The 70,792-nt window shown below is 43.5% G+C and overlaps 5 protein-coding genes across 6 annotated transcripts; all 5 read right to left on the reverse strand.

Moving 5' to 3' along the window:
• Positions 1 to 5,302: 5,302 nt before the first annotated feature.
• LOC131887037 (cytochrome P450 18a1-like) lies at positions 5,303 to 8,322 on the reverse strand. Its single transcript, XM_059235524.1, has 3 exons — positions 7,620 to 8,322; positions 6,505 to 7,312; positions 5,303 to 6,367 (listed from the first exon to the last, which is right to left on the reverse strand). The coding sequence occupies exons 1-3, from the start codon at positions 7,933 to 7,935 to the stop codon at positions 5,941 to 5,943; spliced, it is 1,551 nt and encodes a 516-aa protein (XP_059091507.1). The 5' UTR covers positions 7,936 to 8,322; the 3' UTR covers positions 5,303 to 5,940.
• A 21,450-nt stretch (positions 8,323 to 29,772) lies between these two features.
• On the reverse strand, positions 29,773 to 38,314 carry LOC131886255 (tyrosine-protein phosphatase 99A-like). 2 transcript variants are annotated; one of them, XM_059234527.1, is made up of 10 exons: positions 36,927 to 38,314; positions 35,418 to 35,710; positions 34,388 to 34,602; positions 34,183 to 34,311; positions 33,965 to 34,003; positions 33,271 to 33,711; positions 32,883 to 33,182; positions 32,543 to 32,817; positions 30,506 to 30,641; positions 29,773 to 30,419 (listed from the first exon to the last, which is right to left on the reverse strand). In XM_059234527.1, exons 1-10 carry the CDS (start codon positions 37,895 to 37,897, stop codon positions 29,889 to 29,891), a joined length of 3,330 nt encoding a protein of 1,109 aa, XP_059090510.1. In that variant the 5' UTR covers positions 37,898 to 38,314; the 3' UTR covers positions 29,773 to 29,888. The 2 variants fall into 2 exon arrangements, with proteins under 2 accessions (XP_059090510.1, XP_059090511.1); XM_059234528.1 differs by lacking the exon at positions 33,965 to 34,003 and having other exon boundaries at positions 36,927 to 38,312.
• A 918-nt stretch (positions 38,315 to 39,232) lies between these two features.
• On the reverse strand, positions 39,233 to 41,763 carry LOC131886257 (DNA cross-link repair 1A protein-like). Its single transcript, XM_059234530.1, has 2 exons — positions 41,747 to 41,763; positions 39,233 to 41,572 (listed from the first exon to the last, which is right to left on the reverse strand). Exon 2 carries the CDS (start codon positions 41,506 to 41,508, stop codon positions 39,352 to 39,354), a length of 2,157 nt encoding a protein of 718 aa, XP_059090513.1. The 5' UTR covers positions 41,509 to 41,572; positions 41,747 to 41,763; the 3' UTR covers positions 39,233 to 39,351.
• Positions 41,764 to 47,852: 6,089 nt separating this feature from the next.
• Positions 47,853 to 49,491, reverse strand: LOC131886261 (aspartate dehydrogenase domain-containing protein-like). Its single transcript, XM_059234540.1, has 5 exons — positions 49,318 to 49,491; positions 48,958 to 49,148; positions 48,697 to 48,882; positions 48,380 to 48,606; positions 47,853 to 48,319 (listed from the first exon to the last, which is right to left on the reverse strand). Exons 1-5 carry the CDS (start codon positions 49,352 to 49,354, stop codon positions 48,130 to 48,132), a joined length of 831 nt encoding a protein of 276 aa, XP_059090523.1. The 5' UTR covers positions 49,355 to 49,491; the 3' UTR covers positions 47,853 to 48,129.
• Positions 49,492 to 50,444: 953 nt separating this feature from the next.
• On the reverse strand, positions 50,445 to 70,712 carry LOC131886253 (uncharacterized). Its single transcript, XM_059234523.1, has 11 exons — positions 70,537 to 70,712; positions 62,220 to 62,436; positions 61,934 to 62,150; positions 61,510 to 61,837; positions 59,487 to 59,751; positions 58,022 to 58,465; positions 55,588 to 55,801; positions 55,019 to 55,162; positions 53,759 to 54,051; positions 53,038 to 53,545; positions 50,445 to 52,955 (listed from the first exon to the last, which is right to left on the reverse strand). Exons 1-11 carry the CDS (start codon positions 70,589 to 70,591, stop codon positions 51,000 to 51,002), a joined length of 4,641 nt encoding a protein of 1,546 aa, XP_059090506.1. The 5' UTR covers positions 70,592 to 70,712; the 3' UTR covers positions 50,445 to 50,999.
• Between the last annotated feature and the right edge of the window lie 80 nt (positions 70,713 to 70,792).

The following is a 70,792-nucleotide window of genomic DNA, read 5'->3' on the forward strand; positions in this document are numbered from 1 at the left end:
CATCTTGTTGCCGGCCAATGCACCCGCTACAAAGTTCAACCAAACACTTGGTGCAATATTTCAAGCCCTCGGACTCCGTTCATTCTGTCCGTGGTGGTACCGCTTTCTGATGTTAATGTTTTAACCGTATACTCAACAACATTTTCCACGGGTTTGATTTCAAATTGAACCACCTTTTTAAAGGTCATACATTGGGCGGAAGTCAATTATCTAGAGTCCTGTTCTTGCCTTTGTTTTGTCCTCATTTCAAGGCAGCTTCTTCAAGGGAACGAATACTAAACAGTTGTCGCTGACTAACTGAAATGCGTTATCCGTTTGGTTTGCCTGCCATCACGACCAAGAGCTTGACGCTGATTTTATTGGAGAATTAGATAAATTATAACCTTTCATTTTAATAGTACTGGGGATTGCATTCCATGTAGCGGCTAGAAAGCCCGTGAAAAAACATACAAGAAAACAAGCAAAAAAGAAAAGTGGAAACCTAAGGCTCTGTAGCGATGCTCCTGTGCTACATGTTTGCTCTCGCTCATTCCAAGTTAACTTCTAATGATATTTACTTGACTAGGTGCTTTAATGGTGACCCCGACAGTACTCGTGCGTTACGTGATTACATCGTTACAATCATGGCCGAATCAAAGGATAGTTTGGACGTGGACCCTGTCTCTTCGGTCTCTTCGGTCTCTTCGGTCTCTTCGGTCTCTTCGGTCTCTTCGGTCTCTTCGGTCTCGGTCAAACTGCCTCCCTTTTGGGCAGCGCAACTCAAGGTGTGGTTTGCCAAGGCCAAGGCTGAACTCGTGCTGCGAGGCATAGTCATAGACGGAGGAGACCAAGTATTACTACCTTGTGGCTTCCTTGGATCAAGAGGCTGCGAAATGGGTTGTCGACCTAGTCTCGGATCAGCCTTCAAAAGGGAAGTACGAGATATTGAAGACCCGGTTATTGGCCACCTTTTCCCTCTCGCCTTATCGGATGGCTCAACTCTTTTTGGACACCTCTCCCTTGGGAGACAGGCGCCCTTCCCAGCTCATGGACGATATGTTGACGTTTTTGGGGGATCATGAGCCGTGCATCTTGTTCCGGACCTTATTCGTGGATTCCCTGCCGGTAGAACTCCGACAGCATCTCATTCCGTCATTGGAAGCTCTTTTCCCTCGCGATTTGCCACTTCTCGCGGACCACCTCGTTTCTGCTCATTCCGGCTCCCTTTCTGCGGTTACTTAACCCTAACGGCGTATTCTGCCGGATTTCTCACCCACTCGTCAGGGTTGTTGCCGCCTACATCGAAAGTGGGGAAAGAAGGCTTTTCGTTGCGAACTCCCATGTTCTTTCGCCAGTTCTTCCAAGACTAGTATATCTACGGTCCAGGGAAACTTGGAAGACGGCCTCCAATAAACAAGATTGGTGTTCGATTACTCTGTTACAAGTAAAATAAACAATATGACTTACCTGGTGGATTCTGGCGCTCAAGTGAGTGTCTTACCAGCTTGTCGGACAATGCGATCAAGAGCGAGAGTGTCTGTTTTTGCTGCCGCTAATGGATCAAAAATAATGTGTTATGGAACCTCTACCTGTAAATTGAATTTGGGGAATTCTTCATATACCTGGACGTTTTATGTAACTGATTTGAACCAGGCCATTCTGGGGGCTGTTTTTTTGCGTGCCCACGCCTTGGTCGTTGACCTTTTCAATCATCGCCTGTATAACCCACAATCCCCATCCATAGTGGTGGGTTATTTGGGCCTTGCTTCTGCCCCCGCTCTGTCTATTGTGAAGTCTGCCCCTGATTGCTCCTTTTCCGTGATTCTGCACGATTTTCCGGAATTACTCGTACCAACTTTCGCAGATGTCTAACCTAAGCACAACGTCTAACATCGAATTGTCCTGAAGGGTTTGCCCCGTGGTGTCCAAACCTCGTCGTTTGTCCGTACAGAAATTGGAGGTCGCCAAAGCAGAGTTCAAGACTATGTTGGATTTGAAGATCTGTGCGCGTTCTTCATCCCCTATGGCCTCGCCCCTGCATGTTGTTCCCAAACCTGACGGTGGTTGGCGTCTAGTGGGTGATTACCGTCGGCTAAACCATGCCACAACGCCAGATCGATATCCTGTGCCTCACATTCAGGATTTCACCGACGGGTTGGCAGGTTGCACCATCTTTTCAAAAGTGGATTTGGTGTGTGGGTATAACCAAATTCCCATGCACCCGGACGATGTGGGGAAAACGGCGGTAACCAACCCTTTTGGACTCGTCGAGTTTTTACGAATGCCGTTCGGTTTGAAGGATGCTGCCCCAACCTTTCAACGTCTTATGGATTCAGTGTTGGGTGATTTGACTTTCGCCTACGTTTATTTGGACGATATTCTTGTGGCCAGTGTTTCCGCCGATATGCATCGCATCCATTTACGCCAAGTGTTTGAGCGTCTCTCGGCTAATGGTTTGGTACTAAATCGAAAAAGAAATGTCTGTTCGAGCAACATGAACTCGAATTTTTGGGGTATCTCATTTCTGCCACCGGTATCCAACCGGGAGACAAGTACCAACACAACTACTGGACTACGTGCTTTAGCTCCAGTCGATCCCAACGCAAAAAGTTGTTATATTTGAGCCAAGAGGCCTGGTTCGTCGTAAAAAGTCAGGTTTACTTGGGGAGCATAACTGACGGATTTCTGGAATGCCAATAATGATGCGTTTTGCAAGTTTCGGATAAATAATTGATGAAAAAGTTCAACATTGCTAACCTTTGTGTGTGTGTCGCTTTTCAAATAAAATAATTGGCAAAAAACTGAAATTTGTCATTTTCTTTCAATGTTCAGATGCTTTTTTGCCCAGTTTTAGCATTCGTGGGACGGAATTCTCATTTTCATGTATAGACGCGACCCAAATGTATTATTTTGAAGGCGTTTTCTGATGTCAATGAGTGCTTGCATTTTTGAACCCTACCTGCTATGCTCATTTCCTTAGGCAGCTTGTGAAAACAATGAATGTTAGAGTAAGAACAAAATATTTTGAGCACATCTTTTAACGTGTAAATTAAAGTGGCTGAAAACGTCGTAGTGAAGATAGTTAATCAGTTTCGTGAAGCCAGATCATTAGAGAAGCCAACTTAAACTGCATCAAGTATCAAGGATTCATCAACATCAGTGCCGGAGCAGAGTTGAGTTTTATTATGGTCTTGCCTTGGCATCATGCTAGCATATGGACTTTAACAAGTTGAAAGTCCACATAATGTTTCAGTAAGCTATTCATTTGTCTCCTGGGAGCGTCATTAATCCCATCTTGCGCAAAATGCATAATTTTACTAAGGTTTTGACCTATTGACAATCTTACTGTTTTCGAAATTCTCTTGCGAAAATGGCCGAAAGAAGATTTGTAGAACTGACGCAACCTCCTCTCGCTTGTTGATCAGTTCCAGGGAAGTTACCGTGTTTATTCTGTCTTATATTTGGCTTATGATGTCAGTAATTCATCCAATAAACCAATACTACCATCCAAACTCATCATAAAACATGTTTTAGGGTAATGATTCCTCACCTTTATATTTCTACAAGGTACAAAGTGTTTGATGATAAAAAATTACGTGCTTTTAAGTTGGACTATAAAAAAATAGAACTATGTTTATGGTGCCCTTTTTACCCCTCTGTTGGTCCTTCTTGGATAACATATAAATATTTGTAATTTCGCTGCTTGATGATTTCCAAAATTCTTCTATAAGCATTGTAGAGATAGATGTTGTGTCACAATGCTTGAATTGAGTAAAATCAAAACATTAAGAGAATCATGCCTTGATAAAATTAGACATCTTTGAGCGTTCTCTCAGTTTTTGGGCTTGTTTGTCTGCAACTAAAGGTAGCAGAGAGCCCATTTGCAATCCAATGAAATGAACAATCTATTAAAACTCATTGCCACTTGCTCCTCAAATTGAAACAAAACGTCGGGCAAAAAAGTACGATGCTGTGACTTTGTCTCCTAATCAAAGCGCACTTCACACTTAAAGTCAAGGTCATTCGTGAATTGCATTATGCACTTCAATGAGTGAACTCCTATGCCTAGTCAATGGTACTTCCTGTTCTGGCTGACAAAATGCACTTAAACCTGCGTAGGACAAATGGACTTCATTACTTTATCTCAGCTAGAGTTACTACTCTACCATTACCTACAGTACGTATGTAGCTTCGAGGGGTCTCGACCAAAAAAACGTCGATCTTTTGTTATGATTTATAGACGTCCACGGAGCATAACATGCACGAGTATGATTTTGTAGAATTGGATCATGTAGCTAAAAATATGGATCCCATTGATACCCGTTCGTTTACTAATGTCCTGAGAAAATGTTTAAATTCAAATGTTGCAATCAATTGAAAACCCACGTACAACACACTATATTTTATTCAAAATAAGAATTTGCCCATCACATGGAAAAATTGAAATATAGTTTGAGATTTTTCTTGCTTCAGCAATTCGTTTTTGATCCGTTAAATAAAAATTATGTATTCAAATTGTGTAATTCAATGAATTCTTTCACTCAAATGTAAAGATGCTGATCCTTCATGAACATTCGCTTGGGAGTTTCAAGTTGCCAAACTTATTTTTTTAGATTTGTAAGGCAAAACTGGTTCTAGAATGGCAACACAATTTGCAAGTCCACTCCAACCATGAAGCTGCATGCATACTGAAACGTTGCACTCTTACTTTGCTTGACTGATAAGCTCCATGGATTAGACCTTCTTAAAAAATATCTTTAAAAAAAAACAAGTCTATCCTTTGCGTTTGGAATCAATTAGCTCATGAAGCCACAATCTCTACAACAATGTACTTGCCTTAATTGCAGTACTTGCTCATCGAATGGATAATACCTTCTGAAGACAGCACCTCGTACTGAAAAAAGCAAGAACTATTCATTTCAATTGAAGGTGCGATCTTCTAAAATCTGAATAAGAAACTTCGACAATTTTACTACACAGTTCGCATGTTCGAAGCATGTATAACCCGCCTGTTCCATGTCCAAGCTCAAGCTCATGGAATCTGAACTGAAAGCCTAGTGCATTGAAGAGAACATGCCAAAAAATAACGACTAATATATTGAAGGCATTCAAATAGCAATGCAATTGAAATTGAGCACCTGAAGTATGCATAGGATTCCTTGTTAAGAGGGTTTTAGGAGCACTAAACAGTTATGAAAAGAGTATCTAAAAATGCGTTTGCAGTGTCAACCTCAATTTTAGCCATTGCAATTGTGATGAAAGTAGTATCGGATTGGAAAAAGTCTGAAAACTCCTGATAGATGCGCACACAAGCATGAATGCGTTTTGTATGATATTTATGGATTTATTGTGTTTTCTTTTGAGCATTTTTAGGCTAACATGGTGATTTGTCAGTTCAATCGCCTTTTTCGGGCTGTCGACATGAATACGTAAAATAAATAACAAATAATCGAACTCGCAATTAAAGAAGGAGTTGAGAGTCCAGGCAATTGAAAATAGAGCTACTTTTTGTTCAATTTGATTAGAAAGAGCGATTGCCGTAATAAGAGATGTAGTAGCAATAGCAGAGAAAGAAGTGGTTGAAGTAAGAGCAAATTTGAAAATAATGAGAGCAATGATCATGATCACGATGGTAGGAATGATAATAATAAGAATAAAAATAGTAATGAAATAGCGATACTAATGGAAATGAAAAAAAGAAATGGCGATTGATCTTGCTTGTAAGCATTAAGTTTGTAAACAATGATCATTGTTTGCGAATGCTAGAGGGGTTGTAATGAATGTGAAAATTAGATTTGTACTATCTGTCACCTGTTTGAGAAACAGGCTAAAACAACGGTTGTAGAGACCTCTTACAGGGCTTACTGGCTTACTAATGATTTTGGATTGAAGCTTGTGTGCATCAAAATGTGAGCGCTGCTGAGCTCGTTTGGAAGGAATGCCCTGGCTTTCGTGTGAGATCTAATCCGAGGATTGAAAAGGAACATCGCTTTCCATCACGTTATTCCGAGCGTGTACTAATGCCTCCTTCTGCCTGGGAACAAATTGGACCTTGAATGCATTGGGTCTGACAGTGGCTCCGGCGTTGATAGCCAGACTAGGAAGTTCTTGTCCTTGGGCGGGACAAATGTTGAAAGCGTGGAAAAGGCTGGCGAAGAAGAACAGGAACTCCTTTTCCGCCAATTGATCGCCCAGACACATCCGTTGCCCAACGGAGAAAGGCATGAAGCTCGAGGGTTTGATCACCTGTGAGCCGTCTTCGGAGAGGAACCGCTCAGGGCGGAAGGCCTCAGGCTCATCCCACACGTCGGGGTTCATGTGAACAGAATGCAACAATGGGATGACTTGAGTGTTCTTTGGTATGGTGTACCCATTGAGTTGGACGGTTCTGGAAAGGTGGAATAAGGACATTATTAGCTTCAATCAATCAATCAATCAATCCATCCATCAATCCATCAATAGAACTTGGATATGGGATCGAAAATCATCCAAATGATCCAAAACGAAACGAGGGTATTTATTTACCTATTCGTTACGTGAGTGGTGCCCAATGGAACGACTGACGAGCGTCGCAGGGTCTCGAAGATGGTGGCCTTCGTGTAGGTCAACTCTGGGAGATCATCGATGGCGACGTTGCGTTCTGATCCAACTACACTGTCCAATTCCGCTTGAACCTTTTTTTGAACGTCAGGATTGCGGGTGAGGTAAATGATGGACCACAGTAGAGAAACTTTGATGGTTTCCACTCCAGCTGAAAACAGGTCCAGGATAACTTGTTCCAGTTGCTCTTGAGGATCAAATCCGTGGAATAACGCATCAATAGCCTCCTGTTTCCCTCCCATCTTGATGAGATAATGGTCAATGAGATCCTTGGGGTTTTCGGGATCCAGGTTCTTGCTATGTTTGTCGATGATCTCTCTAGCGAATGCACGCATCACTTCGCGGTTATCTTTGAGCTTGTTATAAGTGCTTCGAACGCCGGGGAGAAGTTTGACGAATGGAAAGAACAGAGATGCTCCGGTCTTGTTGAAGAGTCGAAATCCTTCGTCGAAGTTGTTCATAAAATCTTTGAATTTCTTATCTTTGTGATCGAATCGCGTTGACATGACAAGACTGCAGATGACATTGGCCACACAACTATTCAAGACTTCCTCGGGATCGGTGGGGGTTGGGCCAAATTCTCTGGAAATGACATCCAAGAGCCGACTGCCTTCAAATTCGATTATCTGTCTTGCTGCTGACAGTCCACTTTGCCAATCTTGCATGCCCAATCTATTGTTTGACAAAAAGTGCCTGTGAGATTTCCATAGATTTCCCTGGGAATTGATGATACCTGCGGAAAAAGAAGTTAATGGTTAAATGCACGTGGTCTGGAGCATGAATGACTCAGCGTCAAAGTTGCCCTTGAAAAGTCTACGGTTGGCTGAAACTGTCATCAGACTTGTCCTCCCTCCTACCCACCCCCCTGCCTTCTTCTCTCTCTTTCTCTCTTTCTCTCTCTCTCTCTTTCTTTGCTTGCCTTCTTCCAAGTGCCGGTGGAGCAAGTGGAGGACGAAGCGATCAAAGTGGACGGTACAAGGTAAGGGACAGGAGAGACAAGGACGGAACAAGGGAAAGTAGGGGAAATTCCAAAAGCTTACCGAAGCCGTTGAGTAGAGTGCTGAAGTCATTCTTGGGTCGGGCTGTGAGATCTCTGTTTCGGAACGCCTGTCTGATGAGGTTTGGGTCACTGATGACCACCATGGTTTGCATCCCCATATGAATGCGAAAAATGCTTCCGTATCGTCGCGAATAGTCATAGAGCATTAAATGGAACTCCTTTGTGATTTTTGGAATGATTCCCATGATAAAGTGTCCCGGGACTGTCGGTGGACAATTGATGTAATCAAGAGACACAATCATTATCATCAAGCACATCACGATAATAGCCAGACCCAAGAGGAATCCGGTCAACATGATGAATGTATTGATGGAAGCGGTGGTGCTGATGGTACTGGTATTGGTTTGGTAGGTTGAAGAACCACCGGAGAGTTGTGAGAGAAGGAACAGCCGTGAGCTGCCAGGGATTGGCGAGAAATCGTGGAATGAAATGATCACTTGTCAATTGAATTCTGAAATCCTGGACAAGTTCAATCTTAAAGAGACTTTTCCCCTCCGTGTGCACTCTTCGAAAGTCGGAAAGTGGCTAATGATTCATTGGGATTGCACCCTCTCTATATAGACTCTGAGGTCGCCTATTGCTCCCTTTACCCTCGTCGTCGTCGTGTCGTCCTCCTCCAACATCACCTCCGCTAACACTGGTACGACGACGAACTCCTCTTACTCATCCACCTCCTCCACCGACACCACCTCCTCCTCCTCCTCCTCCTCCTCCTCCTCCTCTCTGATTCAATCGAGCTCCTCCTTGTCCGGGGCTCTTCCAATGCTCCTGTGGTCCTTTGATGGCTTGGCAAACTGCGGATTCCGAAGAATGACGACGGTGGTTTAGAGAGCGCGAAACTCACGTCTTCACTCCGTTCCTTTTCAGGACCGTCGACGGTGCTGCTCCTCCTCCATCTCGTTCTCCTTTCCGTGCTCTTGTTTGCTTCTGACAACTAACCGAAACGGACTCCGTAGAGCAAAAATAAACCGCGGATGCGAAGGGGATAAACATGTCTGCTCGTAGGACTCTCTATCTAGTTCTGAATGGGAAGTACGAGTTTGGGCTCGCTTTGGGATTTCATCTAACGATACTGGGTTGTCGGAGTCTGCCCCCGATGATGGTCGGACAAGACCCAGTTAAACAGTTCTGCTCGCCGAAATAACTTCCTGAGGTTGTGGCACGATACATGGTGAACTTTTACTTTCTAATCCTTTGGCACCATGGGGAACCAAGTGGAAATGGAACATGGGATGTTGCGCGCTGGTCCGTCCCTAGGTTGTTGTCAAATAATCTAATCCTCAAACAGAGGGTATTTCTGGGACGTACATAGAAGCCCTGGTGTTTGTTGTCATTTCAAGGATGATTCAGAGCAATTAGATGGATGCGCTTTTCTTGACAGGTTTGCACGGAATCATTGAGGATAGTGTTTTGTTGGTCAAAGGTTCATAGGTCGTCATTCTGGCGTCAGTCAGGCACCCACACATCTCAAGCTAACTAGATTCGAAGAACGCCGTTTGAGTTTGATAGGATTAAGAAAATTCCAGTTTCGTTGATCGCATCCATCCATCCATCCATCCAGTAAAGTGGCGCGCATAAGAAGTTGTTTTTGGGAGTGTTGCCCCATTTGTTGGGTAGAAAAAATTCACGGAACTGTTCAAGGTCGCATCCACGAGGAATTGTTGCCCCTGAATGCCGAGCGAGCGGGCCATTCCCAGCTTGCTTTTGCGTTCGAAAAAATCATCCCGAAAGTACCCTCATCCAGTACCAGTACAAGCACTTCTAATACACAGAGCTTGGAGTTTGAAGCATGGAGCTGATGATGCATTCGGCAGAGGTGATCACCAGCAACATGATGACTCAAATATAGCCACATTACATACATTTTCCGTTGCCCCGAATGCTCGGAAGGGCAACGACAGCTTTGGCCTATTGGATGGCTGCACTCCAACACCACGGTACATACGTCCGTACGTACGTACATGTGGCCCATAGTATAGTTCGTGGAGCGAGAGCAGACCCACGGATGAGAGGATCAAACCACGTGTGATTCATGCTACTCTCATCCGTCCGAGGATCAATGACTTCTCTGCTTCTAGAACTTTTGAATTGCGCCACCATAACGCTTTTGAGAGAATCACGCGCCATTTCCTGTGCCATGTTTTCCTCCTCCTCCTCCTCCTTCTTTCCGTTGGGGATTCGCAAGCACTTCGCCAATTTTGCATCAACCCCCAACAGAATTCTAGGAAAATGACGGCTTTGGATGTTCTTCATTGCCCCAGCCAATTTTGTAAGCACTGATCCCCAATATAAATCGGAACCCATTGCTCTTAAACAAAATTCTGTAAATGAGAAACAGACATGGGAATTCCTGGAAAGTGATTTGATTCTTGAGCAATGGAACGACTTAAATGATTGCCTGCTATCCCGTCAACGCTTTCCAATGGCAAGTGTTGACCATTCGCCTAAGAAATTTATGTTCCTTTCATTCATGAGGTATGTTTTGATCATCGAAAATCTGCCTCCACTCCATTTACCTTTCGTTTGGATGTATTAGGCTAAAATTAGTACAATGGACATGGCGGTATGTGTACCTAGTGTAGTTTCCACCTGAAAAATGATGGGATCCACAATACTGACCCCCATATAAAAGGTTTTGTGTTGTTGTTCACTTACTGAAGGAGGATCTTTGCTTGGACACAAACTTTAGGCCAATCCTGATAATCTTTGGAAGGTTGTTTCTCAACTGATTGATTGGTGAGTACGTTCATTCCGAATTAAAGTTTGGGGATGCTCGTTTCTATGTACACTTTTAAAAAAAAAAGAATGAGGTGCTTAGAAAAGTTACGGACGATGCACAAACGAACTAAGAACGGAATCATTGAGGAATGCAATTATGGATATTGATTAGCGGTTGTTTTGTTAGTCAGCCATAGAGTATTTTCAAAGACCACTTGGCGACGACGTTCAGCAAGTCGTGGAAGGCCAGGATTTCTACCAAATGAAGAGGAGCGTAGGGCTTAGGGTCCCAAAAGGGACAACGGAATCGTCAAAAGAAAAGAAACGTTATTATAATGGATCCATTTCAGATCAATCTGTACTTGCCCAATTTTGGATTCTTCTCTGCATTACCACCTAAATAACAAAGCCATTAAAACATAAGCTGAAAATACCAATACCTCACCCTCACCACCCTGACAAAAATGCTCTCAATCTTAATGTCGAGGGGAAAATGGTTAATCGGCCTATTCCATGAGGTGTTCAGTCGTTTGTGTTGGCGATCCAGACCTTTTTGTTTCAAAAATGGTATTCAGGTTTGAAGGGGAAGCGTACGTACGTATTTGTGGAGAGGAGCTTGGATGAGCTTTGAATCAGTTTGTCTTCTAGCTGAGGGAGTCTTCCAGAGTTTCAGTCAAGAACTGAGAGGTCATTGAACTCGGGAAAGTTTTCTCTCAGATACAATAAACTTGCTCAAGCAGACGTCCATTGCCGATCGACCCCTGCTCCATGATGGTGATGATGATGATGATGATGATTATCACCCAGCCAGCATTAACGGGGAAAGTGGGCAGTTGTCATGGGAAATATCCTTGGCATACTGGACTCAGTCACTTGTGTAGCAGAACTGAGAGCACATTCACCACTAGTAATGCCATCAACTACCACTGACACGACGACGGCTATTAGGAGCACCACTACTATTGAACTATTCATTCAAGCAGTGGCCATCCTGCTCCCCACTCTATGGATAGTTTTCATTCCTCAGTCAAGAGCTCCTTTCCAGTTCCACACGACCCCAACTTGAGCGAAGATCGAATCAGCCACCGACAGACAGTACATATGTGCGTATGCATACGACATATATGTATGTACAGTATATGTTGTACTGTACGGTAGCGGCACTGACCATCATTCCATTGGGCAGGGGGGTTAAAAGATGAACAAATCCAGCCACTAACCCCAGTTTCCAGGAAATCCACATGTACATGCGTATGTTCTACGTGGACCCAAAGAAGGGGGAGAGATTCGCTCAGGTCACAATCCATTTTGACCTATCTAACCATTTTTGGTATGAAATACAGTCAGTACGACAATTGACGGGGTTGATCAGGAAATGAAAATCTCAATGTATAGGAAAAAGGGAAAACGGGATCAACGTCTGACTGATAGTTGAATGGGGAAGATCTTAATGCTGGATACAAACCAAACTAACACAGACACACTTTGAGCATTGCTTCTTCTGCGAAGGTTTTAATCGAATATTCTATTCAGATTCAAAGCCTAACAACAAGAGACATACAGACTCGATCCCAACTCAAACAACATGAAGAGACAGTCGAAGAATCTTTAGTCAAAACATATGAAGAATAACATGTTTTCTGGAAACTCTTATCAATTTGTAAATTCCAAATGATTTGTTGTTCTCTTTCTGATTCAATGAAAACACCTGATTTTTCAGGCTTGATTCAAAGTTGACTTGATTGAGCTTCAAGATGAATTGCAAACTCCATGAAAAAGAATTGCCACTTCTGACCAGCTCTAGGTCAAACGGATTTTAGAAATACTAGAACTAGTATGATTTCTATCTGAGTTAGAATGGAGAAGAAGCGCAGATCGGTAGAAGATAGCTTACAAACAGAGGTCCAGGATTGCTCAATAACAGGAATATACAATTATAGGCCTTTGAACGCCTATAAGCAATGGTTTTGAAAATGGCCCTCCAAATTCTACCGAGAACATCCCGAGCTCGTTTTTTCTTCCAAACACTTTTTTCTCCCCAGGTGTCGTGGGTTCAAACATCGGTGCTTGAGTGGCAAAGTAGTTAGTGCAATTTCCTAGCATGAGAGAGGCCCCTGGTTCAATCCTCCTCCCCGACTTTCCTCCAAAGGAAACCTCTGAGCTCTAACCACCTCTACGGATGGAAAACCAATTCGATATGGACTTTGACATTGCTTATCGGAAACATTGGACCATGCGATGATGCCTCCTAGCTTTGCGTCCTCTTCAACCCCAACACCCAACATTTAAAAGATGTGTTTTTCTTCTCGGATAGTTTCCCTTTGGGACAGAACCGAATAACGTAGTTCGTTCACCGAGAGTCAACAATCTTTTGTCTCGAAATTTCTCCTGGAATCAGACAAGAACAAAAAGAAATATTGAGTCATTCTTGGTTCATGTTAGAACGGTTTAAATCTACATATCGATCGACCAATGTGAAGTTATCCCAGTCCAATACCAATGCGCACTAAAAGTTGGAAGACATTTTTCGATCGCTCATACAGTTTGATCCAATCGGAAGTGATTCAAACAAATAACTCTTCAAAAGCTTAGCTTCGTTGATTTACTGACTTGCCTTTCAATCAATTCACTTCATTGAAAGGGGTTATATTGTGCAATTAACATGTTCCTTAAAGTTTTTATTACTTTGTGGTAAGCTAAGTTAAAGATTGATAATTCAGGGACTTCAGTTCAATCTCCATTTGTAGTTGAAACTCCGTTTATTGATGACAAAGGTGTCCGTCACTTCAAAAGTAAGCCAAAACATTTCAAAGCATGAACGATTTCATTTTTCTGCAACCGACTACTCAAATGTCAGACGTTTTTCGCACGATATAGTCCATGCTACCACTGGTTTCTTCTCAAAACCAAATTCCGGTGTCAAGGTTAACCTTGCCCAAGTTCAATGGCCCTTCTTTCCTTTTAGCTTTTCTCCGTCCCGCCAAAAACAAATACATACGTACGCGGGCAAAAAAGCATGACTTGGTTTGTCAGCTGAAGATCGGAGATAGGAGACGGGATTCATGCGGATCCTCCGCTCCACATCCCTCGATTACTTTTTTAAGCTCATTAAGCTTTCGCGTCTACTCTCAGACATTGCAGTATGTAAAGTATGTAAAGGACAGGGTGCTTGCTTGAACACGATCCTCACCATCGGCATGACGAACATCCCTTGTTTTGGTACCAATGCCATCCATTCCTACAACTTTCAAGGCGGAATAAATACACCATTGAGCGGCAAGCATGCACAGACAGCGTGGGTAAATTTCCTCGCCTCGGCTGAGAGACTGAAAGAGAGCCCGAACAACCATGGGATCGAGCTTGGCAAGTACCGGTATCAACTTTGAAATGGCTGGTAGTAAGTCAGCTCTCAGAGGGGAAAGAAAGGCATGGTGAAATAGAGATGCCAACGACCTCTCTGCTCAGGCAATCTGCTAAGGAGTCACTGGACTCTCAAGCGGCGAAATGAAAATGCTGTTGATGCCGTTGATCTCGTCGTTGGTTGTGGGGAATGAAGAGGAGAAGATGGAGGGGATAGACGGATAGACGGATAGACGGATAGAGGGATAGAGGATGGAGAGATGCATGCATGGATATAAGTGGGATGATCCAGACCGATCCTGCTCTATACAAACCTGTGCAGACCGAATTGCCTATCTGTTATCCCTCTCGAGACATTGGCTGACTGACTGACATAGACAATCGCGATTTTAGAAAACTAACTATCAAGCAACATCATCTTCGTCACATGATCCGCGCATTTCTCTCATCGAGGAGCGAGCGGTCCTCCACCTCCCCGAAATGTGCAAACTCTCTAGCGTACATTCCGAATTGCACAAGTACACATTGCAGACTGACATTCGGTCTTTTCCTTGATGATGTCAAAGCTGTTTGGAACTCAACTTGAGGAAACAGAAGGGGAAATGCTCGACGGCGGCTGATGTCGTCTGTCCTTGAAAGAGGCCAATTGCCTCTTGATTCTCGTGAACTTGAAAACTGCCACCATCATCTTAGCCACGATCCCCACCACCATTACTACCACTCACTCACTCACTCACTCACTCACTCACTCACTCACTCACTCACTCACTCACTCACTCACTCGACTGTCTGCCCTCTCGCTCTCCCTCCTCCTTTTCTTCTTCCGTTCCTTGAGCCACCCATATGTGAGTGTGCAGCATATAGTATGAAGAGTATATCCCATCTATCCATCCAATCCATGGGTGGATGGGTAGCTAACAAGATCAAGCTGCGTTGGTCCATCTCAAACCCCCATTCAATGTCCACTTCACATGATATTGTGTGTACGCCCAAACGTACTACTCATTTTGTAAGTCGCACACACCCTGAATCGACTCGTGCAAATGACCGGACTGAACGACGCATGCTTGACTTGATGCCTGCGTTGCGACTATCAACTACCAGACCAACAACACCTCATTGGCCCTATTAATGGGTATTCCTCGGGAACATGCACGTAACACCAATATTAACTTGCATTCATGAGCAAACAGTGCTTGCATTATTATAGTACATATATTTTATGCTAAATTATAGCGATTGCACCATTGGTCCTTGCGTTATTCCTAAAAACCCAACTTGAATTGTATGCTGCACTTGCTGCTACCCAAAGTACATTGATGCAGGATCTGAGATTGGTTTGTACTTGGAGTAGAAATTCGTCGCTTACAACCTCAGAACCAATGAACCAATGAATGCATTGACCACGGACGTAAACAACGACGCCGGCTATAAGTGATCACGCGTATTTTGCACACCCGATAAGGCTGGGCCTACTAATGTACTTAGTATGCCAGCAAGCAATCTGTGGCCGTAAGAGCATTCGTTTGCGTCTGGATCCTACCTAGCTTTGACAAGCGTTTTCAAACTATCTATATTCCTGTGACTGCATGTGGAAGTAGTAGTAGTAGTAGTAGTAGTAGTAGTAGTAGTAGTAGTAGTAGTAGAAAGAAGAAGAAGAAGAAGAAGAAGAAGAAGAAAAAGAAGAATGATAATATTAATAAAGTATTGCATCTCCGACGTAGCGAATTCAATCCACTGTTGAGCTCGCCATTTGCGAGTATGGGAGTTATGGGAGCCATGGTATCAGCCATTAGCCCTCCTTTGTGCCAGACATGGGGCCAATTGCCCTGCCTCCCCCCTACCCACCCAAAGAACCACCACCCTTCGGCGTCCAACCAACTCTGATACAGCCTTCACTACCTTCCATCGGGTCAATGACCAACTCTGACAAACTGCAAAACATGCTGCTGATTGACAGGGAGGCCCTTGAAAACTGAAAATCACGTTCCTACTATAGGACGGATGATTAGGCCCCTAGGTCTGTCTGAGCCCAACACAACTACTTGACTCGAGATTTACACAGTGCGTAGTCGCTTTACTAATGCATGTTCATATGTATGAGTTGATGTAGGGTTAGATGGTTGGAACTCAAAGAGCAAAGTCATTCGCTCGCATATGCCTTGACCAATTCAGATCATGTTGCAGGACACGAAAGAGACCCCAACCCTACCTACATGTTTTCCGGCGTGGGCAACGTATGACAAATGTATGATATAGCCTGTTTACGAGCGAGGGGTTTAAGCGTTAAGGGCGATTGTCACCACTTCTTGTGGACACTCCTTGTGGACACTACGGAGGATTGAGGAGCATGGTTGGCGACACGTCTTTCATTGACTTAGCATCAAGAAAAATACAGCGAACCATCACTTGCTTGCAAGATTGACTGGTTATCACAGAACGCCTTGACCATGAAGGCAGGGTTTGAGTACGGTACGTACAGTACACTCTACCTCCTACAAATTGTTTTGCTCCCGGGGTTTTCGAATGCAACAAGTGCCCTGCTCGTATACAGCTTGAATGGCTTGTTTGTTATTTCAATGGGTTATTATGTAACAATGAGAAGCGAAGGTGTTCTATAGCTTTTTTGAGAGGCGTTGCCAAAATTTAACACTAAGCCTTTTGTATATTAATGTGGCTGAACTGAGGAAATCCGAGCTCGTTGGTAGTAATGCCTTATTCGAGCTCTAGTGTCATTTAGGAGCAACTTGGTAAGAATTGGGGGATAAATCTACAAGTTTCCATGTTCTGAGTTTGTGTTTCAGTTGTGATCTAACAATGGAGTGTGTGCACCTATTGCCTTCTCCAGGGACGTCGTTTTAGATGCAATCAAAATAAAAAACGAGGAAAATGGGCACTCAAGGTTGTTTTAAATTCCTTTTTCCTGTTACGTTTATGTTGCGGGCATCAGTCTGAAATGGCTCCCGTTGCAGCCAGCCAGCAGGTGCATGAAGTTCACTACCTTTTCATGTGAACTGAATCTTGACTCAAGGGGTTTCACAATGACAAAATACCCGAGTTCGATCGAAATCGGCCAAGCTTCGGCCAAGTTGGAATTGACATACAATATGCAATAACTACTTCAGTTCCTGAGACACACAACAGATAGAATACAACGACGAAAACTTGGAGGTCATTCAATGACTTCAAACGTTTAGTAGTGCGATAGGTCATCGCCCCTTGTCTGCCTAGCACATAGTACACGTCATAAGGCAATAGGTCTTTCGCTTGTATGTTTTATCAATTGGTGATCAAGGTGAGCTCTGTACACCATGGCTAACCAAGCTGACATTTGCCATTGGAATCATTTCATTTGGATGCAGTCTACTGATGCAAATCTTCTATATTTGATTGTCTTTGCATTCAACATTCTTTGAGATGGCATGAGGCAAAAAGCCCGATCCAACTCCGGGAGAAATAAGTTTGTTCAGGTTTTGAACAAGATTAAAACAATCTCTCATTATACACAACACTCGTAAATCACTCTTCTCTGCGTTTTAGAAAACACCTGCATCACCCATCACCCTCTGGACAGCTCTCTCCATCCACATCATTTAAGAAACACGATTTGCGGAAGATATGGTGAGAAATTTTCGCAGCCACTACAATACACATGTATTTTGAAATGTCATTGGCATGCTTTCAGTTTAAACTCGCACTCTCGTTCTGAAGGAGTTGGTTTCTTGTGCGGGTGACAAGTGACAGAAATAGCAGTGCTAGGCAGAAAACCAGAATTGCATTTGTCCAGTCACACGTAGCAAAAATCAGCCTCGTTAGTAACATGTCACGTAATCACGTAATGTTTATTACCAATTTGAGGTTCTCAGTTGAAGACTGGATCGGTTGCCTTGGGCATGTTGGCTTCATACAGTATGTGGATGGTGAAAGTTTAAGAATAATAACAAAGTAATGGCAATTAGTTTAAAACACCAAGATCAGAGAACTAGGCTAGACCTCTTTTTGGCGGCTGTAATATTTGTATCTTGCGTGTATTTAATAAGACGTGCACTTTGAAGAGAACCTGAATAGTATGCAGTTTAATTTGCATTGCAATTGACCCAAGCCCAATCCAAAAGACCACGAGTTGAGATCGCGTGAGATTAATGGTCGATTGATTTAAGCAATGTGTAATGATTGTCATGTTATAAGCGCTTAATCGTGCGATGCAATAACATGAAAACGTTTTGCCATGTCTAGACGAAATTTCTTCTGTGGCCTGAAGCCGTGTTTTGGCCTGTCGGTGGGAAATTTTGAGCAATAGTCATTGTTTACGTAATTGTCAGAAGAATAAGCACAAGAAGGGTTCGCCCGACTCGTTCGGTTTCTCGTCTCCCAAAATATGTGGCGATCGATTTTTTTCCCGCCCGTTTGGGTTGACCCCCATTATACACAGGGTAATGCCAATTAATGCTACAGAAATAACACAAAGTAACGGGAGAGGTATTTTTGACACTTCGCTGGCTGGAAGGTTTGCAGAGTCGAACCATTGAGATGTTTCAAATATGTTTGATGAAAACATGTGAAAACCTGCAAGGAGCCGTCAATCATAGAGATCACGTTAATATAGGTCGGGTCAAAGTGAGGTTTTATTTGGTCTTCTACAACCAATTCCATTTTTGGATTGGTACCTTCAAATACACTGTATTAAGACAGATAGAAGCCTCACTAGTGTCAATTTGGACTTGACCTTTAATTCGAGTTCTCATGAGCCGGCTTAGTACGTACAAGGAGCTTAGAGGGAATACATTGAATGTGACCAGAAACACGAAGGCACATGTATACTGTCAAAACATATTCCGCTCGCGTCGACAATTCCATTGCCACTGTATTTTTGTCTGGCAAATTTCAGAGGAACATTGGCGATTCTTGGAAGAATGCCTCAGATCACCACCATGTGTACGTATCTATCTATCTATCCATCCACGTATATGTTAACTTATGTACACATGTACTGTACATATACTTACATACACGCACGCACGAACGCACACACATTGGTGTGCAGATCAGAGTCTACTATGTAGCGAATCGATCGCAATCTCGCGGATGGACTGGAGGACAGACAGTTCTAATAAAAGTCAACGCTCGTTTCAAGGTTGATGCCTTCCGTCTCCATAGTCGTTCCTGCCCTTCGCTGAATGGACGGGAACGAAAAGAAATGTCTCAAGAACGTCGAGTAGAAGAATTAGAAGTCAGGCCGAGTCGAAATTGGCTGCCTGCCGTACATCAACAACATGATCATCATTTTCATCCTCATCATCGTCCACAACAAAATCAACAAGGACTGAAATATCCAAGGGCTGAAGGTTGGTTGTCGTTGGTTTACAGGCCACCACCAACACAACAATAACATCTACAACAACAACAACAACAACAACGAACGTAATGAAGGTGAGAACTCATTCCCGGGGCTGACTATTCTTGAATGTCCTTGGAGTGTGATTTCCCTGGACATTCCTCGCCCCTCGAGGGAATCGAGTACGGACTTGAAACCATGGACAAGGTACGACAGACTACGAAGAGTCTTCCAACACTGCTACCCTTCGTTCTCTTCTCCTTTTTTGTTTCTCCCCTCGTTTTTCCGTTCTCTTTCCCCGACAACAACGGTACCACCGCACACGAGCTCACTTAGTGAAGAAGTGAAGGGCAACGACAACCAACGATCAGGTTCAACGAACCCTTTTCCCCCAAAAACCATTGGGGTGGTACACAACTACCACTAAACAGAACAAGGGAGGAAGGATAGTCTGGAAACCACCTCGTCAAATGCCACTTGCCATGCTATGCTACAATGTGATCGTCAGACGATGGCCTGGCTGGCCACCTATTCACCTACCAAACCGAACCAAACCAACCAACCAACCAGCCAACCAACCAACTTTGTAACTAACTAGTCACCTTGCTCGGGAAGGTGCTTGGGTATATCCTAGTTAGGTAGTAGAATAGCCTTACATGGAATAGCCCAAGTAAGAGTGAAACTTGACTCCCTCCTCCACCTAGTAGATTGGACAACGACGAGAGCTCCATGAGTGAGGGAGGGTTCTTTTTCCTGAAAACAGGCTCACTCATTGGGCTAAGGACAGATCATTATCTGTCCTTCCCATCCTCATCCTCCTCCCCCCCCCCCCACCTCTGTTCAATAACGGTTCGCTAAAGATGGATTTCGGTCAGGTCAATCATCTTTCCCGTTCGGTCATGAATTATAGTTGTTGTTTGGAGTAGTAAAATTTCATTGGGCAGGGAATAGCTGGGTGGTGACCCCTTGATTATTTCGAAATGGTAGGTGATGAACAGAATTATATGGATCATATCGAAATGGGGGTTTACTCGTGGATCCCCACTGGGATAGATGGATGGATGGATCGATGAAGAATGAGGCAAAGATGGGCTCGTGGAAGAATCCCTCTCGTTGGCCAAGACAGTTTCCAGAACGGAAATTCCATTGAAATTGAAATAACTGTCAAGTTGTCGGTACGAGCCGCATCGACAACTGGGTCTCACTGGTAGGTGATTAGGCACCTTTTTGGATGAATGGCTCTTTGGATGAGTTCATGGGGGCAATCACTTTTACTTTTCCAATTTGGAAATGATGGTGACCCACCCTCTCCTCCTCATTCTCCTCCTCCCTTTTTGAACTTTGAGCTCTTCTTTGAGGACCTTCTTCAGGGCAGGGAAATTTTCAAGGACAGGTCGGTGCTCCCTTTACCCAACACACCGGTTCAAATGCTTAGTCAAATTACGAGGGAAATACCAAAAACAAATGGGAAGCTTTTTTAGCTCGCAAAACCATACGGAATAATCTTGATACTTAGATACTTAAAAGCATTAAAAAGTGTTATGTGGTTTGAAAATGGTTGTTTTTATGAGTTTCAGCTCCAAATTGCCCTGTTGCATCCTTTCTTTCTTTTCTTTGTCTTTTCACGAACTTTTCTAACCGCTACAGGGAATGTAATCCTCAGTACTATTACAATGAAAGGTCACATTTTGTCTATTTGTTTACTCTTTGATCTTTGTATGATATTTGCTCTACCAATGAATTTGAGTCGGCAGATCAAGCTAGTCCTTGAATGTAGGGTTGATCTGGAATGCTAATTAGAAAAAATATCCAAGTCTGACTTGAACGGCAGATCATATCCGAATTTGTTTTCAAGTGCTAGCAAAGTGTGCTCCTAATTCTCAACACAACGATTTTCAAAAATTGCAGTTCTATGATATTTTTCGGTCAATGTATTTATGCCCGCTAGAAATACATGAAGCAAAAAATATCAAGGTTATTATTCCTCATGGTTTTGCGAGCTAGAAAAGCGTCCAGATTTGTTTGGGGTTTCTCTCAAAACTTGTTAAGGATTTTACCCACCGTGTTCCCATACAGAAAGTATGCTAATTTTTTCTTTATTACTCATGTAGTCCAAGCGTTGGCATGCATTTCTCAAGCACTCGAACATACCGAATGGTTCTTTCTTTCGCTTGTGAGAGCGAGCAATTGCTCCTTCTTTGTATCCTACTAGATACTACTATATTACACACATACACACGCACACACATACCATGTGTGCGTACCCTCTTTACATGAATATAAACCTGCATTCAGAGGGGCTAAGAGGTTGGGCAGCAGGAGCAATTGGGGCTTACCCAGCGAATGAGATCGCGATGGCGGGAACCCTAAAAAGCAACAATGGTTTGAACTAGCCAAGGTCGCGGAGCCGCACTACCCTCCAACATCAGCCATGAGCAAGACCATTTGGATTGTTTGATAGTTTCAAGTGGGGCGAAGGGAGGGCGGGATGAAGAAGCATGTGAGAGAGAAAAGCTTTCATCAGAAGTCCTCATTATGTACGGTGTACCACCCAGGACACAGATTATCGTCGACAAACGTTTCAGCTGAGCCACTGAATTGGGGCGGCAAATGTGACACTTAGCAATCATTAATTGTCTCGACCATCTTGAATTTTGACAGTGATATGATGGGTTTTGTTGCTGCTGTCAACCGTACTTTCGATAGATCGGTCGATTCGAAGTGGAACAGTATTGGAATCACACCGGCCAGCCAGATTTGACCAATACCGGTCCGACCAAGTACCCCCCCCCCTGATGTTCTTCAATGTGTCAGGAATATCAAGACACTATTCCCAGCGGGAAAATTCCATCTTTATCGCTCTATCTATAATCATTCATTTTCTTTGGGAAAACGGCGGGGTTGGACAAGGACACCAAGGACACTGCGTTTATTGGACAGTTATCTAGCCAGCCAACCAGCCAGACAAGCGTGGTCATAAAATACCGTAATTACATCCATCATTCACGGGTGTCAACTTACTGCCAATTCAGGAGCTAAGCTTAACCCGAATTGGCGGATTGTCCCCGAAAACATGAACAATGGCCTAGTAGTAGGGCCGAGGATTATTGTTCAAAGATGATCGGACATGTGATTAGGTTTCGGAAGTCGTTGACCTTTGGCTCACGTCCAAGATGGATTGCAAAACCTCTGGCCCCAGGTTAAGATGGACCGAGCACTACTTAAATATCAGATCCTCACATGGACTACTCCGTACATATTGATATATAGCCAATATGATCTTCAATTATGGAAGGCAACGAATGAAAGATTGGGCTCATCACATAATTTCAGGACCTTTGAGTTATGCTCTGGGCCCAAATACTACAATTTGAAGCCTTCTTCGTTTTTGTATCTACCGAATGCATTTTAGGGAAAAACTGAAGATGCTGCAAGAAACTGAAAGTAAACGTTGGATTTAGGCGTCCAAAACGAAACAAGTGATGTCATTGCCGTCGAAATCGACCATTTCGGGGTATTTTTTCAAACCAAAAATGAATCCGCTTATTTCTAGATGTGCATACGGTACATGTACTGACTAAGAGTCAGTACATGTCGAGCAAACAGATTGTATTGTGGATAGCCAAAAAAGTTGACCCTTTTGGGATGGGGAACACAGGGTGGCGGTCACCACACGGCCCTGTTTCAAGCACATTGCTCTCTTTCGTACAATACTGTGTCTGTCTATTTTTAACGAACAAAGTAATTGCCATGAAAAGTGTGATTGGAATATGGCTCCTATGAAGCACTATAAGTAAGCTCATTTGATATCTTTATGTCAAATTAGGCAATGGATTCATATGATGCTTATTGACGGACATCCAGCATATCATTTAAAAATAATCTTTATTGGCTTTTGAAAACATGCGACAAAATTAAAAATTCGAATTATTGGCTTTTGAAAGCGTGCCATAAAGTTCACAAAAAAACTCCTTCAAAAAAGGAGATCCTCATTCGTTCCATTTGGAGCTCCCTCTGTGCTCAATCCATCCTCCGAAGAGGAGAAAATCTCGCTGAGCCTCTGTCTTTGGAGGCAGACATGGAGGCCATCGGCGTCTTATTAATTCTCGATCGATCCGGCCACAACCGGCGTTGTTTTTTTGTTTTTAGATCCATGCGTTACACCAATAGTCAAAATGTCAAAAAGAATGCCTTCTTAGAATGCCTCTACAACCTCCTGCACATATTTCAGCCACCATCGCTAAACGTACACCTCATTGTAACATGTAGAAGTCATCAAGCATGCTTTATGATCAACATTCAGACATAGTATGTAATCTCTACTTTGTAATTTGCTAATGTACTTGGGGTATGAGGCATGGCAGTGTTGATCAAATGAGCAAACACACGCCAACAATCGTACTCTATCTCGCGTTCTTTGCAAATAGTACATACGTATAAGTGTGGAGCACAGTGGTATCTAGTACATATACACTATTTATGAGTCTCGGTCGAGCCAACTCTTCAAATGCTAGGGGCAAGTGCACAAATAAGTACAATCAAGACTAGAAAAGTTCATATTTCTTGCGTTCTGAGAATTTGAAAAATTACTTTAAGCCATTGCGTGCAGCAATAACCGCAGAGGCAGTGAAGCTGAATGTCGCAGTTTTGGTTGTTGTTTTGCGAATATATCTCATTGTAAGTGACCGGTCCAAATCTATTGGAAGCACGAATTGTTGTCATTTTGCTACACACTCTTCGCTTAATAGTCATTCAATTCAAATTAGAAGTCGAATTTTTACTACGTTTTGTTGTCGGGGAAAAACATGTAATATCAAACGTAATAAATTGTATCAGCTTTTAAGGTCGCATCAAGGGAAAAAACATGCGACTCAAAGTTTCCGACGAGAAATATTCTCGTAATATTCTTAATTCGTTTGAGAAAAAAGGAATGACACAAAACAAACCTATAGGAAGATTCATGACAAGGTTCAAAATCATAAAATATTTGAAATGGCCAAAAGCTGTCAAAAATAAAAAGCTTGTTTTAGGTGACCAAACTTTTCCCCCCAATCAATTGAAGCACAATTAATGGTCAGCGCATTTATTGAGTGCCGCAGTAAGTGCCCTCCCCTCATCCTTCCGCCACTGCTTCATCTTCCAAGTCTTCTTTGAGAGTTGTCGAAATTCGTGTGGTTAGTCAAAGATGAAACATGGGAAACAATGAATAACGCCAAGGGAGCGGTAATCATTTCGTTGGTTCGCGGGTCGTTCATCATTTTGCCGATGGGTTTGCTCAGCTTCTATCACCTCACGGGATGAGTTAAGAATCCGAATTTTTGAAGATCCGAGTCCTAAAATTGTCGAAATTACTAGCTAATGCAACATTTACAATCAAGAGACTAAAACCCTGAAATGAGGACTTGTGACATATCTTAGATGAATCCTCAGACCAATTGTTAAGGCCTAGTCAGTCACAGTCAGATGTTTCGTTGAGCTTCCAGAACTTCTGGCCCTTACCACGTCGGAACATAAGTAGTAAGTACTACAAATTTGCTATTTTTGTCATTTTTGGGCAAAAAAACTATTTCATGAATTTGACTGTTTAATAACCTAAAACCGAGGATTTTTTGGGAAATTGAAGGGTTTTGGTCATTTTTAAGGGAAATAAAGGAGAAATATAGGGTGGGTGTAAAAGAATTCGGGGCAATGTTTGTCCCCGCTCAAAGATTTGTTTGACGTTGAACCTCAAGCTTACATTGAGAGGGAGTGTTAAGCACATACAGTAGTGTCATACACTTACAGTATTGTCAAACTGCAAATGGCTTAATGTTAATTTTATGGTGGGTGGTAACCCTCCCATTGTTTGTCAGCAAAACAATGTTCTAAAATGCAAGTGAGAGCAGTCTTGATGTCAGAACCAAAACTAGGGGCCTACTGAAGACCGGCAAGAGGCCCAGGAAAGTGGGTGAGCCTTTCGGTGTTCATCCTCAAACCGTTGGTAAGAGGAGAATTTCATCCAAGAACTGCACATCCAGACCACAACAGACCAGACCGAGGGCAAAAATCTGGGATTGCACTCAGCCCATATTAATCAAGCAATTTTAAACTTAAATGCTACACTAATACTTGAATATCCAACGAAATTAAAAACTCTTTTAACCCTTTCTTAAACTTATTTCGTACTTTTCGTAATTTAAAAACAACTATTTTAACCAAAATTACAAACTATTTTTCTGACCCCTAACCATGAGTACTAACTTAATGCCGGAAATCTGGATACATTTCTCTTCAATCCTCTACGACATTTGGCCGTAAGAGGTTAAGTTCTTCTCGATATAGGTCTTGGGCTCTTTGATTGGGTGAGTCTAGGATTCAAACCAATACATGTTAATAATTGAGATTCAGTACATACAATACAAATTGCGAACAATAACATTTTTAAGCAAGAGTCATTAGTTGAGAACTGGTGCTTTCCAGTGTTCTTCGAAATAAGGGTCTCTGGTTCCTCGTAGATTGGGATCTGAATTTGGCCCCTTTTCATTCATATAACCATGATTGAACCATGACTCACATCGTAAGTTATTACTAGGCCTAAAAAAGGTAAAAACCTGTAAACAACTTTTTCGATTGTGTGCATGGATGTTGTAACAGATAAAAATGCACCAATAAGGCTAAAAGGGGCTAAAAATGACCTTTTCCCATGGAAATAATTCTTTTTGTATTCTTATAACTTGTTTATTTTTCATTTTCATAACTTTTTTTTTACTTGTTTTCAATTTGGTTTAATTTTTTTAGAAAGTTTGTCGACAAAAAGGCACTTTATTCTCGACGTCTTGCTGTTGCCCTTGAGAAGTTAAGAGAAAATAATCTGCCGACGTCATGCTATGGAGTAAAACTATAAACAACATGCCCAGCCAATTTGAATCGTGAGTAGGTTTAATTTGTCGTTAGTTTCAATCTACCGGCTTGTCAAAGCAAATCTTATTTTGACATTGAGCCATGATATTAGTACAGTAATAAGATTATACCAAAACTGTCATTTAATTTAGTTTTATAACACAAATTTACTCTACAGGGTGGGGCATAAGTCTTTGGACGATTTAAATCGCCGCAAATGCATGGCTTCGACAAAAAATCTTTTGAGTCAAAAAATGTGACCTTGTGACCTTGAATACATAAGAACGGGCGTGATTTATTCAATGTGGCCTCCTTTAGCCCTAAAGACTTCATCCAGTCTCTTCCTGAAGGTATTACAGCTAGCATGGACCACTTCCTCAGACAAGATAGCCCAGGCCTCTTTGATCTTGGCCTTCAAGGCCTCCTTCGTGTTGTGGTGTGTTTCACCCACCTCCCTCTACAATGGGCTATATGCCAAAGTCCATCACATTGAAGTCTGGAGAGGAAGGGGGCCACATTGTCTTTTCCGATAAGTTCACAAATGACCTCTGGCACCAAACCTGAACCCACGGTGCTTTCGGTACAAACATACGAGTACGGTCTTGCTAAAAGTAGTAGGACAGTGGCCAGTCATTGGCATTGATCACATTGATGGAAACACTTGAGACTGCAGCATGTCCAAATGAAATTCCTGGTTGATCTTTTCTCCCTCTGGGATGGAGATCAGGGTCATCTACTTGTCACAGGACGTGACGCCAGCCCAAATCAACACAGAATTGGGATTTTGCCTCCAAAACATTGTCTGTTGGTTCACCGGGATGCTGTCAAGATTTTTAGCCAAAATTCGGTCATTTTGGTTAAAGTAGGCAGCCTCCGCTGTGAACAACTTTTTGTCTGTCCAGATGATGTTGGGTGCTGAGCCATTCTTCAGCCAATTCCAGATGGCTTGCCCATAGAGCAACCTCTTATGGTGGCCTCACTAACACGTTGTCGTTTTTGGAGATGGTAGACCAGCATTTTTTTGTCGTCCTTAACCACTCTTCCCATTGTCCGTCGGGAAATTCCGGCCTCCAAGACCATTTTCCAAATTAACCTTTCCTTGCTCCTGTAGATCTTCATCCTGGTCGCCAATTCCTTTACAATTACCTATCATATAGACCATCGTGTTTTTGGCCTTCTTGATAGGCTTAAGGCGGTTTTGAATTTGTCCAAAACTTTAGCCAGCCCAATGAAGTGAACAATAGTTTTGCAAATATCCATCTTATGCCAATGAGAGAAATGGCATAAAGTCAACAAATGTAGCTAGCCAATGAAATGATTTTAAAAGAAGTCGTACTAATGTTTAAACATATTTTGTTAAAGATCTAAGAATTTATTGTCCAGAGACTTATGCACCACCCGGTATGTTGTAAATTCCATTGTATCACGGTGCGAATTGGCTGTGATGTTTGCCGAAGTTCTCCCTCCACAAAATGCCAAAAAATCAGGGTGCAGCACTACATTTTTCCTTGAATTTTATCTATTTTACATACCCTTTTGGGTTTCCTGACACGCCTTCCAGACATTATCTCAATTTCTGTAATGTAGATGAGATCCTTCGTTAGCCATAAAATATCCATCTCACTGGAAAAAACTAACCAAGAAAGTATTGAATATGGCAAATTTACAAAGGAAGAGATATACACCCTACATTTAAATTGATAAATCAAAAGTCAGTTCTGACAGGTGTCTGTTTTTTACAAGAGGAGCTAGATCACCCGCAATAACAAAATGAATGGCCCTGAATTGTCATTTCTTGAGATTTCATCTCTATGGTGCTTTTTCTTCACCAACCTGGTAAAATGATGAGAAACTGAATAGGAATATCATTTGCCCAAATCGTCCTTGACTCCTTGCCTTCAGGGACCTACACATGTATAATTGTGTACCTAAAGCTGGCTGCCAAGGGTGATTCAATCTGAAGGACATCTCTTACGGTTACGAATTCGGTGGCTTATTGTTTTGGGCTCTGTAAGTTCCGTACGAAATTTTCTTCTGATTTGATATCAAACCAGTGTCAACTTCTAATGGGGTCATCTTTCACTTGCTTGAGAGTATGTGTCTCAAAAAATGGGCGCATGAATGCAATGTTACGAAATCACCTGACAAGATACGAGTTCGTGAGGAATCACCAAAAACCGAATATCTAAACGGACTCCATTCAAAAAGGACCGTTGAGATGCGATTGGAAAGAACCTCCCTTTTCGTGATATATAAAAACCAGAAATGTACGTGAGAAGACGCACACGCTCATCATACCCGTTTTTATATTTGTCATTCTGACTTGCTTTACACCAAAACAGATTGGTCAATTTTCACTCATTAAAACAAGCAATGGTATATCCATTGTTTTTTAGCAATACCATTTTGGCCATGTTGCTGAAACAGGCCGAAAAATTTGAGCTTTGGATTCTAAATGGTGACTTTACAGTACTTGATTTACAACAAAACTGACACTCCACACGTTCTCAATACGTTTAATTTGATATTTTCATTAACCTTTCCTCCTCTTTTTGCATTTGAAAGCTCAAATTGAATTGGAAGAGTGCTCATTCTGGTAAATTTACGTACATATTTGATCTATTTTTCAATGCTCTTTTTTAAATTTAGAATTTCCGTCCCTATTGTCGTAGATACTAAGGATGAGGCAAGAGGCATGATCAAGATGATCCTTAATAGAGGGAGCAGGACTTTTTTTGTATCTGACCAAGGGTGCCTTCTAGCTGCAGCACAAGTTCGGTCAGCGTTAGGGCTCATCCCTCAACTCGGGCATTTTATTGCTGAACTATTGAGCCAAAAAGTTATGGGAAATGATAAGGGTCATAATTACACGTACAGATTTTGCAACTTTTTGTGAAAATACTACGAGGCGAAATGGCACTTGTTAACCCCATACTACCATTGAAAAGATTTCAGATTACTGGCTGAGGAGAGGCTGTCCTCGGTTTATATTAGTTGGAGGTGCCCATTGGCCTCAACATTTGTGTATGTTCATGTGTATATTCATGTATAAGTATCTATTTAGCATGTAAATAATAATGATGAGAAATGAGATAGTTCCCCCCTAGGATCGGGATGACCAGAGGATATTTCTTGAGACTCAATGAAGGGAGTGAGCGCCTGTCTTCTGCCAACCAACATACACCCTCATCTAGTACATTCCTAATCCAGGCTGGAAACACTGGCCGAGGTCGCAAAAAAGAAACCAACGATGGATGACATGTATAGTCGACCGCCATAAGGGCAAACGAACCCACCAACTCAACCAACGAACCACTAACCAAACTACCCAGTTAGCTAGATACAGTTGGCAAGATCGATGGGTTAGGTAGATAGCTAGTAGCTCCACCGGCAGCACATTCGCTGATCGCCGCTTGAGGTCGCAAGTAAAAGTAAAAGGCATTGAGAACTTCACACGCATCTTGTGCTGGTAGCAGCAGCGGCAGCAGCAGCAATGGCATGAGCAGTAGCAGTAGCAGTAGCAGCAAAAGAGGACGAAGATGAAGGAGCAGGAATATGATGTTCTGGCATGGAGATGATTAGGTGGATGTTTCTACCAGACTCAGTCTAGATGTGGTACTAAGGAAGAAACGAAAAGCATGATGATGATGATGATGATGACGAAAAAAGTCTTCGCCTACCTCAATGCACATGAAAGCTTGGTCATGGCCGACACCAAAGCACAGCGCATGCACTTCCAAGCTTCGAAAATCGGCACTTTCGATTGCTCGGTCCGTTGTTCGACTAAATGTATGTTTGAAACCAGGATTCGAGCGAAGGGTTTGAAAGGAGAAACACACAATTCTATTGGGGCGATCTATTAAAAATGACTTCTGCATATTCATTATTTGGGTACACATCCGTCCCAAGATGAGATATTACGGATTGGCCTCTTATGATTTACGGGTAATTGTTCATTTATGCAGAGGCGGTCAGAGCTGCCGTTTCAGAATTACGTTCGTCGTCCTCATCGTCTTCTACATCCTCTTCAGAGCTGTTACGATGACGATTATCATGATGATGATGATGATTATGATGTTGAGTGTCATTTGGCAGACTGGCAACGATGCCGTTGGCGGGCTTGGGGCACGCTTCCAAGGCCAGTCCCGATTCCACATCATTCACAGGGGGTAAGGAGTGTCTTCTCGAAGAACTCTCTGACGAGTCGGACCCGACCCGGGTCATTTTGACTGACCCGTTAGCAAGGGAATCCGAATGACTCCTTAAATGGCGTGAGATTCCGTTCAAATCACCATTACCCAAGGCGATATTGGTTGGGATGGCGTCTTCCCCATCATGGTGGGTGTCATGATCGGGCGCACTTTCGACAGGTTCAGGCGAAAGGATGGCAACGGCGGCGGGGGAGTTCACGGTGGAAGAGACAGGATTGGCAATATGACTAGAAGCGATGAGAGCCTCCATAGCTTTGTACATGAAGAGAATATCTGCCTGAAAAGTGGAAAGAAAACGATCGATTTGAGGATCGTGTCCGTGCAATCCTGGTCATGAGATTGCTCGTGCTATCGACGAATTACCTTTGATTTCCAAACGCCAGGCCGATTGTCATGGTAGAGCTTGGCCACTTGATAGACGTCTAAGGCATCTTCTGTTTCAAGCTGTTGACATAGTGTGGTTAGGGCGCAAAACGTGGCCGCTTCGGTTCCGCCCATCCTATAGAGATTAAGAAAATATCAAGTGTCATTTGATCTCTTTAGTCAAATGTGTTGCAGTATATTGGACGAGAGCAAATTTTATATTCATGTATGTCTTTAACAAAACAAAAGCTTAATTAGGAATGAATGACAGAGCAAAAAACTATTTCATCCAGACATTCGGTTCTGGTTTAGTCGATTGAATTGGTGGTTGAAGCAAGGGCGGAAGAGGTCAATGAATGGCGCTTGCTTCTCAAGTTCATCAGGATTCCATGGTCAATCAATCGAGCCTGATTTAAAAGAAGTGGCTCATCACGAACAGTAGTGAAACGTACGAATGAAGAGGCTTTTGTTACCAACCAATGAAGGTACAACGCAGGAAAGACAGGAAAGAAATGGATAAAGGGAATACATTAGTGACGAAGACGACGAAATTAAAAAAAAACCTGCCAAATAAACGCTTATCGACCTCTCATTAGCCATGGTCACTAAAGATTTATAGGGAAAGTAGTGTTGATTTGATTGATTTGATTTAAGAAGAAGTCTGTTTTCACCAAAAAGGCAAACCAAGGCATGACTGAAACATCGCCTTTGGGGGAAAGGGAAATTGGCCAACTGCCTGGCTCCTGAATAAGCGCTTATGGTATAGTATGATATTGTCCAAGAGGATCGTGGTCAATTAGAAGAGGAAGAGCAATATCAAGGACAGCCCAGCCAACATAAGTAAAATACAGCTACCAATCAAATAAAGGGAACCAAGGCACAATATAGATATTTACTGAGTCCTATTCCGATCTCACAGAGGTAGCGATTAGTTCGGTCGCACATTAGCCAATCCCTTTTTACATACTCGAAGAAAATGTGCCCAAAAATACGCTCTTTAGCTCGGAACAGAAATATGGCTCAGATTGATAAGTAGATGATTACAATAGGTGGGTCTGATACTATCGCAATGCCTGCAAGTCATTTTCTGCAGTCTGAGCTTAAGAGGGGTCTCTTTTGGCAAATTTCCTAATTTCAAGTTTCAAATTTCCTAAGACAGATCAGCGAATGAAAGACCCAACATCACGCAACTTCGTCAAAAAATTCGGGTAGGATTTTAGCACTTTTTGCGTAAATTTCCAACCAGCCTCAGTTTGACGGGTAAATAACGAAATCCAAGTTCAAGAGTCATCTGATAGGCCAATTATCTTTTTCTAGAATAACATTTCAATTTTATTTACATGATTTCTATATAAATAAGCCCTTTACTTACAAGCAAGCTTTCTATTTCATATACAGTAGTATAGCTTGCATGAATTGTTACTTACTTAAACTGAAGTATATTTTTTGTTTCAAGGATAACATAACAGAGGCACCCTCAATGTCTATGATTGATTTTAAAACCAGGATATTTAACACAAAGGCTCTATTTTCCTAACCAACCGTCACAAACTAATAAGGTTATGGGTGAGTTTAAAGTCAAGACATGCGTCTAGCTTCAAATTCAATTTTGCTATGGGTGCAGACACAATCGGACACTGATCTTGATCTGAACCAAAAGGTTCGTAGATTAAGAAAAAAATAAGCCAAAGCCAACGACCTCTCAAGGACCGACTGCGCAACATTTACTGTCCAAAATCGCTACTTCTTGTATCATGGACGGCGGTCAAGGGCTCTTAGTCTAGCAAAAAATGATGGAGGGGGATATCGCAAACTTGACCATTGATACAAACTGGTTTTGAAGGGTGAAACTTTGGACAGTAGACATCCGTCTCCAATTTACTCCAAACGGTCAAAATGGGGATATGACACACAGTCTTGATAGCATGAAGACTTGAGTTTTTCTTCTGATCATGAAACCGGTAGGATTGGGTGCTCATAAATGAGTATAGGTCGGGGATTTTGGCTAGGCAAGTACAAGGTGTAAAGAGTACTCACGCATCAAGAACAACCATTGGCCCATTTTGATATTCCAGATGCCATTCTTGAACCAGCGTTAGCACCTCGAAAGCTTCCGTTAATTGCTTGACGTTATGAGGCCATCCTGAGCAGAGAATGACTCGAACTGTCAACTCGTAATCATCTTGACAGGAAGAGAGGACAAAATCTAATGTGGAATGGCCCTCATGAGTGGCCTTTTCGATAAAGCGAACTCTGAAGGTCTCCAAGTCGAACTCTTCGTCCAGGATTGGCCAAAAGATTGGAAACTCGGTCTAGAAGATAATATTGTCCGTGACGTGTGTTTGTGAAGCAGTGAGAGAAGGTATTAGTTTCATACCAGATCCTCCATCGATGAGAGAAGGACAATCGTTTGCACATTGTGATCCCAAAGCATCCGCCAAAATTCGTGCTTAGTGTCTTCAGTCGGATGTTGCGTGATGATGAACTCTTTTAGACGATGATAACCATGAAGCCAGGAAGCGTTTATGTAGTCAGATCCTTCCAATCCTGGTTTAGGTGCCAATACGACACGGGCAGATTCAATGGGAACGATCTCAGAATCTCGATTCTTTGACACGTTGCAAGACTTGTGGGCTGACGTGCAGTGGAACTCAGCGGGCTCGAAGGAGGTGATTAGCTTTAAAAAAAGAAGAAGGTCGTTTAGCAATTTGGCCTTCTCGTTTTCCTCCCATCGACTCGAAAAATGAATCAACCAATGAGCGTACCTGCAATTGCTTTTGCAATTTCATCTCCTCATTCTGAACGATATCTTCAATGTATGGCGTAATATCAATACTTTTGATCTCTGTGAAACCGGACCTAAGGGCCTCCAAGATCGCGTCATGGATAAATATGTATTGCTCCTCAGTTTGAACTAGATGATTTCGTTGCTTTCGGATGTGTTTGAGGAAACCAAAGGCATTGAATTGACCCTGATCTCTTATTTGCTCCAAGAGGGCGTGAATCGCAATATAGGTGCCGGTCCGACCCACTCCAGCACTGCAATGAACGATAATAGGGCCCCCATCCGGAGGGTTGGATTCGGAGGACTTCTTGATGAACGAAAGAACGGGAAGCGGGTGGGCGGGCACGCCGTGATCGGGCCACGAGGTATAATGGAACTGCAAGACATCGCGTTCACCCGAAGCACATTTCTTCTTGCGCAACTACAAATACAGATATCAATCAATGTTTGGCCAGTAAAAAAATAATGTTAAACTCGTAGTTAGAAGGTTCCATTTATAAGGAGGAAGCCGGTCCTGTGCTCAAAGAAAAGTAAAAAGTGGTATAATGGCAAACACAGGGAAAAAGTTACTACGTCAAAAATAAAGAAATCAACACGAAAATGGGGACAGGAACCATACATGCATTCAAACACTAATTACAAAACCCTTGACTCTTGATATTCATTTTACTTACAGTTCCACCACCAGTTCCTATTGGTTTATCCGCTAATTCCTGAACCACAGAAAAATGAAAGAGTATATGAAATCTTTGGATTAGGATTCGTTGCCAGTGCACGCCAAACTTGGTGTAAGTTAGAATTCAGAAACAAGGCAATCTTCAACCATCACCACCATCACCATGAGGAGAAGTTGAAAAGGGTTGTGAAAAGATAGTTACATTTCAATCCTTACCTTTAGATGCCTGAGTTTGAGTTTTCTCAGCGTGTAGTTAGACATGACTTTCTCGTGCTCCAAGTGGACTTCAAAAGGACCGTAACTGCAACCGGCATCGTCTTTCGGCCAATACATATCACATTTCCGCTAAAAACAGTGATATAGATCATTTTAGTAGTCATTTCTCTTTTATAGTATGATGAAATCTATTGCAAGTGCTCACCCGCCCTCTTTCGCTCAGATTCGTGATCATGACGATCACAAAAACATTCTGCTCCCAAACCATACGCCAAAAGGCCTCACACGTGTCTTCCAAAGGCCCCTGAGTTCCAATGTAGGCGTTGTATTTGCGATAACCGTCGATGTAGTTGGCATTGATATAATCTGATGTTTTCCTTTGCCCGCTAGCTTGACTAAGAACCACGCGGCTGTGATCATCTGGAATTAGAGTTCCAATTGAAACGTGAAACAGTGGCAACATTAAAGCCTCTTTGGTGTCTGGAAGACTGATATCTCTTGTAGAAATTTTTCACAATTGGCCCGAACATAAATTGGTCCGAACACAAAATCATGATGAAAGTTTGGAACACTTTTGAAATCAAGGAACCAAAAGGGACAAGTTTACGGTTGGAGGCACAAATATTTCAATAAACCAAGCAGTTTCCTGGTTAGTTTCCTTTTCGCGACCATAACGTGACTTAAGTAACCTCTGAAACAAGTTGAATTGATCGCCATGATTGTCGGCAAGGTCAAATCGTTATTTCAGTTTTGTTTTTCTATCATGATCCATCATTCTCTCTTTCTCCCTCGATTACACACGCGCGCGCACACACACACACACACCAAAATCAATGTCTAAGAGGTCATCGGTATCCAGCACCAATTTAATCTTTGTCGAGAAGTTGAAGCACGATAGTGGCTTTATGTGGCGTTACTATGAAGTCTGATCATTTCCGCGGATAAATTGTAACCAACTTCATGGGAAAAGCACACTCCTCAAGTCATCATTGTGCGTAGAGTGACGAGAGTAGAATAACCAAATATTCCATATCAAGAACCTCGCCAACAATCTTGACGACCAATCAATCACTTCCACTTCAATTACAATACAATTCAATTCACAGAAGTCTGTGACATCTAGTTTGTTAGGTGTTCGAACGAATTGTTGGTTCTAAGAAACGGTTCCGAATAAAGCCACTGCCTTCTAAATATACTTTGATATCGCAATTACTTAAAACTAGTCCAATACTTACAAGCAACAATGTTGAGATATCGGTTTTTGCACTTATTATCAGGATGCGAGCACTGCAGATGACAAGCTTGGGTCTCTTGAGCACTGAAAGTTTGAATCTCCTCGTACTCCTTTGTAAACCCGAAATCCGAATCTGCATGGAGCAGAGCCACGTGCTCTTCCAAATTTTCCACCAGGATCGAACCAGGCTTGGCACCTTCCAGGCCAGGCTCATTTTCCCATTGGGGCTCACCCATGGGAACAACCACTCGAGGAAGATCATCAATTTCGTAGTAGGCCGATTTTAGATGACGCCTAAAAATTGCAAAATATTTACGCATTATGAGCGAGAGTTAACAGAACGTTACAATCTTCAACAAATAAAATAACCGAACTAAGCTATGTTTGATTTGCTTGTTTGATATCTGATTAAGATACAAAATACAAGCACGGTTCAAATGAACTACTAAACTTGTAATATTGAAGCTTTAGATACCGGGAAACGACAATATAGTTTGTTCGAGACTTTAAAACGGCGGACAAGCTAATTACTAGAACCTAATATTTTATAATTGAAACAACCTTATAAGCAATATTTCTATGTGTTGGTTTTTTTTCTCGTAATGCATGCACTGAAACTTATTTACAAAGTAACTAGTGCATTTTACATGTTTCTATGTATCATAGATCACGGACTTCTAGAGATATGGACTGCAAACGGAAGCAAAAATATCCTATCTCCTAAACCGCTCATCTTATTCCAAATAAGCACTTAATACGACCACAAGATCTTGTTGAATAGATGAACTCAGCCAAATTTGAGCCCAAACCTATGCTTAGGGAACTCAGCAGACATGTTCAAAGTTATGTTGTAAACACTACATAAAATTTGAATTTTCGGCCTGCTCTTGGTCAGCTACATAAGCTTTTGACTACATAACTTTGAAACGATCGACTTTGCATGTAAATGAAAAAAAATTGACCCACAGTTAATTGAAGAGATCTACGTTTCTTATTTTATTACTTTAATTCGAAAAGTGGCTCAGAGTGGCTATGACCAAGAGCAGGCCGATTTGCCGGGCAGCTCGTTCGCAGTCCATATTTCTAGAAGTCCGTGCATAGATACATAGAAACAAATCACGTAATCATGATAATCATTTCTTTTTAGGGGGGAAATTAACTGAACGATCAAATTCTGTTGGAACTCAGATATAAAAATGGAACGCCCCCCCCCCCNTCCGCCTTGGCCGTACACCTGCCGTTAAAAAATATGTATAATCTTTAGATATTTAAAAAATATCAAACGAGAAAGTGCTTATGCCTCGCCTTCGAAGCATTTGAAAAACTAAATTAGGCTAATGCAATCAACCTTGCAAGGGATACTAGTCTTCTATGGTCAATTCCTGACCTGCCTCTAAGACTCGAATCCGGCCAATTTCCCCCAATTCGGTTAAAAGATGCGAGTGCACTCGAACTCGACCCAACACAAGTATCCATATCCCAATCACCCATAAGCGTGGTCACTACTCACTTCCATATCACATAACAGACGCAAGCCAAAGCCAGGAGGACCAAGGCCCCGACAGCGCCGAGAACCATGCCGATACTAAGCTCGCCCGCCTGGCCGTGCTCGGGTCCAAGACATTGGGACTCGGGTAAGTATACTCGCACTTCCTTCGAAGCCTCGCCTAACCACGTGCGATTCGGATTGTAAATACTACGGGTAGCCGCACATATCTTGATCACGTAATGCTTGCGGCCCACTAATGGCCTCAGGTGGTATCTCATGCTGGTTTCTTTGGTGCCACTGGGCACGGTCACATGTTCAAACACAGCTTGATCTGTGGGTCGGTAGAATACGCGGTAGTAATCCACGGACTTGTCAAAATCACTCGGTCGCTCCCACTCTAAAGACAGAGCTCCGGTATCGTAGCAGCTCACGTTGGTAATAACAGGTTGTCCCGGCTGGCCCACGTCGGTCGACACATTGATGGGAGGTGAGGGAGGTGTGGACCGCCCACCCACTAAGGCTTTGACGCGGATCTCATACAAGGAATGAGTCTTGAGGCCAGTCAGTTCGCACTCGCGTTGATCGCGTTGAACCCGGTGGAATTTCTCATCATCTCCGTGCACGTAGATTATCAGAAAATAGTGGTTAGCACGATCATCATGGGCCAAGACCCTGCTGGCTTCATTGGGCTCGCTCGAGCCACCACCTGGCCAGGTAAACTGCCAGGCCAATCGCACACTCTCTTGCGTGGCGGAAAGCAACCGCAGTTGGGTAGGCACGGGCAAGGCGGCCTTGTCGGGCGGGATCTCTTCATCGCGGGGCGGAGGCGGACTGACTTCGGCCTGGGTGGCCAATTGCGGCACTAAATCCGGCTCGTCAGGGGGCGGTGGGGGCGTTGAGTCGGCTTCGAGGGGCATGGGTCCGGCCGTGATGGTCAGCCCACCCCCCAAAGTCAACCAGGCCAAGGACAGCCAGAGCCGTCGTGACCGCATGTTTGGGTCTGACAGTTTCAGGGCCCAATCACCGGACGGGTCGAACCCCGAAATGTGGCATGGGGCGGTGCGAGTTCAAATGTCAAGAGGCAGACCCCGAAGCGGCCATTCGGTAGGTCCGATTTGACGTGGACGGGGAATGGACTAGCCCGCAGACACGAGAGCGGCCCGGAGGCGGGTGTGTCCTGCCCTATCAGCGCCGTGATATTGATGAACCACCTAAGCTAGCATGGGGTGTGTGGGCCAGGCCAGGACCTAACCTCTTGAACCACCTTCTTGGAGGATTTGGAGGTCTCGGAGGGCGAGTGTCTGTCTGGGGAGAGGGAGGCCACACACGCTCACACACGCTCACGCTGTGCTCATAGCCTCACGCTCTCAAGCCAAAACACAAGAAGTCCAGTCCAAGAGTCAGAGCCATCGGGGCCTGTGCGGCCTGAGCAGGATTAGCCGGATCAGAGCGATCAGGGGGCACCCCAAAGTCGGATCGGTCGGTCGAGGATATGGGCTGGCCTCCAACAGAGTCCATGCGCTGTCCCACTACAAGCATTGGCCCTCCTGTCTGCTCAGCCACGGAGCTCAGCAGGGGATAGGCAGGAGGGAGGGAAGGGGAGGGAGTGTGCGGAAGAGGGTGAAGGCAGACCAGGCAAATAGGTGAGCCAGGGGCATGGGCCTGCTGGCCGAAGCCAAATAGCATGAGCGGCATGAACAATGAACCCATGAGCCAGCCCGAGAGTCACCCTGAGGAAAGGCTTCGTTGGCTGAAGGAACTTTGTTTCAGGGTGGCGATGTCAAACGTCAAGTGGCCAGATCATAGATAACTTCATATATGGTTTTCTATGGGCCAGATCCTGATGGACTTGAATTTTGGCCCGATAAGGGATTTTTGGGTTGGGGTTGAGCTGGCTTGGAATCGATCATAGATGAAATGGAGCTTGACTGGCCTGATGATTGATCTTTGATGTGTAGTACATCTATGGATGATACGATGTTAGTTAAAGGTGAACTCGGTTCAGTGGAATCACTTTTCAATCATTAACTAGAACCCGTGAGATTCCATGGTGTAAGATTTTAAGATGGTCACAAAAACGTCTCAAAAATAGACCATTATACTAATAACGTTACTTCCATCTGGCTCGATCTAACTCTTGTAACCGCATGAAAAGACCTAATAAGCTTCATTTGGGCCTCGATTTGGAAGAATGTGAAGGCAACCAATCTTGAAAAAGTGAATAGCTTACCGAGCTTACCCAATCGCAATTCAAAATAAGTGATCACGAAACCACGTGGAGGTATCTCTCCCCAGACCATTTTTTTTCTCGACCCAAAACACATGCATGAATGAAAACCATTTTAATATAGTTTCGAAAAATGCCGTCCCTGAGATGCCATCTCGTGGATAAACATAGTTCATCTTTTATAGAACGCATCCGTATTCCGTAGCACATTTGACCCATTCATGCCCTTGAGTTAGTTTTGAAATACTCATTAATGTGAGGTGAAGGCGACTTGTTCGCCAACCAGCCCTGAAATATCTTCTTCATACTCGCACGCTCGGCTGGATTACCGACATTGACGGTCGGGATGATGCGATCGCTGGATGGTAATTTTAGGAATTTGATAAATCGCTCGAGCTCCGAGTAACTCGAATGCTCACTGTAGGGCACTTCCAAACTAGACACAGTGCCACAGGTCTTGATGCGTAACGACTTGAGAGAGCATTCAGACGTCGAACCCCGGGCATGGGTCCAACCCGTGGGGATGACGGTCAATATATGCTGAAAGCATCCACGATACACTTCCAGATATTGCTTGAGCGAGCCGCGATCTCGCACACGCTTCATCTCCATGACGTGAATTTTGGCCATGCGGGGATTGCTTTTCAGGCGATTTTCGATGATTGGGTCATCGAGCGTTTTTAGAATTCTCGTCTTTTCCGTGCTGGCCCAAATGGAACAATCCAATTTGTCGGCTAAGGCCGTAAAGATTCGCTCCTTGCCAATCGTGTAAGTTCCAACCAGGATCAGAGTCTTCGGACGAGTGGCCAAGTGAGCTTCTACTAAGTCAATGGTGGCTTGGATCACATCGGATTGTGAGGGAAAATCATACTCGGGTTTACAGTAAGTTGTGTCCAAGAACACTTTGTCAATGCTATTGTTCCAGAGCGCCGGACACTCTTCCATATGGGGCGTGGCACGAAAATCCCCACAATGCAGGATGGCCGTTCCGTTGACGAACTTGTAGAGAAACATAACGGCCCCGGGACAATGGTTGGCGTCAAGGAGCGTAACCTCGACGTTTTCGATAATGATCGGCTCGTTCATGGGCAGAGCTCGAATGAATTGGTCATGGACTTTGATTTTGAGTTGGATCATTCGCGCCGTGATCACACTACACACGATGGTTTGATTGAAGCTTTTCCTCAAACCGTTGTAGTGGTCGTAATGGAAATGGGACAGGAAGTACTTGGTCACGCCCGGAATGATCCCGTAAGAAAAGGCGTCTACTACAAAAGAGGTACTAGGTATTTTCCGGTAGAATGGGCATTTTCGCAGACCCAATCCGGATGAGCCAGGCATGGGACTTACTTCGTCCGAGAGACTAGTCATAGCGGCGGGCACAACGGGTTCCGCTTTTTGGGCACGATTAAAAATGGACTGAAAGCGCTTTTTTGCCTCCGCCACCGACACCCGATTGTCATTGAGCGGGTGCTCCACTACCGAGGCGCTGAGGATTTTCAAGGATTGCTCTAGATGCTTTTCGGGCGAAGGGATCTGCAAGGTAATCGATCGCAACTGGGCGTGCTCGGCCACCTGGATTTCCACCTCCACGTTATCGTCATCCTTCTCAGCCCGGATCATGAACGGAGAGGTGGACGAGTTCGACTCCGGCCATTGACCCGGTGGGACGGCCCCGCTGGAGTGAGGCTCCGATAAATGGTCGTCGACCAACTCTTCAAACATATCACGATCCTCCTCCGCCGAGACCACCGCTTCCCGCAGTTCTTTTCCACTCTCAAGCTCAGTCTCATCGGAATCGTGACCAGTCAGGACGACTTGGGGCACTAACGACGAGGCCCAAGTCAAGTCCTCCGGGTCCTCTGGGTCCTCCGGGTGCTCCGGGTCCTCGGGGTTCAGATTGGTCCGATCGGCTTGAGCCGGACTACCATCTCGCCATCGAGCTAACTCAAAGTGATTCACTTGAGCGTAATGGGAGCGGATCAACGAGTTGCAATCCGCGCCCGCCGAACAAGGGGGCAAGGCCGAAAATCGCATCTCCATGCAGAACTCTTGATGGCGATGGGGCGACTGGCCCCGCCCACTCAAGAGGTCCAGGGGCATCTGACAAAAACAACAATGTGTGACTGGGGCTGGCCGTGGTGGTAAGGTACCCCCGTGAGCCCGACCAGCCTGGGTGAGAAAAGCCTCTTTGATGGGCGATCGCTGGGGCAGGGGTTGGCTGGGGGCCGGGCGATTTTTTCGACCCGCCCAAAGCGACTTGAGTAGGCGGCGTTTCTTTTGGCGGCGGAGCGGCTCATAACTGAAAGGATCGTGCTCATCCGGATCGTCCGGATCATTCAGACGATCCGGGCCGGGCCCGCCTCGTTTGGCCATTTTGTCACTTAAAACAGAGGCTCGCTGGGTCGCCCATTTCACGTTGGGGTTGGGCTGGGTGTGGCTGGAATCAAGATCATAGAATCAATAAGAAGAGGATGCTGTTAAACGCACGACCTTCAAGAAGGTTGAAGGTTGACCAATAGGGCGGAATAGCGTGGTATGGGGGTGGGAACCAACAGCTTAGGTCACGAACTCATTTTATCCCTCTTTTCTGATTGTTGGAGGTTATACGTACGTAGGCGAGGTAATCCTGCCACCTGGCGGCCATAATTGACCTCAAAGTCAGCTGTTTGTTATGATTTGGTTTTGGGTGGGCAAATTTTGAAGCCCACAACCGTCAGAACGGACTTTTCCCCTCGTTTTCAAGACATTTCAGCGTCATCAAAATAGTTGCACTCCTGTTAAAAGGAATTTTTTCATCTACAAAGTTATCCAACTTTTTAAAGAAACATACTTGATGCCAAACTCATTCAGGGAGTGAATGAGACACAAGAGGATGGATAACATCAGGTGATTCCGAACATACCGTGATGCTAAGACATCCAGAAGAGCATAGAACCGCCAAAATGGACATTTCCCTTCATATTTGACATATTTCAGCGTTATCAATTGTTCTATTACTATTAAAAGGAAGATTTTCATCTGCCAAACTTGTTCAAAGAGTAAATGAGACACATGTGGACAGAAATCTTCATGTCATGAAGAACATGCCGTGATGCTTAGACATTAATTTGCTAGATTGGCATATCGAAAACTTTGGAATCAACCCTCTGCAAAACGGAAAGTGGATGACAGTCAATCCCATAGTTAGGCAACATATCCAACACCAACAGGGCCATTGGGGTCAAAGGGGCCGTCACCCGCTCTCTGAAATAACTGCGACTCTCCATGCAAACGACTACAAAGAAGTGCCATCCAACAAACTGCATGGCAAATCATGCCCACACTTGTGCATTGATTTTTGTTCTGAGAGGCAGGCAAGACAATAGGGGATGTCAAGTAAAGGAAATTCAAGGAAAAATGTGGTCTGGCACCCTGATTTTGGGCATTTTGGGGAGAGAGAACTATGACAAACATCACAGTCAACTCGCACCATTTGCCCATTGAATTTTCAATAATCCAGTGTTTTTGAGGGAGTTGTGTTACAAATCCCTACTAAATGATCATGTTTGGTGTTAATCAGTGAACGCACTATCAAATTGGCTCAATACCACAATGCTAATTGCCATGACAAGTGTGTAAAATGGAAAAAATGTCAAAATCCAATGCATGCACAATGCAGTTTGGCTGGGCACTTTGTCTGGATTTTACTCCATGGAATAACGTCAGCTGTCCATGAACGCGTTTACTTGACTAGCCCTATGGATTCGACCTTCGCTCTACTGGCAATCAAATGTTCATTTAGTTCAACTTAGTATTGCATTTATCCAAATCTTGGCTACGTTTTTTAGCAAGATAAAGCAACTGAAAGTGCAAAACATGAAAACCACTCTTTTTCTAACTAGTCTTCAAAAAAATTATAAAAGAGGATTAGCAGTTCGCTGCTCCTGAAATTTAGACCAAGGAGGATGCATTTTAAGAAGTTGCAATATGTAGTAAAGTTTGCAACACCCAATATGAGATTTTGTTACACAAGTATACCAAAATAAAAGTGCAAAGATGTAAAGTATTGTAAACTTGATTATCTAAGAACACTGTTTTGGCTCAAGTGAAAATTAATCATAAAAATTCAGTGGTGTACAGAGTCTCAAATTTCACTTACTATTGATTAAAAACAAGCCTAGCTAATGGTTTCCCATCATGCCGTTACTAATGTATATCATTGAAAAGAAAACAACTCTGGTAACATCCTTCAGTGAATTTTTTTTTTGATGGTATCAATAAGAGAGTTCTTTTTGGATTTTTGATGTTGATGAATGTCTCATTCAAATTTACCATGATTTATTGTTTGATAGCTTGTTCAGGATAGAGCTTGCAGAGCTAGAAAACAGCACTGTTAACGCATTAACATCAATTTATTTCTAGGGTTGTTAATTCTCTTTCTTTAGAACAATGCAAGAACAAACATTAGCAGAGGGTTTACTAATGCTGTCTTTCCTTTTTTTGCAAGACAAGGTTTGTCATACCCTCCTGTTCCAGTGATCTTATTATCAATGTGTGCCATTTTTCTTTCCTTCCAGTTAAGGAGGGGGTGGGCGGACCCTTTTCAATTTTTTTTTTGAAATTGAATTGTTGATTGCCCTATCCTGATAAAAAAGATGAGAAAGTACAGGTTCCAAGAGGCATAAATCAAGTGTCAATTGGCATTTTCAGCCTGGAGGTATTTGTTAGCACTGCTGTCTGAAGTTCAAAGCAACTTCATGGTAACTGTTCTTGTAAGATGATCCATCAAGTTAATATAATTGGGATAGTTTTTGTTGTTATGCCTTGGAGGTTCTACAATTTCATATGCTACCAAAACTGTCCATATTCTCTCCATCTCCTTAAAAAATTGTGCTTTTGGACAAAATTCATCTTAAGTTGAGGGTGAGTACATTTTTGAGAAGGTAAAAGAGGAGGAGAAGAAACTCTGGCCGCCATCTTAGAAAACAATCTAAAAGATGCACTGGCCTCATGGCATCCAGAGAATGGGATGGGGCAATTTGCGTCTTCATGGGGAAAATATATCACAATAATCTGGCGCTATGGCGCTTTTCTGATGGTGCTGTTGTCCCACCATCTAAGTGTCAAGCTCTAAGTTACAGAACATGGCAGGTTAAATCCTAAGAGGCAAGAAGGCAGGGCATTCAAAGAGGAAGGAAGCCAAACAAGAAAGCAGGAAGTCTGCTCTCTCTTTTTTCTCCACAATAACCCCTCCCCTCCCTGAGGGCCCTCATGTCTTAATCAGTTTATAAAGTCAATAGGAATTGCATTGATTTGTCACATGCATCAATGGCAAAGATCTAATGCTTAAACAAATGAAAGCATTTGTCAGCTTAACCATCCTTTGATAACTCTGAACGGAATTGAATACGAAATTCGTTCAAAAAGATGCCAGATTTCATCTTAAACAAGCTGCTTTTCAAGAAATCAGCCCTTTGAACGGTAGATGGCGATAGCTACGGAAATTGATGACGTCAACTTGAAAAGACTCATTAAGTTTGGGTAGAAAAGAGGTTAAGGGTAAGGGAAGGGGACTGGAACAGGGAGGGAGTAGAGGGACGGAGAGAAGAAAAGTGTCGGATAAGTCTATTGAGCGACTCCAGGTGCTCATTATATGGGCCTTCGTGCATTTGAAATTGAGGCATACCTTATGCCTCTACGATTTCATGCACATAAATGGGTGGAAATAGCTACACCCCTCCCCTACTGGAAAAACCCTTCTCATTGAACCTGAGAAGGCCAAACTCCCTAATTTTGGGCCAACACTCTGGGTGAGCCAATACACAACCCTTTCCTGCCTTTTTGCATCTTTGTCGTATATGCACATTGCAAATCTTGAGAGCATTATCTAACATGTTCTCTTTGACCTAGTTGGCTGCAGGAGGCGGATCTAGCATATCAAGAGTGTCAGTGCCTACACTTGGCTGGTTCATCCCACAATCAAGTAGTGGCTGGGTTTATTCCTATAAATTGGAAATTTTGTGCTTTCATGCATATTTTTGTGCATATTTTATTTCTTTGATGTAAGCAAATTTAGCTTTGATCAAATGTTTGCAATGTGAATGTGAGATGTCTGTAAAAATCAATGGCTACCAGCACAAGGTGGTCATAGAGGGCTAGTACCCTCTCATTCATCAGCCTCTTGCAGATGTCAAAAAGATTTTAATGAAATCTGCTAGGCGCCGGGTTAAGTTAGTTGTAGTCTTTTTTCATTTTCAATCGCGTATTTTGGTTTAAATGCATACATGGGCATACACCAATTTTTATGCATATGATAGGGCAAAAAATGGATCTTTTAATGAATATCTTGGCCGTCTTTACTGATCAATCCTACAGGGTGGATCAGATAAATTGTCACAAAATTGAATGCAAGGTGGATCACCAGCATTTGTTGACACAAGAAATTTATGTTATGAGAAAACTAGGTTTCAATGTCAACAAAAGATTATTCATAATGGTTGCCGCCATTATTCACAACAGTCTCGACACAACAACAAAAGCTTAGAGCAGGTGTGGCTACCTTATGCTGGTCTAAGTTGGCCATGGCTTTCTTGATAGAGGCCTTTAAAAAGGCAGTTGAAACATGAGAGGTCTTGCAGGCAATGCTCTCAACACGTCCCCAAAAGTAGAGGTCACAGGGATTCAAATCTGGTGATTTAGAGGGCCATTGATATGAGCTCCAAAAAGTGGGTACCCTCTCTGTCTGCAGCTTCAGTATGATCTTGGCTGTATGAGCTTGTGCTGAGTCCTGCTGAAAGATGTAAGGCCTTCCATGTGCCACTGAATTCATCCAAGGAATTACAACGTTCTCCAAAATATTGCAATAAACCTCTTTGGTGACCTTTTCTCCTGCTGAAATCCAGCCCTCATTATGGTGGTTCATAGCCTTGTCCACAGTGAAGATTTTCTCATCTGAGAAGAACTGAAGATGTCTGCCACTGCTCTTCAGAGATGACATAACCTTTTTGCCTCTCTCCACTTGGATGGCCTTTTGTTGTCCAGTTAGGAGATGCTTAACAGTTCTGGCTCTTGATCTGTATCCCAGGTCACTCTTGATCTGTATCCCAGGTCACTCTTGATGGCCCTTTTGATCATTGCAGTGCTCACATGTCACTTCTGGGCAAGGCTACCAATGGTCTGTATGAGGTTGGCTTTGATTGAGTGTTTGAGGCCAACTAGAAACCATGGAGAGCACTTTTTGTCAGAACTCACACTGTGTTCAGGAGCACTTTTCTACTTTCATCAAAAGCCTTTACAACGTGATAAATGGTCCTCCGGTTGTATTTTGTGCGGTTCACCATCTCCTTGGTTGTGCGCCCTGTACACCGCAGTTTGACAATGGTCATTTGTTGGACTTGCTCCATCTCACACACCTAATGTTTTGGAAAACAAACCACAGCTGTCAAAACAAAGTATATTTTGTGGCTTAAGAACAATTACATTTTTCTCGCAAAACATCTCTGATCAAAATTTATATGTATTTCAATTTTGTGACAATTTATCTGACCCACCCTGTGCATTCAAGGGTTGGACAAATCCACCAACTATAATTCGTTGATCCATCATGTTATAACTGATAACCAAGCTCCGACAAAATATGTTGGATTTTTGGCCCAAATATGTCATTTTTATGTTGCTTAAACAACCCAAATATGTTGATTTTATGTTAACCATAAACGTCTCGGTTTGTTGTTTCTGTCACGTTTATTTTTCCTAGCATAAAAACTAGGGCCGGCCAAAACTTGCAGATAAATATCGTCTTTATTGACAGCAAATTTGCATAAACAATCTAACAAATTTGCACAAACAATCTAACAAATGCCTTCCATATCAAGCAACACATAAATGAAAAGGAATATTGCAGAATAATATCTTCAAGCACCAGTGATTGAACCTGCTATCCCTAAGAAGCAGATTCTTGCCACGTCCATGCTGGCTCCTGATTAGTAGAACTTGAACAAAAAAAGTGGCCGATCTTTTTTGTTAGTTGGGAAAAAATGAGAAAAAGTTGGAAAATAGGCAAAAAAGTTGAAAGAATACGAAAGTGAAATTGTACAGAAAAAATTAGCAAATGCGAAAAAGGCGAAAAAAATGGAGAAAATCTTTGGAATGAACTAGAAAAGGCGATGAATTGCAAAAACGTTGCTACCATGGTCATTGGTAGTCCTGTTTATTGCCTTTTTCTGTTGCCAAATTCAAGGAAAACAATTGCATATACTGAGTGATCTCTTGAGTTTCTTCATATTATTGACAAGAAATTAAATCTTCTTTATTGCAATGCTTGACAATAGGACACTTTTTAAGTGATTCCGCTGTTATGGTACAGTATACAATTGATTCTTTTCGAGAGCCTAGTGCTATTGCATAGGGCACTTTGCTCACTTAACGATTAGATTTGTGTCCTTTTTGATCCACAACTGAATGAAATCCTTGTTCTCAGAAGTCATTTTTTCCTTTGTTACGTTTCGTTGCAAGAAAAGGAAAAAGGTTAAAAAAAATGAAAATGGACAAGAATATTTTTTGGGGCCCCAAAATCCCAAAATATATGAAAGATTTGGTCTGACTCTTCTGATAACTGATGAATGTAGATAGTGAAATAAAATGAATAAGTTTTTTGTCTTGAACTCCTGGGAAATAGCGGTAAGGAAGGCAGTGCTCAAAACCCTACTAACATTTCCCAAATGATTGTACTGTTGAGGTACAACACAAGCAAAATATGATAACTATATTTCAAAACAAGATTCATAAACATGCCCCAAATTACTTGTGATAAGGACAAGAGCAGAACAATGAAATTTAAAGGTGCAAACTATTTCTCTTAACTAACTCGTATAATCTCCGCATGTAACTTAAAGCAAATTAATTTTGTCATCGACAGTCATTAATGAAATTGCGTTTAGTATCTGTTAATGTTCAAATGAGTGGCGATACTTGATAAGTTGGAGTCCTCGTTCGTCTTCATCTTGTCACACCCGGCTAGCAAAGAAACACACCTGCCCCTTTGCCATGAGCCAAAAGAGTGGAGGAGAAAAACGAAGCATACGTAGCTGAACCGCTCACGGCCCCAATGGCGGCTGGATTGCGCCGAATGGTGTCCACCTTAAAACGTTGTCCATGCATTTCCGGACCTTCCACACTCACTTCCACGACATGCCAATCGGATAAACTGAAACGAGTCAAGGAGGTGAATGGCGGTGAAACACTCTTCAATAGGATAATATTCAACCTTGGATCGGATATCAGTCGTCCCTGAACTCCGTCAAACCCAAGGTTGTGCGCGGCGATTGCAGCGGCAGCCATTGTGTTCACGTTGTTAGGAGCCAAGGGGCACAATGCCCGCACTGGGCCATGGTATAAAGTGACTGAGGCATCCTTGGCTTGTTCATTGAGTGCCCGAAGTTGCCCGTCGATCTTGAAACTAGTTGGATGCTTTCTCATAGTCACGCATAAGCCCTAAAGAATACGAGTGAAATAACAACGGCCTGATAATCACATGGACAATACCACGCCCAAAGCAGACGTTAATCGTTATTTGTCACGAACTTTCAAAGTGCCGCGGTCCGCCATTTTCCGGATATCTTCTCCACCCCAAAGAGCACCACTTGGAACATACAGACCATGACCATGCTCCAGAGCCTTAGCCTTTAATTTGGCTTCCAAAGCTGGATCAGCTAAAGCTGTTGGAGATCCAATCATGAAATCGCATACTTGCAGAAAGTATTCGCCATGCTTAAAAGATATCAAACACGTTCAACCCGGTTTGACGCCCTGGGAGATGATGCTGTAGCTTATTTCAATCCAAACCTTAAATGTCACACTTGGATGGGAGACTTCTACTATCAGATCTGGTTTGTATTCCGAAGCTTGTCTCAAGTCCCTCATGACAAGATCCGATGGTATCTTGGCCTCTTGGGTCAATAGGTCCATGGTTCTATTCCAGACAAAAGCCAGTTCCAAGTCGTTACTCTCTTGAATGGCTTGGGTGAGATATTGGCCTGCCGAGTATGTAGAAATGAGATTAACACGGACGAATTGGACTGCAAGACTTTCGTCTTGGTTGTCGCACAAAAGGCCAAAAGGCTCTCAACAAGTCAAGTCAAGACTTCGACATTCAACCAAGTACTAATTGATTTATGAAATTAAGCCGCACTTGATAAGAAATACCTAAATGACCATAACCGACAATTCCTATTCGCCTCATAGTGATTCCACCAATTCAACACAACTTCAATAAGGTTCACTTTGGTTGTATATGAAGTCCAAGGTAATCGGCCTTCTTGCACTTGCATGTATTTTACTGTACATATTTGTTGGGTGCGCTCTTCCTTCCAGATGTCTCACTTTCGAACAAAAACAGGTTTTTGATGCTGGACAGAGAGTCCGTGATTTTATTCCCCGAATGCCCCAAAAGTATCATCGAACACATCGATACATCGAACAAGTGGGAAAACTAAAATGCAATGCCGTATTTTTTTTTAACCAAACAATAATGCAATGTTTGTGGGAGGTATTTAGAAATTTGTTTCCGTATTCTTTATTTCTTCTGTGTTTTAAGTGGCTGAATATATATCTTTAAAGCTAATATAGCATTTTTATGTGTGTGTGACATCAAAAATGTCTCTTTTATGTTAACGGGGTATCGCCAACGTGTCGTCAGGTTATTTGACGGCTAATTTTGACAAAAAAAATCAGACATGTCCAATGAAGTGTTTTAAGCGCTATGTTTTTTTTGACAAGTCATCGGCTTTTTTGATAAAACTTAGTTATTGTTGATTTGTTAATATCAAAAAGCATCTTTAAAAATCTTCAAAGCATAGTTGAAAGTTAATTATGCCATTTTCAAGAAAATGAAAGCGATCAGACATTCTCATTCATTTGAATTATTTATGTTCAAAATCATATTTCTCGTGCAATATCCGCCCCACCTATGTCAATTGGTTTCTGATTGTGATTTATTACAAATCAATTGACTTGACATGTAATTAAACACAATTACATGGAAATGTAATTGAAATTACCTAATTATGTCCTAATTGTTACTTATTCTAATTTACCTAATAAAATTGCACCCACATGTATCAGTTAGGGGCTGAATCTCCCAAGGATACTGTACGAGTATGCAATGGAAGCAAATCAAGTCTAAATCCTTCAGAGGCGATTCAATTACTTTTGTCCAATTCCACATTTTTTCCAATAATGGCACATTTTTGAAATATTCGAAGCAAGCTTTGTTTTGATCATAAAGTAAACATTTCGTTTGTCAATACTTCAATAATAGTCAACTTCTTGCCTAGGTTCTAGGAACAAGCTTTTATTATCATGTATATATCTTTAACACTTCAACTGCAAATAAGTTACCTGTTTGATAATGTGGTAATATATAGAATGGGATCGTATCAAGGGAACAGGAATGGAACAAGAATGTTGTAACAGTTGATTCACACTCACTTCGGTGTATGTAGAACCAGGCCTTTCCCGTCAAGGAGCCAGTAATGTGATCAAGTCTCCTAGTGTGGTACTACTCCTACAGGGTGCTGCTTTTTCCGATCAATAGACTAGAGACTTCAATTCATTGGTAACACTGACTGACTCGTTTGATCATTATTTGCCTCTAACCAAATTTTCGATTCGCACCAAAGATCTTGACGTAAAAGATATGAAGGCTTTGAAATGGGGCGTCTGACAAATGAGGAGATTCAAAGAGGATTTGATTGCGAGAGATCCGCATTCCAAAGGTGAGGAAAGAAAGGGCTACAAAACAAATAGAGAAGCTAGTTTCAAGAGTTCAAGCCAGAGCTCTAAAATGAAAACTTGGAGTAACATTGATCCAAAAGAGGTTGTAAAGTTTAAGCATTCGATTCTTTCAAGCTTTCGAAATATGCCATCATTTCACCGTAGTCGAGTTCCATGTTAACCGATTCCTCTTCGAAATCAAGCGCTGCACGTGGTTCAAATTCTTCGGTCTCTAGACTATGCCTAGCCCTCAAAGGCTCTTCGAATGGCAAGCCCACCGGAGAGCTAGACTTTTGACGCACGAAAGTCGACGAATCAATTTTCGTGGGTGACTGTGACCAATTCTCCTTGTCAAAGTCCTGGATTTTCGACTCAAACACGTGGTTAGGGCTCAGCTTCTCGGGCAAGATGGGTGCACTCTCTTCATCCGTGAGATCAAAGGGATTTTCAAACAAGCGGGCCCCTCCTCCATGTCGAGGAGGGCTAGGCCTATCTAGATCAGGATTTTGCGGGATGCCCTCAACTGTCTCATCCGCATCATCAGCGTCTGAGAGGCTGAGCTCGCTCTCTGACGGAGTCATTCGGCCGAAATCTCGTTGTCGAGGCAGAGTGTCCATGGGGGATGTGGTGATAAAATCCTTGCTTTCGCATAAAGGTGGTAATGCACTGGCTGGAGATTGACGCAGAGAGGTGGACAACAATGCAGTGGTCGGATCTGGAAGTTCCAAAGGAGAGAGTAGACTACTGGGATGAGACCTTGAGTGCCCGAGGTCCATGTCGGATTCGGCAAATGAATCGCAACTGATGGCACTGGCCGCTCCTAGGCCTGTACTGATGAAAAGTGGATAGCCCACGGGCATGATTGGATCGTCAATCTGTGGATAGGAGTCTTTTTTGGTGTAGGTCGAGGAGTCGACTTTGGGAGAGGCTGCCTTGGGGTTCGCTTGGTGGGGAAGTGGCCTTCGCTTGTTTGGTTTGCTGTATTCTGGCGGATTTCTGGTACTCCGCCTGGGCAGGCCTCCTCTCTCGGGAGCCTCCAGGTGGCCTGACAGGCATTTTTTGGGTGGGAGTATTGGTTTTACGGGGTGACTCGGCTCTCGAGCGACTTTCTTTCGGGCCCCGTTATGATCTTGACTGGATCTTCGCGGTAATTCGGGATAGATCTCCTCACCATTTGAGCCCATGCCCTTGAGCGGGAGCAACATCTGAGTGGGTGTGTCATCCGGCGAGTTGGGGTTGCTCACTTCAGCTTCGTACTCATCGGTCTGAGGATTGGGTATGATATTGATTTCCGACCCCACATAGGATAGTCTTTGTGATTTCCTGTTTTCCTGCGTTCCCAATGTCAAGTTCGTGGTCCGTCGGGTCGTGACTTGGTTGGTGGTCGAAGAGCTATTGGTTGTGGATTTGCCCAGGCTGGTTTTCCCCAGCCACACCCAGTCATGCGCATTTTGAATGGATTGTGATTTTCTTTGCAGTGGGTATTCTCTCGTTCGATAACGAGAGGCGTAGACAAAACACGAGGCCACGAACATGGCCATGGCTGCGCAAAACACCGCCACCAAAACGAACATCCCAACTTCGAGTGGTGTTAATCGGTTGCCCACGTCGCTTCGTTTGCTAGTGGGACGAAGCCTGGCCGTGCTGCTACTGCTCATGGCTGGCTTGAAGTAGTTCTGATCATCTCTTAGAGCAATGTTACTCAATAAGGAATCTCCAAGGTCGCCCATGTTGACCGCTTGAGCCGATCCAAAATCGTGCCGAACGCCGGTCCCAAAGAAAGGCTTTTTCTCTTTGAGCATGACATTGACATCCACTTTGGTGGTGGCCAGTGGGACCATTGACTTTTGAATGCAGCTATCAGCCAATTCCAGAAATACTCGCAACAGTTCTCCTTGACCGGAGCCAATGGCAATCACTCTCGGATGACGTGAACCATGGGTGGGCGCAAAGGCAATGACTTTTTGATCCAGTGACTTGACGTTTAGGTAGTAGTTCCCCGGGTCCACATCTTTCAGATTGAGGACCGTGTTGTCCGAGAAAGTGAGCTCAATATCCAACAATCCCTCCTACGTTGAAGGAGAAGTAATAGTTAAGCCTCTTAGAGAGAAAAGCAACGGAGCCAATAAAAAAAAGGACTGATAGTTTTACCTGATATTGGGACGTTAAGGCCTTGCTGAAAGTGGTGCGAGCCGTGTAGATTCCTTTCTTTCCTCCTTTTTCCGACAGAACGTTGAGTTGAAGTCCAGTCAAGACGTTCACGTTCATGCCGACGATCGATTCCTTATTTTTCGAGACTCGGATCTCTTTGGTGCCCAGGACGTCCCCAGTGATGGGGGAAATGACTTGAAGCTCGGTCCTGCCGGCTTTGCGGCCCTCCAAGTTATTTCCTCTGAGCTCCAAAATAGATGGATTCTCCACTCGCAGTGCACTTTGTCCTAAAACATCTGTCACATCCAATTCCACACTCCGAGATGGAAAGTAGTCTTTCCTGCCAGAATCAGAATCTTCGGCCACAAAATTTGCAAAGACCCGGAACTTTGTTTGTTGGAAGCGATGGCCGCATTGGCTCGGCCCTTGCGTTTTCGAGGTATGATTATTCTTCAGACCGAAAATCTTGCTCAATGCTTGAAGGGTCTCTCGTCTCCTTCGGGAGGTTCTAAAAAGAAAGGCATTGTTGAAAAATAACCTTCAACAGAACCATCGATCCTCAATCCTTCTCTCCCTCTCTCTTTCCATTCATCCACACATTCATTCATCCATCCATCCATCCATCCGTTCGTTCGTTCGACTACACTCATCCATCCGTTTAATCATCGTTATTTTCTTTGGCAAAGGACATTTTCCACGGTCACCAAAGCTGGACACATACCCTTTCGTGCCGGAAGGCAAGGCCTCCTCATAATCTCCGTCATCGTGGTCATCACCACCATCATCATCATCTTGAGCAGCAACACCCTTATAATCTTGCGATCTGGCCACTCGCCAGTCCCGTATGAGAGAGAGTCGAGCGTCGTCGACCTCAACTTTCAGAGGCCATTCCGCCATCCAAAGAGTAAGAAAGGCTTGCCCAGTCAACGAACCATATTTAACCCGAATGGCCGCTGCAATAGCTCCACGCTTTTCGGATCCATCAACGTAGACAGAAGTGCACGAGGAGGTGACCTAAAACACATAGGCATTAGATTTAGGAGGCTCGGAACGGAGAGGAATTTCAATTATTTCATTTATTCATTCATTCCCATCAACCCTGAGCCTAGAGAGAAATTATTCATGCACCTTTCTCGAGAGACGGTTTAAAGCTGAAGCTAGTACGTGTAGTGTATGGATTGTCCAAATATTGAAAATCAAGTGATAAGTTGTTTCCAAAGTAGACTGCCAAAAAGTGTAAAAAATTCCTCAATTCTTAACCACGGACTCCTAAATAGTTGACCTTCCAATTTGCCTATAGTTTAATATGTGAGAATTGGAGCCATTGCTCATTGATTAAATGCCCCATTTTGAACATCTTCTCACCATGAAGCCTCTTTTACATTCTTTAGTTTAAGAGTAGTTGACAAGGCGCGGGATTTTTGAAGACTTCTTCTGAGCTAACTTACTTTGAGTTGACGCGTATGGCACTAACGATATTTTTCCTAAACAACTGTACATGTGCGTGTACCTATCCATTCTGTTGCAGTTATAAGAGAAAGGCAAATAAAAAACCGTTTCATTTCCATCGTCGTAAATATTCCCTAAACCCCGCAAATATTAACTCTCAATTCACTCTAGCTACACATCGGACCTTCCAGATCCATGAAGAAAAGCCGAGTTTCGGGTAAATCTCATTCGACACCTCAACAATGAGTGTTCACCCAAAATCTACCGTCGACAGGACTTACAAAATGTTCAAGATATATGCCAAGTGTCACAGCTAGCATTGTGTTTTGGTGGCCCTTAGCTGGCCTTCAAAGAGTACATGCACGAGGCTTAGTCCGTGACGAAGGTCATTGATTCAACACCTTGACTCCTCTTAAGACATTCTTACGACTGATTCTTTTGGGTGTTCCCTGTTTGTTCCGTTTCCAATGCATGTACATTGAAGGTACTCTATTACGTAAATTGTACATACTAAGCACTAGTCAGCTCTCACCTTCAGGACCGAGTCATCCTTTGATGAGCAGGAACTGTGAAGTGTGACATCAGCGATCTGACCACCGCGGCTCACCATGAGAACCTTCAAAGGCCGTGAGACTTGACGACCAGTCAATACGGCCAAGTTCATTAGCTCCGATTGCTGAAAGAAACCGATGAGGTTAAACATGAATTTCGCACTTCAATTTTCCTTGCCCCCAATTAGGTGCAGTATGAACGTACATCGTTTCCTACGTCATCAGTGAGAAAACATCAATTAATTATCCTTATGCACATACAATCTTGTAAAAACTCGAAAGTCCCAAAACACTGAAATGGCGGTCCAAAACGCACAATTGCAGATTCTCAAAACTTGGTGACAGCCTTTTGCGTCTCAACGGCAAATGTGGTAAACAAAGATGAGAGTTAGGGTTGTTTGTTGTGGCATGCCCTAGATGCCTTCGTCCTCATACATTCATTCCATTCCATTTCTTGCCCTCATTTAAGGAGATGCCGTCTTGACGACCTTCCTTGTCCCTTGAAAATAAGAGCCACTTTTGTGGTGGTGGCTCATAAGTCAGAACCTACCTTAAGAATGGGTGTGACCGCTTGAACGTCATCCTTGAGAATATCAATCCGAGCTCGAATGCGGTATTGATCCATGGCAATGCTTCGGTTCGTTTCGCTCCAAGAGGAATTCGCTCGTCGCTTGTAAGTGACTTGCCAGGAGATCTTTCCTTTGCTCCAAGAATCATAATCTTTCCCATCCACCGAAAAGATCCAATAAAAGAGAGGGGTGTTCCTAAAAGGACGAGGTTCTTTGCCTTAGTTCGTTGTTCTTTTATTGCTACTGCCCGAATGGGCCATCCAACTAGACATGGATAGGCAGGCAATCCCCGTAACGTTTCCTCTGTGGCTTCCTTGCCAGCTCGTTTGTCGAGTATTGTGGCAATGTTATATCATTGAGACAGGGCTAGTGCTTCTCATTTTGAATGGCTTTTCCCCCTGCCAATTGGCCTTCCTTGAAGGACTAGCTTGGGCGACCGTTTGGTCAACACTGTGCTTTGCAGCTCAGGGACGAGTCTTGATTAACGCTATTGAATACCTCACTATTAAGGTAAACCTGAGCAAGGAAAAGAAATCTTTCGCATCCTTTGTTCCATGTGATTAGCAACCCTCATCTCGTCGTCAGACTTTTCTTCGTCCTTTGTCTGTTATGCAAATGAGATGTCTTTTTGTCGTCTTTCTTCCTGAAAATGAGTCCAAGCCTCGTGCTTGGCTGAAAGGAGGAAAATGATTTCCCTCTCCCTAATCTGGCTTGAAAAAACTTGTCCGCTCCTCAGATTGACAACGACTTGGGAAAAATCTTAAGGTCGAGGGGTTTAAGCCCATTAGCATGAAGGACCCTGTGGAGGCTGGCGAAGGGAAGAGCAGGGCTCATAACTCGGCCATCAACTTTGAATTTAATGGCCTTGAAATGGTCACCCTATGCACAAAAAGATCTGGTTCCGTGAAAATGGCATGAATTATTGTTCCTGAGGGCCTACTAAGCCAATACCATGCGTCTCAATTGAACCTGCATTGTTTTATTAGTGCTCCTGTACCATCATGAGCCAGCCAACCTTCTGAGCCTCTGAGCTACATGTTACTGGATGAAGAGTGAGTTCCTAATGAAGCCGACTAAGATGAAAGCACGGATGCTATTGAATGGACGATCAAGATGTTTGTAGTAGCGTCATGTGAGACAAGCGTCATGCTCCAATTGTTCTTGATGGACCGATATTGATGTTTATCGCGCCTTTCACAAGGAACGGACGGACACAAGTACGTTTTCCATACGGCCACCACAAAGAGCTAATTGTGTGGAATGAATCAAAAAGGCCCATTAGACCCTAAACGTAATGGTTCCTTTTAAAGATGTAGGAACACTTGCAGTTGTTCCAAACTCTGACCAACCACCTATTTGTGTTTTCGCGTGAATCATATTTAGTTGCCCAAAGTATGCTCAATTCTGGTTGGCACAATGAATGCGAGCCTGAATGGACACTGTTGATGAAGGAAATGGTTCCAAATGAGTCTTGGGACGTCTTCATGCACGTGTGTTTTAAGCAAAGTAAAGCATGTACCACTTACAGTGGCGAAACATGTGATAGATGATTTAGGGCACAAAAAGACCTACGGCTTGTCATCTCATTATTCTCCCGAAAGTGCGATCGTATTCATACTCTGGGTCCGAACATTGTACGTCCCCACCTGAATCTCGGATAGCATGGGGTTGGGCATTCTCAATTTCAAGTATCTTTCACCCGCTCACTTCAAGAGCTACGAAACGTATTTCATTGACCTGAATCGGCTGCCTTCCTTCATTGGGCTGACAAATGAACTCGATTTCTGAATCTCAAAACCGATTGAGGGGGTTCAAAGAAAATGCAGAAACTTCAAGAGTTGCGAGTGCTTGAATGCCGGAAAGGGAATTTTCAATATTTTGACGAAGAAATTGAGGGATATCCCGAATTTGTGTCTCATTCGTAACGAACAGTGCCGTTCCGGTCGGGCGGGCAATTGATCTTCTGACCCAGTCTTTGCTTCAAAGTGAAAAGAGATGGCTCCATCTTGCCCCGAAAGAAAAAGAAATTGGGCACTGAATGAATGAAATCCCAAGCACCTCCAAGCCAAGAGGACCATTTTTAGGCCCTGTGAAAGAACATCTTTTCTAGCACGAACCACTCTGCTAAATGACTTTTAAGCAAAAAACGCATCCATATTCGAGGGTTTAAGCCGACTCAAGCCGCATTGAATCTTTTTCCAAATGGGAGAGAAGCCTTTCAAAACGAGGATCGTAGACGAATCTGACACTGCAGTGGAAATTTAGAATAACGCTCGACCATAACTCTTGCAGGTCTTTCGTGAGCTAGACTTCCCCTCCCTTTTGCCTTCTTGTCCTCGTCGTGCCTTGCCAGTAGAGCTTAGACGATAGCCTTTGGAAAGGCCGTCCGACCGTCCGTCCGTCTGTGGGACTTACCGTGTTGTTGGGTGCTTGAGTGGCTTCTGTTGTGGCCTCAACGTCCTCTTGGGCTCGTTGGAGGCCGAGGGAAGCTCATCCTCGTCGACGTCTTCGTTGACGTCGTCGTCGTCGTCCATTTGGCTTTGCTCTTTTGAAGTTTGGCTTTCTCCGTTGTTGTGGTGGTGGTGGTCTTTGTTATGTTTTTCTCCCTCGCTAGTTGAGGCCGATGAGATCCCCTGACTGACTGGGAAAATTCGAAGCGAAGCGGAAGTTCCCCGGGAGTTCATTTCGAGCGAGGTCGTCCATTGCTGTTGCTCCTTCTGATTTTGATGGTGTTGTTGTTGATAGTAGAAGTTGTCGTTGTTGTTGTCGTTGTTGTTGTACAAAGACCGGGGGGAATCGAGGTCCGCACAGCAGCCTGGTTCCAAACCCACTAGTTTAATACCAGATCGTGCGCGAAGTCTGAAAAATGGACCATTTCGAAAAAGGGGTGAAAAGGGCCAAGCCTTCACGTTCACGTTGAACACTTCATGGTCGAGTAAAATGTGGTACTGCAGTATGTACTGTACAGATGCGCACTTTATGGGCTCGGTTCCAGCCGCTCTTGGCATGAGAAATGGAAAACGGAAGAGTGGGCTTAGGAGAGCAAAAAACACATCATTAGATAGTATTTGACCATAGCCTCAGGAGGTGTGAATCAGAGGGACGAGGCTAAAAAAGGATGATGAGTGGTGTCTCTCGCCCTCCTGATGGATGTCCAAAAGTCAATCACACGTATTTGTGGTGTGAGGGGGGAAGGCACATACATATTTGGCCAGTTTGGCTTAGCTCGCCATTCGTTTTTAGGCTGAGTTTAATTATTCATTTTCTATTTCCTCATTGCATTACAGATCACCTTGCTTGCTTTTGATCGATTAGAATGCTGAGAGGTCAATCAGTTTTCTGTGGGCCATACTCGGGAGCTTTTCGACAATTTAATTCGTGGCACGAAAGAATAGATTTGTATTGTTAAAGTATTTTGAGTATGTTGTGACAACTGAGGTTCATTGCTCCATTTTTTAGCCTTTATGTTCTCCGTTGTACGGACGCTGCTTTTTTGTGTGCAAAGTAAGGATCTGCACTTGACTCGAATGGCCTCTCTACGTATTGTAAGTTATGGCCAGGCTTTCCCTCTTCGAAAGGTAGGATTGGAAATGAAAGGTAGCCCCTTTCTAGGAAAACATTCTAAGACAGAAAAAACTAGGGTTGTGAAAGTGCGATCTCGCGCACATCCCAGGTTTCCCAAATCAAGGCACTTCACAAAAATCGAGCGCAAAGAGGCCATTGTTCTTCCGTTCAGTCTTTCCGGGTCGACAGAGCGGTTGGCCTTCAAGCAATTGATTAAGAATCTTGATTAAGGCCAGGCAAGCCCGGAAGCCTGAGAAGCTTAGGTTGACTCAATGGTGGCCTACTGCTTTGATAAGAAATGATGATATGGGATTACCTAATGGAAATAGACTCCAAGTGGGAAGTGAGGCTGTCCTCGGTGAACAACCCGTCGTCGCTTTGGTTGCCACTGGATGTCACCACAAAGTCGTTGAGGTAAAGCGGGACCACCAATCGAGATGCTGGATAGATTGGAACATCTGGGATAAGCATGTGCAGTACCTCATCATGACCCACTTGACGATAGCCATGGGTCGCAGGTGTGAGTGGAACAGATCCCAAGAGAGTATTGGGAATGACATTCACCTCGTAACTGTTGTCGCCTTAAGTGGAGAAAAAATGCACGAGTTGAAGTGATTGCCTTTGTTCTTTTTCCAAGTTGAGTTTACAGATTGGAAAGACTGGAATTACTCAACAATATCGTCCCTAAAATCAGTCACTTGGTAAACTTTGAAACAAAGCAGATTAAATGGATCCAACAAGTCATTTCTTGTCGGTTCCACGTTGTACCATACGAGACCATGTTTTATTTCAGTGACGTGTGCATTTTTGAGTTTCGATCTTGTTCAAAGTCAATGACTTTGCCTGAGATCCGGCATTGGAGCAGGCAATTACAACAACACTTACTAAGCGTGTCTTTCGATGCTGTTTCGATGTCGCTCATCTAGCGAACGTCAATGCTGAGTCTCTTGAGTCAATCGAAACGTAGTTTGGCCTTGATGGCTCAAAGATTACTGAATACTTCTGCACGTACTACATACATAAATGAATGAGAGTAGCTCAGAGCGAACGTTTGTGACTGACAGACACTTTCAGCGAAGAAATGCAAAGACCCCCGAGTAGTAATGATTGTAACTGGATGCTCCTAATAGAGGTCTGTATTTATGCATGGCCAACTTTTTTGAATAAACAAAACAAGTACGCATCATGGACGATATTTCACGTTCCAAAAGAAATACTCTCCTTCCGCTCTGTTTGAGCCCATGTATCAAAGGCTCCCCTTGCTCAGCTGCAGTCGGTCGAGCTCTATATCACTCATGGGGTCCTTTCTCCCATTCTATTTTTCAAGTTTCCTTGAACTAACATACCACGGTTCTTGGCCACATTTATGGGCTACAATATTTTCCCTTCCTCAAATAAATGCTCTCTCGTTTATTTCCTTCCAATTTTCCCCTCCACAATTCCAAGTTGCTTGTTGTTCAAGAGCAAAAAAGGGTCCTATACCCGTGTAGCATGTGGTAGATCCGTCGGCAGAGCCGTAGTTTGTCTGCCTACCATACCTCTTCAGGGCTTCTCTGAGCAGAATGAGTAGCAAATACTGTTCATTTCCTATTCTGGCCATATACTACTTTAGTGTGCTTCTTGGAAAAGCATATGTAGAGAACTCTCAGAAGCCTGATTCCCAAACAGGAAAGGGTGAATGGATCTAAGAGGCGCTGCCTGGAAACTTTAAGACCCTCATCTATCTTCTTGTTAAACCAAGGTATTAATGAAGATGGACCTCGAAAGTTTGGACAATCCTCCCCTCTCCTCCTCTCCTTACTTACTACCCATGTTGACCCTTTCGGATATTCCTAATTGGCTGGGGGAAGAGACCGGACCTCAATTAGATCAGCAAGGGAATCCCAATGTTAAATGCAGTCCATAAGGTCGTGGATCTTTGGATATTTGGAGTGGTCCAAAATATGGTGTCATTATCATTTCAGCACCGCTGCTTGCCTATGAAATGTGCTTTGACCACATTCTTGACAAAGAAAGTATCGAGTATCTTTAAAAAAATGCCTAAACTCAAATGCAATGCCACACCGTCTCTCACCGAATAAAGCAATATATGCACTTTGCCAATGGGAAATGTCTACGAGTACTACCTCCATAGTAGCTTTTCTCTTTCTTGCCGTCCCAAACACGGTTTCTGTGTCAACATAAAGATACACAGAGCAATCAAAGAGGCTGGTGGGATTATCAACATGCAAGCATGTAATTGTATGTTTTAATGATTTCTGTCACGCAATACTGTGCTATGTCTCGAGTGTATCGACCTGCAATAACTGAGCCTGATTCAAAGAGAGTTGGGTGGTTACCTCGTTTGGTTGGATCAACGCCGGTTTCCTTACACCTTTGGCCTTGAGCCTCAAACACAGCGTAACTGACTCGAGCTGAGACCTTAGGTAACTTGACTCGGGATTCACCGGGTAGAAGTTGCATATCTGGCGGCCACCAAGACATGGGAAGGTGAGCTTCGGCTACACACGTGCCACCTTTCCGACTAGGAGAGCACTGTGAGAAAAGTTTGGCCTCTGGTTGACTGCTGCTGACCACGGTGAGATGAATGCAAAGTTTCTGCCCGAACAGTCCCAGATAGTGGCCCAAATGGAACAAGACTCTCAAAGTGGGGCGATCCTTTGGCACCTAATGAAAAAGAAGGAGCGAGGACGGACTTAGATAATGAAGAGCGTAGAAGAGAAGCCTCCCCGGTTCCGCTTAAAACCCCCCTGAAAACTGTACCTCTTGAGTCACGAAATGGGCACTCAAATCTAAAGGATGAGGCTTGAAGTCGGTTATCAGATTACTGGTAGCAGGTCTCTTGGTCTCTTTGGGGGATATGGAGTACATCTCAATGGGATCAGGTAGCACGAATTGGGCAGGCAAGGTCTGGCTCGTTTGAAAAGGTCCGTATTCAGCTCGAATTGTGGTTGGCTCACTCTTACCAATCATCGTGAACCTGAAGACAAATGAGACCCATGATATCAACCGCGTTCTATTGAAGAGATTGCATTAGCGGTACACTCACCTCTCCGAGTGAATGACTTCTTTAAATGTTTTCATCTTATGAGAGCTCTTCGATGATCTTCCACCTCCCATACCCAAAACGATTGAGGTGGTGGGACCCGCCCCCTGTTGAATTGAAGTGGGCGGGCTATAGGCATGATGCCGTTCGCGCAGAAAGAACCCCGCCGCGGGGTCATCGAAATGGACATCTAATCCCGAGACTAGGGTGAGAGGGCCGCCTGAAAACGAAAGAAACGTGCTCTTGTAGTAATTAGTTTAGGGAGGAGACGATTTGGACTGAACACCGTTTGCGAGACTGAGAATGCTGAAGCTGGTTCAATATTTGGAGAGAAGCAACAACCACCGTTTGTTCGAAAGTATCAGGTTTCGAATGCCATACAAAACTCTATGGCGGTTTTCGCATTACGAATGGAATGCCAAGCTACACACAAAATTTTCTTACACGCCAAGGCCTTCAAAGTGAGTACGAAGAATAGAATATGTTTTTTTACTATTGTAATGCATATTCAGGGAACATAGCACAGCTATTTTTTGGGGAGTCGACTGATCTTGTTTGAGAATTTAAATATATGGTAATTTCTTCCCTCCCAACCACCAAAGAGTTGTAGCCCGCCCGTCAATGAATGAATCTGAATGTTGATGTATGAGCAATGAGCGTGTATAGGATAAATCTACCATTCTCCATCCCGTTTGAGCGCTGTTGCATTTGGGGGGAACATAATCGGGAGAGTTCAAATTTGCCAAGCAATTTATTCGACGCTACACCAAACCAAAGATTCAAAACCATTTAAACCAATCCAACTCATCTCAGTCGGCCACATTCAATAACTTTTTTTAAATCCCCCCCACACCCTTTTCTCGTTTCTCTCTGACCCTCATCTTCTTTAGGAGATGACCACGACGATCACATTAGGTTTTCCGTGTTCGTTCAGGAACCTTTCCATTTTCCATGTCCGCACGAATTACACAGCTTGATTGAAGACCTATTTCATATGAACCAGCTTTTGACGACCTTGCGCCTGGTCAGCGCTGCTGTGAACGTAGGGTAAAAAGACGGTCTAATGCGAGCATATAACAGGGCATGTAATGATTGGTATGCCAACGTACGTACGCACATAAAATAGCTCTCAAGGGACATGGCAGCCAGAGTTGTAGATGTTTCTGTATTATTTCTGGTACAAACGACGACGATGACGGGAATGATTATGATGATGATGATGATGATGAAAATAAAAATAATAGTAATGGTGATGGTGAGAGTCGTAGTTAGGTCTCTTAATGGGGTATGCTCAATCAAGCAAACTTGGAAAGTACTCCGAAAAAGGAGAAAGTTCTTTCCAGATTTCCCAGAGGGTCTCACACTAACAAAGAGCGTTTCCATCCCCGGGATCATGTGAAGGCTTCCTGGCCTGCCTGCTCACCGCTCGTCCCTCCTTCGTTTCTTCTTTCTCATCTCCATTCTCGTTGTACGTACGTAGGTCGCAAGATTTTCTTCTCCTCCAAACTTATTTTCATCAATCATAAAGTTTCAGGCGGCATGAAAAATTGTTCAGCCTATCCATACATGTTTTGGGGCCTCGGAAGATTTTGTTTCAAATCGGAAAACTTTGCCAATCTGGGAAAGCTCAGAACTGTATGGTCAATGACAAAGGGATGGGGATTGAGTACTGTCGAACTCAATTTGTCCCAAGGTTGGTATTCCCAAGTCAAAAGTTGGAATGATTGGCGGGATAGCCGGTTTCTGTGAAATTTCACGTCAGACTCAAAAATCACCCTATCATTATTTCAGCACTCATAGGATGAGGCACAGTACGGCAGAACGCTGAAGACCAACAGAGAGGTCTCCTCCGACATCTTGGGAGGTCTCAAAGTCGTCTTGCTCTCACCTCCGACAGGATGAAGGGCTGGTGTTGGCCGAAATTCTGCCCATAAAAACTTGGCACTGCCTTCTTAGCTAATGGAACGGACAATAGGGACGAAGATATGGGCACTTTTTACGGCAGGAATCAGCTCAAATGGCACAGGTATTATTATCACGGCATGACTTGAGACGGTTTTTTTTCTTTCGAGGAAGTCACCCAGTGGCGACGTCGTTCGAAGAAGATGGGGTTTGTAATTAGATTAGAACGAACGAGAGACAGAAGTGCTGCAGTTTCTGGCAATCGTGACACATGTTTCTACATCTCTCTCCGGACAATATTTGATTTCAAGCATGAGCCTCCAAGGATTTTCAAATGACACTATTACCCACATCATGGTTTTTGTGTGCTAGGGATGGTGGGCGTTATTATCGCAAAGCCTTTAATGCCCCGGAAAAAAACATCAGAGACGCTAATGAAGAGACGAAAGAAATCTCACGGACACTCGCCAACATCAATCAAAGTCTTTCAACCAATTTATGCCCTCTTTACATGTCGTCGGCGTCGTCATCCTCAATCTCCGCCCAAATACGTTTCGTTCGAAACCCATTTGTTCTACTGCGTACGAGCGAGGAAATGAGTCTCTTTGGAATGACATCAGACGATTTATCCAAGATATCTCCATCTTTTAATACTACCATATATTGGTTTCAATGCTTGAGTAATACGGCTTGTACGCACTCGAGATGTAACCAAGTGGCTGGAAAACAATGGGCAATAATGGCCATGAGACGACAACGTATATATGTATACTCGAACTTGGCTTTGATAAACATTAGATGATGAGCATCAGACATTGGTGGAAATGCATTAGCTGAAATAGATAGAGGCGCGTCTAATTGATTTGGTCGCTGCTGAGATTCATTCTCGGTCATTTGGGGTTCAAGAGCCAATGCTCGCTAAGCTGGGATGGATGGAGTGTGCATGGCATTAGTTCTACAATCATCCTCTTCAACATGATCCTCACGATGATCTCCAGCGCCCATCCGACAGTCTGCTCCATGGCTGATCCTAATAGAGTTGTTTGAAAAATCTGGAAAACATTCCATCTTAATTGAGGCGAAAGAGTATCATTGGCTTCACTTCTTCTCAACTGTCTGCCTGACTTGAAGTGGGCAAGATATTGAGCTCGAGGCTCGACCCGTACGTAGTAGTATATTGTCCGTAGTTTACATTGTAGGTACGTAGGAACGAACAAAACAGAAAAGCCAGGGTCGCTCTGACTCATGGCAACATTGAGGCTGGTAGTTGGTCTGGTTGAAGAGGATCTTTGTAGTTGGTGTTACATTGCTCGCCATTGGATGGAAGTACAGTACGTACGGTAGTTCACTGGTCGACTCCTAAGCTCCAAGCATTTCTGACTGTTTGATGATGTACCTCATCTTCATCGTGGTGTTCGACCCCGACACGAAAGAGCCCTGGCCAGCAACGACCGACGGTCGAATTCAAAAGGCATTCAAAGAATAGGAGACAGCCAAGAGCAATCTAAAGATTTGAGACTTTTGAATACTTGCCTGCTATGCTGCTACGACGACCGAAGCCGCTTTGAATAGACTCTTTTGACTTCAAAAGAGCAGTCGAGAGAGAACAGGAATCGCCTTTTTCCTCTCAAAGGTATTTTTAATGTGCTTCGAAGACTTGAATCAACTCATTTTCGACCAACTTGAAACCCTTGAATGAACGACCCCTTCTTCACGGAATCCAGAAGAACCTGAAGGGCTCCTCAGGAACGAGCACGGTCGGTGTGTCTTGGTTTAATTTAATTGTCAATTAGGTTCGTTCTACCTTATCTATATCGTTAAGAGCACTGTAATGGGAAACGAATTCTCGGAGTCTTTGTCAAGACAAGTCTCCGTCCTTTGAGCGGTCCATTATGTACCACTTGGCCATGCATTGAGGATAGATGCGATGCAAGACAAGTTGAACCATTTGTCCCGTCGAAAAATGCAACACTTAAATAATGCAAAGAAAGAGAGAGAGCGACAGAGGCAGAAAAAGAGAGTTGTCAAATCGGCTGGGAAATTGGCAAGCTCCATAAGCTTTGATGGCTATTATTTAGCGTGGGCAACTCCATCAAACTCAAAAGCAATCAGCGGCGATACCGTCAACGTTAAAGGAACATTCCAAATACGTGGATGGATCAATGTCCGAGAACGGACCGCTTCTGATGGATCCTACCTCAATCTAGAGTAGTGCTAGAGTTACCTTTGTCACACCGTCCACGAGTGTCTCCTCGTCCCAAATCCCTTGTTGGTCAGTACCATACTTGTGTGCACCTCGGGATTAGGGTTGAGAGGAGCAATTTCTCAATCCATCTATCCATCGAGTCCGTCAGCCAGTCAGTCAATGACCATGAAACCATTTGTAGCCATCTCATTTCAAATGGTTGGACTGGCCACTCAAAGACGACGGACGTCGTTCGCATGGTTAGTCAGAGCATGTGGGATGCTTGACAGAGATGAAACGGTGGAGATTGCCAAAAGTGGACTGTTTCTAATGGAGCCTTCATGGGTTAGTTAGTGCAATGAAATTGGGCGAAATAATGTCATTTCAGCGAGTGGATTGACAACAATCCAGATTTGCCTTCCACAGCTTCCTGACTCAAGCCACTTGTATCCGATTGGTGCGCCGAGATTTCCGCCAAATGAGCTCTACATCTCGTATCTACGTAGCTAAGACTAAGACGGGCACAGCTGGCACAGAATGGTCCTCCCAAAATTGAAAATGCAGACTCCATAATCGAATCCAAACACTCAAGCTCAGGCAAACTCTGGATATTATGTCATCCGAGCAAAAATCTTGCCAACAATTTCTCTCCGAACGAACTCGATCATCTCCAGACTATGATTCTGCGCTTACACTCCTCTCCAGTAGGATGTATCGCGTAGAACTATACGCATCAGTCTGAACAGAACGGAGCAATGAGCCAGTCATGTTTTTGTGTTTGGCAAACCACGGGGGGTCGGACAAGGTCTGGGACTGACGACCATTCGACCCTTAGCTCTCCGAAGTTGCCCTAAGCACCAACACTTACTCACTCGCTCACTTACTCACTCACTCACTCACTAACGGACGGACGGAGGGACTGCACTGGCTGACGGGATGAACCACCGCTCAATGCTATCGGCTCCCTACATTCAATCCTCTATCTACGTACAGTACTTGTGGTAGCTCTGACGTTCGTTCAATACGCCAGAGTTCATTATCGTCAGAGACTTTTCGCTTGTCTCAGGGTGATCTCGTCGTGAAAAATAAGACTGTCCGACAAAATGTCAACACGGTTGGAATTTGTAGCACTTTTGTTGCGATGCAATGGATGCTGATCCAGTGTGCTCGTTGGATGGAGTGAATGAAGAACTTCAAAGGCTGGGAGTGCAGATGTATGTAGGATGATCACTGGGTACTATGACATGACGTTATTCTCTTGCCATGAAGGGCATGGCTGTTCAATATTGACCCCATGACTAAGTAAGAGGGACACTGAACCGAACCCAATGATAATCAGAACATTGATGATGGTACTGTTGGCGAGATCCATTTTTGCTATTACGATCGTAGCGCCTTTATAGAGCGAGACAGTATTGGCTTCGGGTTGCCCTTCTGCTGGTTGTTGTGGAAACCAAAGACTGAGATTAGAGGAGGATGAAGATTTCCTCGGACATCCTTGCCAAGCTCAACGACAAAAGGGGATCAAGATGAACCGAAGAAAGAGAATGGTTGAAGCAGCCAGCATAATCGAGCATTGGGTCGGCAGAGTGAAAGGAAACCCGACAAGATGGTTTACGTAGTATTAGAGTTCGTCGTAGCACACACTCAACAAAGGCGAGTTATGAGCATTTGTTCTCAATCCCTTATCGATTGGGCAGGAACAAATATCTTTTCAGAACATTCACCTGTTCACAAGCCACCTTTGGCTAGGATGAAGTGGTACATATTTGCAAGGGGATATCTAAGTAAGATTTATTCTATTGGTACGAGCGTCAACGTTTGCGACAAAAATAGTTGCCGAATTTAGCAAGTATCCTTAGGTCTGCGTCTGATCCACCGCACAACGATTGCAGGGCATTCATTCAGCTCGAAACTCGTCTTCTTTTGACTTTTGCATGCTAGAAAACTTTGCCAGTAGTCTGCACTGGTCCCTTTTAATGTGTTTGAAGGCGATCGATCCCATTTGCGTGTCCAGTGTCGACTGCAGTATCCGACCGAGTGAAAGGACTTGGCTCGAATGACCATCCAGAACTGGGATATTCGTTTCCAAAATTAACGAAGTTTCATCTGCTTTCCCAATGTCCGGATCTGACATTTGAAACTCTATCCCTGAACCTTTTACATGGTTAACTCATCCTCATTTTGTCTGTGGTGGCTCATTTTGAAATGTACATATATCACAGTTCAGTTCGAGCCATCTTAGAAGCAAGAAATTAATACAGGTAAAGACCAGTATTATTCCCAATATGTGTGGATTTCATGTTCCTTCCCTTGATGAGTATTGATCAACTCGCTCTGTATTCTTCGTTTTGAGGCTTTCGGGATCCTGGGTGGCTTTCAGTATTCTGAGATCGTTCTTTGTTCAACTACAAGTCCTCCTTTTCGGAGGCTCGAGTTCGTCTCATTTGAAGGCATGTCGTGAATACCAAACATTGAGATGACGATTGGTCGGCCCTATCGAGGTCGTTGGGACTTGGCTGCTCTAACGGCGGTGTCCCTCTGCTCCTTCTCTGCAATCCTAAGACTACCATTGACGTAGATATTGCTTCAAAGGCTCTTATTGGTAAAGCCACACGCTCTCCTTTGCGTCTTTTGGAATGGCCACGACCCTTTGAGACCTTTCAAGCCTTCTAACCACAAAGAACCCTGTTCCAATTTCAAGCAGACATTCTTCAAGGAAAAATGTGCCCAAACTCACTGGCTGAAACAAGTGTTAGATCCACAAGCGGTGGCCTTTTCGCAACTTCTATAAATAGCCCTACTAGAAAAGGTCAAATTTTCCCTTTAAATTTCCTTGCATGCAAAAGTCCGAAATTGGCTCTATTCAATAGATCTGGATCAAGAAAGTCGGTGAGGTTTATGTTCAATACTTGATTCTGAACCGTTCCGAACTTTTTGTCCTCAAATTTCATCAGACCAGTCTAATTTGAATATTCATTTACATGAGCAGCAATACATCACGAACTCGAGGTTGTTTTTTCTCTGACAGTTTTGCTAAATGCCGACTGAAAGTCTGAAGTTAATGCTTCCCACCCGCTTTTTCTTAAAGATCTGAAAGCACATGGGTGTCTTTCATCATGTTTTCAAGATTCAAGTCCGAAGAAAGAGAGGCCCACTTGAATTTTCACCTACAGTATTAACCCCCAGAGAGGGAGAGGGAGAGGGAGAGGGAGAGAGAGAGAGAGAGAGAGAGAGAGAGAAGACCAAAAGGGCCAACCTGCTCGTCGGTCGCCACCATTCCACCACTGCCTCCATATTCTAGGGCGTGTTCCCGACCTTCGGAGAATGAATGCGACCAATTGCGACGACGTATTGGATATACTGCACCACTAAATACACTACATGTACGTCTCCATTCCAAGCTCCCCACCCAAAGTGGAATGAATCTTGGAGCAAATCTTCTTGAGGGCAAAGAAAACCAACTTGTGCCGCCTTCGACATTCCTTACATTGGAACTGCTGGAAAGCAGGAGCTTCCATTCGCCAAAGGCTGTCCCTAATCTCGTGAGATATTGAGATGAGTGCATTGGATGTTTGAAACCATCATAACCACTGGGTGGATGTGACAATTCTTTCTTCTAAAATGACATCATGACCAGACTCAACCGTGCGCAATCCAGGATTACCTTTGGTAATTTGAGTGCATGCATTTGAAGCGCAATTGTTTAATCATTTGCTGCGGAAAAGTTGATTCTAGGTTTAATGCATGCATCGGGAAACTATCTTTTAACAGAGTGTTTTGCAACGTGAACTTATCTATGCAGATGGAACAGAGCTAAGGCCCCTTTTTTGGAGCTATCTGAAGAGCTTGAAACAGTGCTAGCTTTTATCGGATTTTGTTCAGCAATCCGGGAAAAGTATTGAAGAAATGGTAAAGCGAGAAATCTGGCTGAGCTTATCGGATATTGAAGACATGTTGGACTAGGACCCCTGTCTGTTACAAAAGAGTGGCCTTAAGTCCCACGAATACTCAAAAGTCCCCGAATTTGTGTGCCACGGGCACAGGATGTTGAGCCAAAGCGTTTCTCCATTTCGTTGTCGTAAGTGGAAAGCGGCAAAAAGGTTTATCTAATCACGTTCTCCAATGACAAATGACCCCTCTTTGACGCGATTTCCAATACATGTCAGGTCTATCCCACCTCTCCCAATGGAGAAAACTAAATCCGATGATTGCAGAGGAAAGTTATCCTACCTTGGCCTAAGACTGCGAGCAAAACCAACAACAGCATCGGGTTGCAATTGTCCATATATCGGGGTGCACTAACACGTGTGGCACATTTCCGAGACAATAGTCATCACGCAATCGCTTCTTTCAAATTTATCTCGTATGAATACACACTGAACTATTCACAATCGTTTTAGTAAGTCTTAGCCTAGGTGTATGTTTTACGGCCCAAGTAACAACTGTGTAGCTGTTTGCTACCAATAGACAGTCAACTGACCCCGTC

Source organism: Tigriopus californicus, chromosome 9 (genome assembly GCF_007210705.1).
Source record: "Tigriopus californicus strain San Diego chromosome 9, Tcal_SD_v2.1, whole genome shotgun sequence".
In the NCBI taxonomy this organism is placed as follows: Eukaryota; Metazoa; Arthropoda; class Copepoda; order Harpacticoida; family Harpacticidae; genus Tigriopus; species Tigriopus californicus.

Bases quoted from the DNA above. Each gene is read 5' to 3' on its own strand.
- LOC131886257 (XM_059234530.1), bottom strand. From the start codon at position 41,508: ATGGCCAAACGAGGCGGGCCCGGCCCGGATCGTCTGAATGATCCGGAC.
- LOC131886253 (XM_059234523.1), bottom strand. From the start codon at position 70,591: ATGGACAATTGCAACCCGATGCTGTTGTTGGTTTTGCTCGCAGTCTTA. The intron at 58,466-59,486 runs GTAATCCCATAT...TCCATTTTTCAG, and splicing joins TTGGAGTCTATTTCCATTAG to ACTTCGCGCACGATCTGGTA. The intron at 52,956-53,037 runs GTAAAACTATCA...CCTTCAACGTAG, and splicing joins CCTTAACGTCCCAATATCAG to GAGGGATTGTTGGATATTGA.
- LOC131887037 (XM_059235524.1), bottom strand. From the start codon at position 7,935: ATGTTGACCGGATTCCTCTTGGGTCTGGCTATTATCGTGATGTGCTTG. The intron at 7,313-7,619 runs GTAAGCTTTTGG...CTTTTTCCGCAG, and splicing joins CACTCTACTCAACGGCTTCG to GTATCATCAATTCCCAGGGA. The intron at 6,368-6,504 runs GTAAATAAATAC...CCACCTTTCCAG, and splicing joins ACCACTCACGTAACGAATAG to AACCGTCCAACTCAATGGGT.
- LOC131886255 (XM_059234527.1), bottom strand. From the start codon at position 37,897: ATGCGGTCACGACGGCTCTGGCTGTCCTTGGCCTGGTTGACTTTGGGG. The intron at 34,312-34,387 runs GTGAGCACTTGC...CACTGTTTTTAG, and splicing joins ATCTGAGCGAAAGAGGGCGG to CGGAAATGTGATATGTATTG. The intron at 30,642-32,542 runs GTGAGTACTCTT...TAATCTCTATAG, and splicing joins CCAATGGTTGTTCTTGATGC to GATGGGCGGAACCGAAGCGG.
- LOC131886261 (XM_059234540.1), bottom strand. From the start codon at position 49,354: ATGAGGCGAATAGGAATTGTCGGTTATGGTCATTTAG. The intron at 48,883-48,957 runs GTTTGGATTGAA...ATATCTTTTAAG, and splicing joins ATCCAAGTGTGACATTTAAG to CATGGCGAATACTTTCTGCA. The intron at 48,320-48,379 runs GTTGAATATTAT...GACTCGTTTCAG, and splicing joins CGACTGATATCCGATCCAAG to TTTATCCGATTGGCATGTCG.